The following is a 72,089-nucleotide window of genomic DNA, read 5'->3' as shown; positions in this document are numbered from 1 at the left end:
GGCAACAAGAGCCTTGTTATTCCAATGGAGCTTGTTATTCCAATGGAGAGTGCATTTGTTCACTGATTAAGTCCCAAGTTTCAGGCATCAAATGGTGGAGATTACAGATAACCTTCACCTTAACAGGTGATGGCAATCATACATTACCAGGGAAGTCCAGGAACAGAGCATTGTGTCCCTGAAGAAGAGGGACAGGTAGGCAACCATGCTTCTGTCTGATGAAACATGTTGCATTCCAGTCTCTGCCTGTGTTGAATTCATGTAACAATATAGCTAGAGGAAGAACAAAAGAAGAATATTGTTTCACAAGGAAATGGGTTTTGTTGTTGGATGGGTTCTACTAGCTGAGCAGTTTTCAACTCATTTCCACAAGTACCCCCAACATGCACTGGTCAGTGATATACCCTTTTCACCAAAATTCCAGGTTTGATTCAGGTTTTTGTTCAACCCAAGTCTGAGCCAGGTCAGGCCTTGTTCACATCTCAGGCTGGACCTGGCTTATTGTGTGCAGTTTGTTCCTACTGCCAACACTTGGAGATTACATAATCTCCAAGCGGCGGTGATCTGTCTCTCTTTATACTTTTAGCATGACTGGGTTGGATGACCTGGGCTGTGCAGTTTACAGGCTTTCCGGGTCTGACCCTGGTAGCTGCATAACAATCGGGGGTTTTCAAGAATCTTTATCCGCCAAGATGCAACCACGGTAGAACCGTCAATAACCTGGGTTATTGCCTACCTTCCAACATGACACATCCCAGAAGGGTCAAAATGCTGTTACTGGACTTGCTTCTTAGTTTATGATTGCCATTATCTACAGTGAAATACCTTTCCTATCAGTTAACTAGTTCAACACAGGTGAGGGCAATTATAAATTAAGAGGGAAGTCCAGAAACAGAGCATTTTCTCCCTTATGGAATGGAGGTATGTTGGGTCAATGGAAAGAGGTATTTAGCTGACTCTGTTTGTATGGGTCATTAAGTAAAATATGTGTTTCCACAGACAGAAATACTAAAACCGTGTTGGAGGACTGGAGCACAGGTTCTCAAAGTCGGTCTTCAGGACCCCACACAGTGCATGTTTTGCAGGTCTCCTCACAGAATCAAGTTAAATAATTAGCTCCACCTGTGGATCTTTCAAAATGTATCAGTCAGTAATGAGTGCACCTGTCGGGTGACCTGGAAAACACATACCCTCCAACATGACCCATTGCATTCGGTACACAATGCTCTTTTACTGGGCTTCCCTCTTAATGTATGAGTGCTGTCATCTGAGTTGAAACAACCTTCTCGTCAATTACCTAGTTCCACACAAGTGATGGCACTCGTGCATTAGAGGGAAGCCCAGGAACAGAGCATTGTCTACTGAATGCAATGGGTCATGTTGGAGGGTATGAAAACATGAACTGTGTGGGGTCCTGAGGACAGAGTTTCAGAATCACTGGACTATAGGATTGCATACCTCCCAACATGACCCTCTGTAGGAGGGACACAATGCTCTGTTTCTGGACTTCCCTGGTAATGTATGATTGCAATCAACTGTGTTATCAATTAACATGTTCAACACAGGTGATGGTAATCATACATTAGAGAAAAGTCCAGAAGCAGAGCATTGTGTCCCTCCTGGAAAGGGTCATGTTGAGAGGTATGGGATTGGAGTGGAGAACCACTGGACTACTAGAGGATTGGAGAGGCGAACCACTGTTCTAGCTAATCACCACTGTACTGTAATGGTGACATGTGCCTGACCTTTGTCACATATTCAAAATACATGTCAGCTCTTGCATCATACTGACAATGACACACAAACAGTTAATATCCTCCACACCCAGAACAAGTAAGCCCCAGCTGACTGAATTGTTAAAGTGGATTATTTTTCATGGTGCAGTTTGACACTGAAGCCTTTGCAGGTGTGTATAGCTCACTAAAATCTCCTCAATTGATTTTCTGCAGCTGTTTCTTCATCCCCACTGAGAGTAACATTTACACAGCAAAACCTAAAGATGCTCAGTGCTAAATTGCTTTGTCTGTCCATTATACAGAATAATTTCATCTGCCGTATTGTCTATGTACAAAGAGAAAGAGAGACACACAGAACTCACCCAAACAGAGCCTCTCAAAATGTCCCCGAAACTCATTTCCGACACTCCAACAAGGTATACAACTTTTTAATAACAATTTGCCTTAGAATTTCAAATAACACATTGATTCTGTTGTTATACCTGAAGTACATCCAGTTTTCAAATGCTGAAGATTAACCTGAGTGATCTGTAGCTGTGCTGTTGCTTAACCAGAGGAAAATCAGAGTTCTATGAAGAATGACATATAGTTTTCTCAGCACTAGACTAATAGGGCCCACACACGGCGCGATGGTCGGATGCGTTTTAAATTTGTTATTGGCATGTGTTTCTGTATGCTTTTTTCTACTTAGCGATATGCAATGCACGGGAATGCTTACAAAAGTACAAAAAGTATGTGTATGCTGTACTTTTTGTACTAGATCGCATCTAGTTAAGAACGTACGCTGTTTTAGTGTATTGCACATGATTGGATCTAGATACGATGCATTCTAGTACAAACCGCACATTTCACACCGTGTGTGGGCACCTTTAGAAGAACAAGTGGATTTTGGGAGATACATACTCGTACATGAATATTGAAAAAAGGAAATACCTTTGGATCAGGAACCGAAAGGGGCACACACACGGGGTGATTTCAGCCCCTTTTTGTAAGCGATCTGACTAGATCACTTAGAAAAGGAGCACGGAATGCTCCGTGTGCATGCCCTGCAGCGATGCCGATGCACGGTCTCGCGCATCAGTATCGTCAGCTGGGTAAGCCAGTGCTTGCACTAGCTTTCCGTAGACCACGGGGCTTTGCCTATCATTAAAATAGGTCAAAGCCCCACTCAGCACTAACGCTCAGCACAAAGCATCGCAGTGTACTGAGCGTTTGTGCTGTAGCACGTCGCTCAGCTAAAAGCTGGCGTTTGTATGGGACTTTACTCAGAGCTGCGCCTAATTCCATCTGTTTATATAGCATGCCCTGCTTATACGATTTAGCCATTATCAGCAAGTTGTATGGATCCCACTTGTATCGCCGTTTCTGACTGATTTGGTTTAATTTGACATTAATGGGGGCATTCGCTTGTAGGTTGTAGGTTGTGTCTTGCATGGAGCAGACACAACCTACAAGGGCAGATCCAAATATGTGCTGATGATGATAGCCACTTTCACTTTCAACCCCAAAATTCCTAGTGGCAGCCCTCCTACTTGCAGTTTGTAGAGGGTGCAGAGCCACAATGACAATGGGAGAATGATGTCACTCCAATGATATCCTACCCATTTCTCTAGGAAGTATAGATGCAGAATGTGACCTTCTCTTTTGGGAGTCCTTTTCAGTGATCTCCTGAGCATTCTGGGAGAGGAGGCAAGTATGGTTGTGGTTTTTTGCAAACATATGCATAAAATGCAAGGGCCCTCCTCTATCTCATTAAAGTAGCTGTTCCCAAAGCACTGTCACTACATTAAAAATAACATGCGGCAGTGGCGTGTGGTGGGGTGAGGCACAGCCTTTCCTGTCATACTCACATATATGCCAGAGTTTTTAACTTAAAAATATGTCAAACATACAAATAATATATAAAAAAATATAATAATAACTTTTATAGTCAAAACTCTGGAGTAAAAAGTCTATGGCAGGTGAGGCAGTGCCTCACCTGGCTATCTTTTCTGTACATCTCTCATCAAAACTCAGCGAAACTCCAGCAGTGTATACTGCTGCACATGTGTATAATGCCGGCATGTACCCCAGGGCTCATATATTGTGTGCAAATCTGGCCCTGGTACTTCCCAGGGACTCCTCAGCTATTTACCTCACCGCACGTCCCTGACATGCGGAGACAGTGGGGCTGGACCTGTGAGGGGCCCTGATTACTGACTTTGAGAACCTGTGCTTTGAAAGATTATTTTTACTTTTGGACATCCATTTTTCATAAAGGCAGTGGCGGATTGGCCACTGAGATTACCGGGAAGAATCCCGGGAGGCCGGCCACCCAGGAGGCCACTGGATCTCCAGCCTGTCCTCATATTTAACTTTTTTTTTTTTAACTCCCAGAAGACGTTGCGGCCGGGAGCGGTGCCTCAGAGTCTCTGTCCGCACCGCATACAGACAGAGACCCTGCGCCCCTCCAAAGATGGCCACCGCCTCATTGGGGACAGATGCTAGAGGGCTCCTGCACCTCTAGCCGCTCCTCGGCTCCTAGTATACAGTATAGAGTGACAGCCGATAGGCTGTCGCTGGGGCCGGGCTGGCTGACAGTAGGGGGAGATACTGTAGCTGCACAGGCAGCGTGTGTACTTCCTCGAAGGCTGAACTCCACCCACGTGACTGCTGTGTGTGGAGGAGAGCTGGCCGGGGGGAAGCAGAGACTGTGCTCATCAGCTGGGCAAGTACAATGTGCAGATTTTTTTTAGATCTAATAGGGGGACGGGGTGAATGCTGAGTGTGTGTTTGTTTGTACAGTATATGCTGTGTGTGTGTGTTTTTACATGCTTTGTGTCTATGTATACAGTATGATGCATGTACTGTATGTGGGTACATGGTATGTGTCTGTATGTATGTATGTATATGTTGCATGTATGTGTGCAAATGCTGTGAATATCTATGCTATGTGTGTCTGTGTATCTATGCTATCTGTGTAAAACTATGTGTACATGCATGCTGTGTGTGTGTGTATATCTATGCTATGTTTATCTTTGTGTACATGCTGTATGTACCTATGCTATTTGTGTGTATCTATGCTGTTTCTGTATGTATGTTATATGTGTGCATGCAGTATGTACATGTATGCATACCTCACAACTCTTCAAATCAGTGGGGTTGGGACTTCTGCCTGTGCATGACCTGGGTGACAAATCACAAAAGGGCAGGGCCGGTGCAAGGCACCGGAGCGCCCCAGGCGAGTCGGGGTGGGGGCGCCCCGGTGCCGGGGGGGTACCTGTCCTGCGGCGCTGTGTATTTAAATCTGGCGGCGGAGGCAGCCGGGGTCCCTGCAGTCCATTAGAAATCACGAGCGCTATCCGCCGGGCTATGCGGAAGCGCTTCTAGTGTGAAAACACTGGCAGCACGCTGATTGGCTGAGATCAGCGTGCGCCGTGCTGCCAGAGTTTTCACACTAGAAGCGCTTCCGCATAGCCCGGCGGATAGCGCTCGTGATTTCTAATGGACTGCAGGGACCCCCGCTGCCTCCGCCGCCAGATTTAAATACACAGGACAGGTAGGACAGGTACCCGGGCGGCACAAAATACCGCCCTCCAGTGGCCGGCGCCCTAGGCAAATGCCTAGATTTGCCTAGTGGTGGCGCCGACCCTGCAAAAGGGGTGTGGCTTCCCCATCTTTCGTTGGTGTGGGGGCCATGGCCAGCGCTCTATGATCTGCTGCCCATGCCCTCTGTCTCTCTAAATAGACGCTGCTTCACTGCGGTTGAGGACTCACAACTGCTCACCCCAACCCACCCCCTCTCAGGACACTCAATGGAGGGTATTCTGGTTCTGGTAGTGGCAGTAGTATAGTGTGTGCGTGGAGTGGGATGCAGTGTAGCGTCAGTAATATTGTGTGTGCGGGGACAAGGGTATAGGCTAGGGTAGCAATGGTAGTGTAGCATGTGCAGGGACGGGGTGTAGGGTAGTGGCGGTAGTATAGTGTGTTCTAAGAGTGGGGTGCACGTTTGCAGCAGTAGTGTGTGCAGGGTAATGGCAGTTGTATAGTGTGGGCTGGGTAGCGGTGGTAGTGTAGCGTGCGAGGAGGGGGTGCAGGGTATCAGCGATAGTGAAGTACGTGCGTGCAGTGGGATTGAGTAGCAGCAGTAGTGTGTGCAGGGTAGTGGTGGTAATATAGTGTGTTCAGGCAATGAGGTGCAGGGTAGCGGCAGTAGTGCACAGTATCAGTGATAGTGTAATATGTGCGGGGAATGGGGTACAGGGTAGAGGCAGGAGTGTAGTGTGTGTATGGAGGGGTTGCAAAGTACCTGCTTGTTTTACAAAAAATTTCCTTTTTTGCAAGGGGGAGCAAAATTTATAGTTATGCCACTGCCTCCTGGGCAACGTACATGTAACTTCCCCTGGGCAATGAGCATGTAACTTCCCCTGGTTAACGAGCATGTATATCCCCCTGGACAATGAGCTGTAACTCCCCCTGGCTAACGTGCAAATAATTATCCTGGGCAACGAGCATGTAACTCCCCCTGGACAATGAGAAAGTTACTCCACCTGGGCAACAAGCATGTAACTCCCCTTGGGCAGCAAGCATAAAACTCACCCTGAGCAACGATCCTGTATCTCCCCCCGGGCAATTAGCATGTAACCCCCTGGCAATGAGCAATTAAACCCCCCTCCCCCCCATACTGTTGCAAGGAGCATATAACCCCTGGCATCAATCAAGAAATCCCTAGCAGCAAACATGTAACGCCTGGCAGCGAGCATGTAGGTAAGCAGCAGCTATGTTGCATAATATATAATAGGTATTACGGTTTGTGGTATAATATGCAATAGGCATTGTGGTGTATTGTATAATATATAATAGGCATTACGGTGTGGTATATGTAATAGGCATTACGGTGTGTGTTGTGTAAGATGTAATATGCATTACGGTGTGTTGCATAATACTGTGTGTGACATAACATGCAATAGGCATTACTGTGTGTGGTAGAATATGCAGTGGGCATTAAAGTGTATTGAACAATATGTAATAGGCATTACTGTGAGTGGCATAATATGTAATGGCCATTACAGTGTGTGGCATATGTCATGGCATTGCCATGTGTGACAATGTGTAATGGGCATTAAGGTGTGTAATTCTGGTGTAGTGTGTCTAAGGGGCTCTCCCTCGTATAGTGTGTCTAAGGGGCCCTACCTGGTGCAGTGTGTGGTGTAATGAGAATTGGTACTAATATGTGACAATGCCCCTTCCCGACGCACTTCATTTTTAAATACATTTAGTCAAAATCGGAAGCCAAGATCGCTCAGTGTTAACGGGGCTTGCGTTACCGATGGACTGCCCCACACGTTCAGTATTGCAAGTAGAAATATACTGTGCAGCACAATTTATTTATACTATATTGCAGGAGGGCTATGCTGCAGCATAACCACCGATGCACCCCCCATTCCCCACCGGCCGATGCTTAAGCCTGTCACCGATGTCTCTAGGTATAGTGATTTAGGGATCCTGCCTACTATTATGCTGGCTCTGCCATTTTTGATTTTGTGCCTCCATGAGGCCACTTCCAGAAATTTTCCAGGGCCACTTTTATTTCCCAATCCGCCCCTGCATAAAGGAAATTCCAGTCTACTAAATATTGTTTTCAGAAGCCTATTTATCAAATCCTCCGATTCTTTAAATTCTGCAAAATTATCTGTTTTAGCATCACTACAGCAATATGAAATTTAGACATGTGTCATTTTGATATTGAAACCACTGGTCTCAACTGCGTTCATTGTACATGTGTTCATTAGTGTTCAGCTGCTGATAAATTTAAATAAAAATAAATAAAAAAAGATAGTCAAGGGTTGTGTATTTCAGGTTTTATTATAGAAGAATGCGTTCTTTCCTTAGCTCTCCTAGAAGGAAAGAAGGGGAGGGGGTTGTGTAGGTTGGGCACACAATAAACTAACCAGTCAAAGAGAATTTTTGAGAATAATTGATTAAAAGTTAAGTTTTATAAATAATCAATAGATTGTGCCCATCCTAAGCAACCCCCTCCTCTTCATTCCTTCTACTTGCATATTCTGGCCATTAAAACTTTATTTAAAGAAAAAAAAAATATATATATATATATATATATATATATATATATATATATATATATATATATATATATATATATATATATATATATATATATATATATATATATACTGTGTATACAGTACATATATATGTATAAACAATGGTTGTACTAGTGCTACACTCAAATCTACACTCCCTCAAATTCAAGGTTTCAGCCATTTTTTCCAGTAGTTCTTTTCACCCAGAAAAACTTGATTCAATCCCCCAAAATTATGAGAAACAGCGCTACTAGTGCAGAATATTTTGGGAGTTTTTAGTCCACCACCAATAAAATAAACAACCTAGAATATAAGGTGTACCATAGTGTGTGTTTTGACCACCACTGGTATTCAACCCATCAGATCCTTAAAAGCAGTGGTGTAACAATAGCCCCGCAGACCCCGCGGTCGCGGGAAGGGGCTAGCCGTTTTGTGAGGGTTATTTTCATTAGCAGGAGCCAGTAAACAATTAGATCTGCAGGCTATTGTTACATCACTGCATTTAAGGATCTGATGTGTTGTATACCAGCACGGCCACAGACCTTACTAATCAAGGAATCCATTTCATCTCCCATTTAAGTAAGTGTTACAACTAAAGATAACATCTGTAAGGACAACAGTTTATCATCCTGGAATAGACAAATAGTGCGCATGTGCTGATGTAACATTTTCAGAGAGAGTTAGATTTGTGTGAGTTATTTTGTTTCTGTGCAGAGTCAATACTGGCTGCTTTATTTTTACACTGCAATCTAGATATCCATTTAATAACCCCACCCAAATCTAACTCTCTCTGCACATGTTACATCAGCCCCACCTGCAGTGCACATGGTTTTGTCCATTAGAGAGAGAATTTGCCAGTGACCCAGAATCAGGCCCATACTTCAGCATTACTTATTGGGAGTTTCTCTTGTAGTGATCTTGGATCATGCTCCTCTGAATTGGTTACATTCCATGAAAGATTAGAGCCAAAGACCCAGTACCTGGCCCTCCATCCATTTATTTATTTATTGTTTTTAAGGCGGTGACCAATTGTAATGACTTCATTCTAATTAGAGGTGAAAGGATTCTCAGTGGCTCACAGCAGCACCGGAACACTGTTAAATCAGACACCCGATAATAAAAATAATGGATAAGCCCCTAAATGAGTTTCAGTTGGTCATAGATGTATCATGATGATCAAGTTAAGATAGTTGGAGGGAGATCAGTAAGGTTCTAGGTATTGTTTTTGTTGGACGAACATTATTCCTGCATTACAAACTCTTGCAGCATATAACCACTATCATATACGTGGATGCTGCAGTGGAGTGGAGTATAACTAATGTCTCCATTTCAAAACCACATTGAATTTTGACAATGAGTTTATTCATATTTGGAGTGATGCAATTCTCCATTGGAGACATCAGTCAAATTGCATGCATGAGGCACTACAACTGCTAGCATTCACATGTCTCCATAATCAATTAAACATGGTCCCAATTATCATAAAAATGTAATTTCATTTATATTCATATGATATTGTCCCTTTAATGTGTAATGCATTCTGTCTGCAAAATTAAAAAGTTATTTTTGTATTATTAATTAGCACTGAATAATACATTAATTAAAAATAGTGCTCCATAAATATTTGTTTTTTCCATAAATGTTTTTAAAAAATTTCAGTGCGAAATTAGGATACTGGTGGCAGTAATAAATACAAGTACAAACCATAACAGAGTAAACCATTGTTGGCTATTAAGGCCCTGGTTGAGATTAATAGGTGCTCCATTATAAATCTGTCATTTATGGAAATTGGGTACCAGTAGTGCTAGTTCTGCAGGGGGTGTTATTATTGTATTAGTTACTGTTAGCTAGAGCAAAGACTTCAATCCATACATCTTGGATAACCAAACAACTCCAAATAACAAAAACAAAGTCCAGTTCTTTGTTACAATTGTACAAACAACAGTTAGATGGGGCAGGCTGCCTTGGGAGAGTTCTTGGTGGGGATAGGTACATTCTTTTGAATAACTTGATTATCACCTCCATGTGATCTAAACATTAAAAGTACATTGGCCATTTATAAATATATGTTCCTGTTCTATTAAGAAGTTTTGTGTATACAGTATCTTCTACCCAGTGCCAAAATGTGATGCCATCTCCTTTTGGGAGTTTTCTTAGTAATAATCCAAATGTAAACACACAGTGTGTATTTTGTTTAGTTAATTGAATTATCCAGTGTCTAATTTGCTAGTAATTGTAAAAGTCTATAGAAGGGAGGTGGTATTGATCTTTTAAATGTGCATATGATAGATGACTATCTGTATTGAATAGATTGGTTAGTGTTGTAATACCTTTAAGAGTGCCATAGGGATAGATTAAGATCTGGCATCAATTTGGCTAATCTTTTTATCGATAAGAATATGTATTTCATTGTTTCCTCTAATGGATATTACTATAGCTATTAATATTTCTAGGGTTATTGATGGTATATTCTTACTTACAGGTCTTAATGACTTTATTAACTATATTAAAGGAGCCTACACATGAGCCACACTGCTGAGCGATCTGAGCAATGAAGATCGTTTAACAAGATTGTCAGGCAATTGGAAAGTTGGATTTAGATCCCTTTCTACAGTAGATTATATTGGTGTTTTTACAGTGGTGGAAGATACTAATCTCTTAATTAGGAATTTAGACATGGTAAAAGTTTGAGTGACCAAGTTTTTAATGAGACATTTAACTAGGCATTTTGTTTTATTTTTCCATCTACAGTATATGTGATCATCAGTGAGTGGAGTTGTTGCTTGAAGAATGTACTAATCAGCTCCGAACAGGTAATAACAAAGCCAACAAGCTAATGACCATTTAATCATTATTCATAACTAATAATATTACTAAACCACTTGTAAAGGTAATTTCAAAGTTGACCCAAGGGACATGGTTCAGTTTCTGCTCCAAATACATTTGTATGTGTCAGACGAGGGGCCCAGGTGTAATGCCGTGCGAGTCTGCTGGCTGAGTAATATGCATGCAGATTTTTTTTTTTTGTAAAGGGGCAGTCATTTACAAGGCATATTTTTGCTTTGTCATTTGCTGCCTCTTTAAAGAAGCCTCCGAGTTTGGCCGGCACCCCAAACGGGGGCCAGAATTGCACTGCATTACATCAGGTTTATAATATGTTGGAAATCACAAATAAATTGTAATTTACAAGTACAACTCACTGCTAGACACCAATCTTACTATTAATATTTTATTTATATTTCCTGAATGCAAGTAATCAGATTTGACAACATGGCAGCAAATCCCCTGCAAGAAAAAATTGCTAAAAAAATAAATGATCTGGCTGGTGAGATTGTTGAAGCAGCATGCAATGGAGCATGTAAAACACATGTATTATGTTTTCACTAATTAATACTTAACCAAAGTTGCAATTATTTAATTAATAATGTAACATTCTAATTAAATAATTAATAATGGAGACATAAGTTACACTGCATACATGAGCCACTACAACTGCCCTCAAATGCCTTCAATTATCATGAATAATTTATTTCATTTATAAATAATATTGTACCCATAATATGTACTTTATATTATATTGTCTGCTTAATTAAAATGTAATTTTTTAAATTATTAATTAGCATTCAATAATAAATCCATTAAGAATAGTGCTCCATAAATATTTGTTTTTCCAAAATGTTTTTTAAAATAATCAGTGAAAAATTAGCACATCAGGGACAGTAATAAATACAAGTACATATATTAGTACATACCAGAGTAGAAAATAAAAAAAGGTACATGAACAGCAAACCATGTACAGGTTGAGTATCCCTTATCCAAATATCCATTATCCAAATTATTCTGAAAACCATAGTTTCCAGCACTATTGGGGACATGATATGTAACTGGCACTACTGGAGACATGATATGTAACTGGCACTACTGGAGACATGATATGTAACTGGCACTACTGGAGACATGATATGTAACTGGCACTACTGGAGACATAATATGTAACTGGCACTACTGGAGACATGATATGTAACTGGCACTACTGGAGACATGATATGTAACTGGCACTAAATATGTGCAAAAAATTATTGCTTGGCATTCAAATTCAGTACCTGAGATAGGGCACAAACTTTGTTTCAAGTTTTAAAACCTTGTTTCATGCACAAATTATATATATTTGTTTGTATTTCATATGTTTGGTGTGTTTATAAAACATAAATGCAAGATACTTCTTTGAAATATAAAAATATTCAGAAATCAGGAATAATCCGTTGTCCAAAATTCTTCTGATCCCGAGGATTTTGGATAACGGTTACTCAACATGTACTATTTAGTTTTACTCAGAAAGCAATAAGACAGTGAAATGACAAAAGTTTGATGGCATCCTAAGTCCAAACAGACACCAAAGCTAAAGATGAATTAATGAGGTTCATACATATTTGTATTTATTGTTTGGGCCCCTTAATTAAGTATCAATTATACCCCATTCTTGTCTGAAAATTCCGGCTTTTACCCAGTATTTTGCCAGTTGCAGTCTGACCTCCCCATTCACACCTTTCTTCGACCAGGGAATAAAGCAGGGTTGAAGAACTGGGAATGCGGAATGTTGACTTGGGTTGAGCCTTGCACACAAAAAAGGTCCAGTGTTGAAAGGCAAATTACCCAGTAATTTGCTTTGCAGTGTGGACATCTTAATACATAATGTACACTTCATGTATCTTTGTATTATGCTAATTCCAGACAGATAGCTTAAGGTCTCGCTCTCGCTGCCAAGATTACTCAAATATATGCAGTTTGCGCAGTCTGTCTGGACAGAACTTCATAAAGGGCACATGACACGTATGTATTTAGATGTCACAAATTAATAATGAATTAAGTTGCCCAAAGATTTTATAGTTATATTTATGGGGAACTATTCTTTTTTTCATTTTTTTTTTATTGAGAGCTAATTAATTACTGGAGCTGTCGGCCTTCATGTCTGGCACAGATTGCCAGTAAATAGCGTTTTAAGCCTTCAAACTGCTGTTTAACCCTTTGAGTGCCAACATCTATGTGAGAGATGTGCAAAATATCTGCTAAATATGCCAACGTCACTCACATTTTTTATATAATTTTTTTTTTAAATGTTGTGTAAAAAAAGATTATATTTCCTATAAAAGGGAACATTACAGGTCATTATGATGACTGAAAATGTTAGCTTTCCAAATTTCACAGCTATTTTGACAAATTCACTTGGCAATCAAAGGGTTAATAAATATGGTGGTCAAAATCAGCTGCGAACTTGCTGGTTAAATCTTGAGTTTGTTAAGTATATCTCCGAATGATATTGGCATCACGGTGCTTGGGATGCCGATGGTCAGAAGTCTGACAGTGGTATCCTAATGAGCAGAATCCAGACTCAGGTGGTAAGTTTTCTAACCCTTGAACCCTAACCCTCCCTACCTGCAGCCTACCCCTAAACACTCCCCTCCCTACCCAGCAGCCTAACCTTAACCATCCCCTCTTAGTACCTAACCCGAACTGCACCCGCCAGCACCATGGGTGTGCACAATAAGTACGGTCAGTGCGCTAGACTCTGCCCCTTCCAATGCACTCCGATGACATATCAGAAGACATGGCCACTGTGTCGATGGTGACCTGCTCTACGCAGCTGCATGTCTGCTGTATATACAGTCAAAAAAGCAAGATAAAAAATTGCATAACAGCACAAATAAGAACATATAATCACACACAGTATATAAAAAAGAAAGCCATTTTATCAATCCTAAATTTGAACAATTATAGCACTTCAGCACAAAAATATGTAATTTATCATTCAGATCTATATCAAACTGAAAGATGATAACACACACACGACGACGATTTGCTCGGGGAGCGATATCATTAACAATATCATCGGAGCTCCCAGGCAAACAATATAGCACATAAACCCTTAACCATATCATTAATGATATTGTTCAGTGGCATCCCCTGCCCCACATCCCTAGCATGCATAGTTGAAGTTATAGTCAACATGAAGCACAGTCCCCCGCTTCGTTTATTATATTGAGAGACCACCACTGCTGTCCATGTCTCTTCATTCTGCCACATCATGAATTACAGTAGTGCACACAGGGTTTTTTTTTTCTGGAACAATATTACCAAGCCCCACCCTCTCACAGTAAATTGCTGCAGTTGGTGAGGAATTATTAACCAAGCAAGGATGGCGGGATGGTATAAGAAGAAATAAGGCAAGGCTGGAGATGTAGGCAGGAACAGTAACCGAGAGCAATGGAGCAATGATATGTTGTCACCAGAGGGATACGGTCATTGGATCACCAGCAAGAGCATTGGAGTGGAGGAGACATTTGTTGGGGAAGGATGAGTTCAGGACAGAGGACACGAGATTCATGGGGAAAAGATAAACATTAGTAACATAGAGTTTGTAGCAAAGTCCAACGGAATTCATACGTTTACCAAGGGAATATGTGTTCAGGGCAAGTAGAAGACAGCTAAGGAAATGTTCTTTGCGGCTTACAGATGGTACATTAGTGGAAAAGATAAGTGTAAATTGTATAAGGAGGTATACATTTTAAGATAATAACATCTGAACATGAGGGAAGTGAGAAGGGACTAAGAGGCAGATCCGTAGACGCAGGTTTAGCAGATTATAAAGCTACAGTACATGCCAGGGGAAGGTATTAGGGGTATGTAGGGAGGACTGATGAGCATGTCAAGAGGTGTGAAGGGTATAACAGCATGAGATGTAGTCTGTGTAGAGTATGTGAAGTGGTGTTTGGGTATGTGGGGAGGTCTGAGTATATAAGGAGCAGAATACAATTGGGAAATAAGATATGTACACACACACACACACATGCACACACACGCGCCCCCTTACTGTAATCATATAGCAATTATCTGCATTAATTCTTCATCACCAGGTGGAAGGGGCTAATCTAAGCTATAGTTATATACGGCTGGATTCTGATGTACATGTGAAGTGCAGGGAAGTGTATTTTATGTGGCATATGGATTCTAAGAGAATGATGCAGAGTTTAGAGCAAAGATTAGTTGCTTTGTTACTGGATAATCTATGGTGGCATACATTAGTTTTTCATGCAGGAACAGTAGTTTGCAGGAATCTATGACCTGCAAACTTTCTTTGTTCTAGGGAATAGGATTGCCACCTAGCAACAGCTGGTGGGTTGTAGTGCAAGCCTCCCGACGATCGCTGGAGAAGGAGAAGTGAAAAGAAATTTCACTTACCTTCTCCACAGCCGGGGGAGCGGGCTGATGCCGCCGGAGCCTGTAGGCGCGCGCGCGCGCGTACGTAGTAAACGGCTCTGGGGCTACTGCGCATGCGCGCATATCAATAGGGCGCATGCAAATGAACTCTGTGACGCGCTCACGCTGGGCACGTGAGCGCACAGAGTATAGCAGCTACCAGCCCGCCCCCTGCTCAGATTTTACAGAAGCTTACGGATGGCAATCCTTAGAACATGAATTAGAATATAACACCACATAGTACTTGTACCGAATCAGAGACAAGAGACTGAATGATGCTGAATGAACGTGTTTAATAACTGCTGCTCGACAACAAGAGCGCAATGAATTATCTAGCCCATAGGGTAACTGGACAACCAACGGGAATGCTATAAGGTACGACGATCAGAATTGGAAACTTCAAGCGGTGCTTCGACGAAGCAAAACAGATTTCTTGGGTTCATTTCTGTTGCTTAGCTGGCTGCGCCTGCTGTTTGCTCTGATTCTTTGGAGCGCCTGTAACCAAAGGAGAAAGGAAACAGTTAGCATCGCAGCAAGAGAAACCACCAGACCTAGCAAGGCAACGGGCGGGTAGGGTGGGTCGCTGTTGCTAGGTGGCAATCCTATTCCCTAGAACAAAGAAAGTTTGCAGGTCATAGATTCCTGCAAACTACTGTTTGTTCGTCGGGAGGCTTGCCACCTAGCAACAGCTGGTGGGTAGACTACCACATACCTGGTGGTTGCTCTAAGGAACTCCACCTTTTGGTGATCAGATGGTCTCCAATAGTGCCTTACAAAGGTACGCGTGGAGGACCATCTAGCCGCCTGCATGATACACTGTTATGGCAAACCCTTGGCTGCCGCAGAGGTAACTGCTGCTCCGCGGAGGGAGTGCCCCTTGAATTGTGAAGTGTCTATACCCGCATCCCGCATGACCGACACAATCCAACCCCGGATTGTTCCCGGTCTGGCTGGGCGAAAGGGTTTACGACACGTAATGAACAGTTGGGAAAGTTCACCTCTTATCGGTGCTGTCAGGGCTAAATATGCTGACAAACAATCTACCAGACATAGAGCGGGGTCAGACTGATCTCTAACTAGGTCAAACTCTACTAAGGGCCTGAGGATAGAACTTGTCTTCGTGTGCCCTTTGAGGATGATGTGAAAACCCGCTGGGGTTGCGGTCATCCATGGGTCGGAAATGTCTATTAACGATAATTCGGCACCTCTTGCCGCAAAAGCTAAAGCCATCAGGGAAGCCAGTTTCCTCGATAGGCTAAGGGCTTCGGATGCAGAAGGGATGGTGGCTAAGTGATTGAGAAAAGGTTCAATGTCCCAGGTGGTTGAGTAACGTGGTCGTGATGGTCTAGATAGGAAGATACCCTTGAGTAAGCGTAAGTATAATCTATTTTCTGAAAACCCTGGGATTAGAAGGGTGAGCGCGGAACCATACGAACGTATGGTGGCCGAGGCTGAGCCTGTATCATATTTATGTGATAGGAAATCAATTGCTGAATTCACTGGTGCTGAGGGACGAGCATTGGGTCTGGTGTTTTGCCAGGAAATAAACTCTTTAATTATGGCGCTGTATCTAGCTTTGGTTCTGGGTCTCAGTGAAGCATTGATTAGTGCGGTTGATGATGCTGAGAGATCTGAGTGTGCTAACAACCTAGCAATGTCGCCATCCACATGCATTGTGGCAGTTTCTGTAGTAAGTCCTGGGTACCCTGAAAACATTCTCCCGAGATCTCTAAGGGGATCTTGGGGCCCTTCCGTAGTTGGCTGATTAGGGGGAACCAAATTCTGGATGGCCAGATCGGGTATACCAGTATTATCTGGGGTACCCTGTCCGACTTGATCTTGTGTAGTACCCTCAACAGCAAGGCTGGTGGAGGGAAGGCGTATGGGAGGACTAGGTCCGTCCAGGGGAATGACATGGCATCTGTCTGGAATGCCGCCTGGGACCATATCCTGGACACAAAAGTCGGAACCTGATTGTTGTATGGTGTCGCAAATAGGTCTATTCCTGGCTGCCCAAAGGCTGTCACGATCTTGCGAAAGATCTCTGGCCTTAGAGTTGCTCTGTCTAATGTTAGACGAGTTCTGGAGAGAGAGTCTGCCAACTCGTTTAACTCTCCGGGAACATATATTGCGGATAAATGGATGGATCTTTGGACCGCCCACTCCCAGATGTCTATCGCCTCCTGGCAGAGAGGCAAGGACCGTGTGCCGCCCATCTTGTTTATATAAGATACTGCGGTCTTGTTGTCCAGACGGACTTGAATGGGAATATGATGGGCCTGCGGGGGAACTAGGGCCGCTAAGGCTAGTCTGGCTGCTCTTAGCTCCAGGAGGTTGATATGGGCTTGTGAGTCCTGCCTGGACCACCTGCCCCTCACGGCCTTGTCGCGAGTAAAGGCTCCCCACCCCGTGAGTGACGCGTCTGAGGTTATGATGATAACCGGTGTAGGGTCCTGCAGGGGTTTGGGGGGAGGAATGGGTAGCGCTGTCCACCTCTGTATCTCCTCGCGAACTATCGGTGTGAGCCTGATCCTGTGTGACCAGGTAAGGCCTATCCTGATAAGGAATCCTAGACGGTTCTGAGAGTGTCTGCAAATAAGGGGTGCATGAAGGAACCCGGGACCTAGAGCTCTCATTTTGCCTATGATCTTTGCGAGGTCTCTCAGGCTGAGCCGACGCTTTATAATGTGGGAGACAAAGGCTTGGATGTCTGTCCATTTCTCTGCCGGTACTGCGATAGAGAAAGAACGGGAATCTATTACGAATCCCAGGAATGTAATTGATTGGCAAGGTGTTAAAACTGACTTGGGGTAATTTATTGAGAAGCCTAGGCCGAGCAGGAGTGATATTATAGTGTCTCTCTGGGAGAGTAGTGTCTCCTGCTCTGGGTGTACGACTAGGAGGTCGTCCAAATAAATTATGCATCGGACTTGTTTCTGGCGAAGGTGTGTTACCACCGCCTTCATGAGTCGCGTGAAGGTGTAAGGGGCATTGGACAAACCAAAAACCATGACGGTCCATTGGTAAAGGGAGCCGTTCCAGAGGAACCTCAGGAACCTTCTGTGATTGGGATGTACGTGTACAGTGTGAAAGGCCTCCTTGAGGTCTATTTTTATGAAATAATCGTTCTGTGTCAAAAGGAAGGGTACTTCTGTTAGACCCTCCATTCTGAACGTACGATGTCTTATGTACTGGTTCAGAGATTTGACGTTCAGAACCGGTCTGTAGGAGCCGTCCTGTTTCCTTACGGGAAAGAGGTGACTTGTCCAGCCTGTTTTGGACGTGTCCGCCAATTCTATCCTTCCCTGAGACAAGGCTGTGACTAAAACCTTGTCTAAGAGAGGACTGGCGTTTGTTGTGCATGGGATTCTCTGGCGAGGAAATCTCAGCAGCGGAAGGGACAAACCCTGTTTTATAATTTTTAACAACCACCTGTCTGTTGTAATTTCTCTCCACAGGTGTATGGCCTGTGAGAGGCCAAGGAGCGGCTGTGCTTCTGGTACACTCACCGTTTCCTCTGTCTCTCCTGGGGAAGGAGGATGAAGGAGCCGCATTTCTGGAATTCCGGGACCTGGAGTAGCCTCCTCTGTGGCCTCGGGTGGAGCCTCTATATTCTCGGTAGTCTCGGGTCGCACTGCTGGCCGTGGCAGAACGACCCTCCTGACGAAAGGGCCGTTTGGAGGACTGGTGGCTTTTTAGATCCGCAAATGACTTGCGTGCCTTATACCGGATCTTGACTTCATCTATGAAATCAGGGCCGAATAAATCGGAGTCAGTCAGGTTAGGGACCTCCGCTGGTTTGGGAGCTAGGTCGGCTAGCCCTGCTCTGGACAGCCAACGGGACCTGCGGGTGTTGGATATGAACTCAAAGGTCTGCCCAACCATAAGGGTGGCTCTGCTTATTGCCTTCAGGAGTGCTGCCTTCGATGCCACTAGCGAATCTAAGGAGCTGCTCGCGGTGCCCTCTTTCTCCGCCTTGTTCAGTACGAACAGCAGGGGGCCCGCAGCGTCGGAAACCTTCAATTGGATTTTCCTGAGCAGCTTATCAATTGAGTCGCTCTGGGTCTTATCACCAATAAGTGAAGATAATGCTGGGTCAATATCAGGGGCGAACAGGGCGGGGATATCTGGGATCCCTGTATGGTTACGCAGAACCATCTCATCCTCTTTAACGAGGGATGTCCTGAAGGCTAACTGTGCAAAGTTATGGACTTCGGACTTTTCCTGTAAGGCCCAGTGGGAGGAATACATTTTATTTGGGGGTGAGACTCCTGCTAGTGCCACCCTGGCCATCTGCAGGTCACTGTATTCGCCTCTCTTAGAGGACGCAGAGGTTCTAGTCACCTCCTCAGACTCCCAGTCTACTGAGGCCTGGCTGCGTACATCTTGTAAGTCAGTTGGACTTAAGGGGCGATGCTTACTTGCCCCCTTACGTAAGCCCTGAGACCTCTTATACTTTTCTGAGGCTCGGGGAGTATGCCCGTGGGCAGGAGACTGCGGTTTATTGCGTACCGCTGAGGTATTCCTACTTCGGGCAATACCTGGGAATGAGACGATTAGTCCTGAACAGGCGTCTCTTTTAGAGCTTTTGCTCACATGTCTCCTCTTACTTGTGCTTTTCCTCCCCTGTAGCGATGCTGAGCTGGAGGGGGAGTCGCTGTCCTAAGGTGTACTGTCTGCCTCAGAGCTGTCCCTGGTGTCTGCAGACCTGACAGGGTTAAACAGCTTCCTTCTCTTGAAAATAATGTCCTCAGAAGAGGAAGTGTCACTAGGCAGCCTCTTTCTATGTTTGAGGCTCCTAGCGCTGGCTGAAGGGGACACAGGGAGAGTGTCTGTAGCAGAGACAGACACAGTGTCCTCCATCTTCAGCGCTGAGGTAAAATCTGAGCAGGGGGCGGGCTGGTAGCTGCTATACTCTGTGCGCTCACGTGCCCAGCGTGAGCGCGTCACAGAGTTCATTTGCATGCGCCCTATTGATATGCGCGCATGCGCAGTAGCCCCAGAGCCGTTTACTACGTGCGCGCGCGCGCGTCTACAGGCTCCGGCGGCATCAGCCCGCTCCCCCGGCTGTGGAGAAGGTAAGTGAAATTTCTTTTCACTTCTCCTTCTCCAGCGATCGTCGGGAGGCTTGCACTACAACCCACCAGCTGTTGCTAGGTGGCAAGCCTCCCGACGAACAAATATTACTGACTGCTTTTATATGTAACAAATACTACACAGCTTTATTTTTACAAAAATGTATACAGCAGCTGATTTAGGACATGCCCCTTCCAAAGCCATTTGTTTATCAATTCTGCTTCACTCCAAACTCATACATGATGCCATCTGGGTGCATATAACACACAGTTCTCTGTCTATGGTTATCACATTTTCATGTTCATATACCCATACAGGAGGTATGGGGCTGGCATCTAATTTTTCAGGTGATGTCAGCTGCCCACCCCATGGCTCCCGATTTCCATGGGAACGCCCAGTGTTTTCATGGGAATGCACATGAAACGCTGGGCATTCTCATGGGTACGACTATCCGCCACTGCCTCCCGTCCGCAGCATTGACAGAACCAGAATAATATTGAATTATACTTCTGCCAAAGACTGCATATTGAAGTATACTGCTTCAAGAAGATGCATACTGAGTTATACAGCCACAAGAAGCTGCATACTGAGTTATACAGCCACAAGAAGCTGCATACTGAGTTATACAGCCACAAGAAGCTGCATACTGAGTTATACAGCCAAAAGAAGCTGCATACTGAGTTATACAGCCACAAGAAGCTGCATACTGAGTTATACAGCCACAAGAAGCTGCATACTGAGTTATACAGCCACAAGAAGCTGCATACTGAGTTATACAGCCACAAGAAGCTGCATACTGAGTTATACAGCCAAAAGAATCTGCATACTGAGTTATACAGCCACAAGAAGCTGCATACTGAGTTATACAGCCACAAGAAGCTGCATACTGAGTTATACAGCCACAAGAAGCTGCATACTGAGTTATACAGCCACAAGAAGCTGCATACTGAGTTATACAGCCACAAGAAGCTGCATACTAAGTTATACAGCCACAAGAAGCTGCATACTGAGTTATACAGCCACAAGAAGCTGCATACTGAGTTATACAGAGACACGAAGAAGCTGCATACTGAGTTATACAGCCACAAGAAGCTGCATACTGAGTTATACAGCCACAAGAAGCTGCATACTGAGTTATACAGCCACAAGAAGCTGCATACTGAGTTATACAGCCACAAGAAGCTGCATACTGAGTTATACAGAGACACGAAGAAGCTGCATACTGAGTTATACAGCCACAAGAAGCTGCATACTGAGTTATACAGCCACAAGAAGCTGCATACTGAGTTATACAGCCACAAGAAGCTGCATACTGAGTTATACAGCCACAAGAAGCTGCATACTGAGTTATACAGCCACAAGAAGCTGCATACTGAGTTATACAGCCACAAGAAGCTGCATACTGAGTTATACAGAGACACGAAGAAGCTGCATACTGAGTTATACAGCCACAAGAAGCTGCATACTGAGTTATACAGAGACACGAAGAAGCTGCATACTGAGTTATACAGCCACAAGAAGCTGCATACTGAGTTATACAGCCACAAGAAGCTGCATACTGAGTTATACAGCCACAAGAAGCTGCATACTGAGTTATACAGCCACAAGAAGCTGCATACTGAGTTATACAGCCACAAGAAGCTGCATACTGAGTTATACAGCCACAAGAAGCTGCATACTGAGTTATACAGCCACAAGAAGCTGCATACTGAGTTATACAGCCACAAGAAGCTGCATACTGAGTTATACAGCCACAAGAAGCTGCATACTGAGTTATACAGCCACAAGAAGCTGCATACTGAGTTATACAGCCAAAAGAATCTGCATACTGAGTTATACAGCCACAAGAAGCTGCATACTGAGTTATACAGCCACAAGAAGCTGCATACTGAGTTATACAGCCACAAGAAGCTGCATACTGAGTTATACAGCCACAAGAAGCTGCATACTGAGTTATACAGAGACACGAAGAAGCTGCATACTGAGTTATACAGCCACAAGAAGCTGCATACTGAGTTATACAGCCACAAGAAGCTGCATACTGAGTTATACAGCCACAAGAAGCTGCATACTGAGTTATACAGCCACAAGAAGCTGCATACTGAGTTATACAGCCACAAGAAGCTGCATACTGAGTTATACAGCCACAAGAAGCTGCATACTGAGTTATACAGCCACAAGAAGCTGCATACTGAGTTATACAGCCACAAGAAGCTGCATACTGAGTTATACAGCCACAAGAAGCTGCATACTGAGTTATACAGCCACAAGAAGCTGCATACTGAGTTATACAGCCACAAGAAGCTGCATACTGAGTTATACAGCCACAAGAAGCTGCATACTGAGTTATACAGCCACAAGAAGCTGCATACTGAGTTATACAGCCACAAGAAGCTGCATACTGAGTTATACAGCCACAAGAAGCTGCATACTGAGTTATACAGCCACAAGAAGCTGCATACTGAGTTATACAGCCAAAAGAATCTGCATACTGAGTTATACAGCCACAAGAAGCTGCATACTGAGTTATACAGCCACAAGAAGCTGCATACTGAGTTATACAGCCACAAGAAGCTGCATACTGAGTTATACAGCCACAAGAAGCTGCATACTGAGTTATACAGAGACACGAAGAAGCTGCATACTGAGTTATACAGCCACAAGAAGCTGCATACTGAGTTATACAGCCACAAGAAGCTGCATACTGAGTTATACAGCCACAAGAAGCTGCATACTGAGTTATACAGCCACAAGAAGCTGCATACTGAGTTATACAGCCACAAGAAGCTGCATACTGAGTTATACAGCCACAAGAAGCTGCATACTGAGTTATACAGAGACACGAAGAAGCTGCATACTGAGTTATACAGCCACAAGAAGCTGCATACTGAGTTATACAGCCACAAGAAGCTGCATACTGAGTTATACAGCCACAAGAAGCTGCATACTGAGTTATACAGCCACAAGAAGCTGCATACTGAGTTATACAGCCACAAGAAGCTGCATACTGAGTTATACAGAGACACGAAGAAGCTGCATACTGAGTTATACAGCCACAAGAAGCTGCATACTGAGTTATACAGCCACAAGAAGCTGCATACTGAGTTATACAGCCACAAGAAGCTGCATACTGAGTTATACAGCCACAAGAAGCTGCATACTGAGTTATACAGCCACAAGAAGCTGCATACTGAGTTATACAGCCACAAGAAGCTGCATACTGAGTTATACAGCCACAAGAAGCTGCATACTGAGTTATACAGCCACAAGAAGCTGCATACTGAGTTATACAGCCACAAGAAGCTGCATACTGAGTTATACAGCCACAAGAAGCTGCATACTGAGTTATACAGCCACAAGAAGCTGCATACTGAGTTATACAGCCACAAGAAGCTGCATACTGAGTTATACAGCCACAAGAAGCTGCATACTGAGTTATAAAGCCACAAGAAGCTGCATACTGAGTTATACAGCCACAAGAAGCTGCATACTGAGTTATACAGCCACAAGAAGCTGCATACTGAGTTATACAGCCACAAGAAGCTGCATACTGAGTTATACAGCCACAAGAAGCTGCATACTGAGTTATACAGAGACACGAAGAAGCTGCATACTGAGTTATACAGCCACAAGAAGCTGCATACTGAGTTATACAGCCACAAGAAGCTGCATACTGAGTTATACAGCCACAAGAAGCTGCATACTGAGTTATACAGCCACAAGAAGCTGCATACTGAGTTATACAGCCACAAGAAGCTGCATACTGAGTTATACAGCCACAAGAAGCTGCATACTGAGTTATACAGAGACACGAAGAAGCTGCATACTGAGTTATACAGCCACAAGAAGCTGCATACTGAGTTATACAGAGACACGAAGAAGCTGCATACTGAGTTATACAGCCACAAGAAGCTGCATACTGAGTTATACAGCCACAAGAAGCTGCATACTGAGTTATACAGCCACAAGAAGCTGCATACTGAGTTATACAGCCACAAGAAGCTGCATACTGAGTTATACAGCCACAAGAAGCTGCATACTGAGTTATACAGCCACAAGAAGCTGCATACTGAGTTATACAGCCACAAGAAGCTGCATACTGAGTTATACAGCCACAAGAAGCTGCATACTGAGTTATACAGCCAAAAGAATCTGCATACTGAGTTATACAGCCACAAGAAGCTGCATACTGAGTTATACAGCCAAAAGAAGCTGCATACTGAGTTATACAGCCACAAGAAGCTGCATACTGAGTTATACAGCCACAAGAAGCTGCATACTGAGTTATACAGCCACAAGAAGCTGCATACTAAGTTATACAGCCCAAGAAGCTGCATACTGAGTTATACAGCCACAAGAAGCTGCATACTGAGTTATACAGAGACACGAAGAAGCTGCATACTGAGTTATACAGCCACAAGAAGCTGCATACTGAGTTATACAGCCACAAGAAGCTGCATACTGAGTTATACAGCCACAAGAAGCTGCATACTGAGTTATACAGCCACAAGAAGCTGCATACTGAGTTATACAGCCACAAGAAGCTGCATACTGAGTTATACAGAGACACGAAGAAGCTGCATACTGAGTTATACAGCCACAAGAAGCTGCATACTGAGTTATACAGCCACAAGAAGCTGCATACTGAGTTATACAGCCACAAGAAGCTGCATACTGAGTTATACAGCCACAAGAAGCTGCATACTGAGTTATACAGCCACAAGAAGCTGCATACTGAGTTATACAGCCACAAGAAGCTGCATACTGAGTTATACAGCCAAAAGAATCTGCATACTAAGTTATACAGCCACAAGAAGCTGCATACTGAGTTATACAGCCACAAGAAGCTGCATACTGAGTTATACAGCCACAAGAAGCTGCATACTGAGTTATACAGCCACAAGAAGCTGCATACTGAGTTATACAGCCACAAGAAGCTGCATACTAAGTTATACAGCCACAAGAAGCTGCATACTGAGTTATACAGCCACAAGAAGCTGCATACTGAGTTATACAGAGACACGAAGAAGCTGCATACTGAGTTATACAGCCACAAGAAGCTGCATACTGAGTTATACAGCCACAAGAAGCTGCATACTGAGTTATACAGCCACAAGAAGCTGCATACTGAGTTATACAGCCACAAGAAGCTGCATACTGAGTTATACAGCCACAAGAAGCTGCATACTGAGTTATACAGAGACACGAAGAAGCTGCATACTGAGTTATACAGCCACAAGAAGCTGCATACTGAGTTATACAGCCACAAGAAGCTGCATACTGAGTTATACAGCCACAAGAAGCTGCATACTGAGTTATACAGCCACAAGAAGCTGCATACTGAGTAAAACAGCCACAAGAAGCTGCATACTGAGTTATACAGCCACAAGAAGCTGCATACTGAGTTATACAGCCACAAGAAGCTGCATACTGAGTTATACAGCCACAAGAAGCTGCATACTGAGTTATACAGCCACAAGAAGCTGCATACTGAGTTATACAGCCACAAGAAGCTGCATACTGAGTTATACAGCCACAAGAAGCTGCATACTGAGTTATACAGCCAAAAGAATCTGCATACTGAGTTATACAGCCACAAGAAGCTGCATACTGAGTTATACAGCCACAAGAAGCTGCATACTGAGTTATACAGCCACAAGAAGCTGCATACTGAGTTATACAGCCACAAGAAGCTGCATACTGAGTTATACAGCCACAAGAAGCTGCATACTGAGTTATACAGCCACAAGAAGCTGCATACTGAGTTATACAGCCACAAGAAGCTGCATACTGAGTTATACAGCCACAAGAAGCTGCATACTGAGTTATACAGAGACACGAAGAAGCTGCATACTGAGTTATACAGCCACAAGAAGCTGCATACTGAGTTATACAGCCACAAGAAGCTGCATACTGAGTTATACAGCCACAAGAAGCTGCATACTGAGTTATACAGCCACAAGAAGCTGCATACTGAGTTATACAGCCACAAGAAGCTGCATACTGAGTTATACAGCCACAAGAAGCTGCATACTGAGTTATACAGAGACACGAAGAAGCTGCATACTGAGTTATACAGCCACAAGAAGCTGCATACTGAGTTATACAGCCACAAGAAGCTGCATACTGAGTTATACAGCCACAAGAAGCTGCATACTGAGTTATACAGCCACAAGAAGCTGCATACTGAGTTATACAGCCACAAGAAGCTGCATACTGAGTTATACAGAGACACGAAGAAGCTGCATACTGAGTTATACAGCCACAAGAAGCTGCATACTGAGTTATACAGCCACAAGAAGCTGCATACTGAGTTATACAGCCACAAGAAGCTGCATACTGAGTTATACAGCCACAAGAAGCTGCATACTGAGTTATACAGCCACAAGAAGCTGCATACTGAGTTATACAGAGACACGAAGAAGCTGCATACTGAGTTATACAGCCACAAGAAGCTGCATACTGAGTTATACAGCCACAAGAAGCTGCATACTGAGTTATACAGCCACAAGAAGCTGCATACTGAGTTATACAGCCACAAGAAGCTGCATACTGAGTTATACAGCCACAAGAAGCTGCATACTGAGTTATACAGCCACAAGAAGCTGCATACTGAGTTATACAGCCACAAGAAGCTGCATACTGAGTTATACAGCCACAAGAAGCTGCATACTGAGTTATACAGCCACAAGAAGCTGCATACTGAGTTATACAGCCACAAGAAGCTGCATACTGAGTTATACAGCCACAAGAAGCTGCATACTGAGTAAGATCACTGCACAGAGACTGAGTAACTTTTGCTAACCTGGAAAGGCAGTGTGTGCAGACAGTGGTTGGCTACTCTAGAACACAACACCGTGCTGGAATACATGTTTGTCCTGTCACTTTGTTTGGACGCTATGAGCTTTAGTCCTTTTTCTGACCAGAGACATGCCGCCAATTAGCGCTACCAATGGACATTTTAGTGGGATAACTTCATCCTCCAATAATTCCCCAAGCCAAGATATCAAGTCTGTTACAGGGTGTTATCTGGAACTATAAAGCCACCTGCAGGGCTGGTTGCCAAGTGGTCAGTACCACCAACAGCTAAAATAAGAAGTCACATTTAGTAATAAGACGTTACCCCCCTGTGCACAGGTAAATAAGGGGGATTTGGTAACTAGACTACCAGTAGTGTTTGAGTACCCGAATGTAGGATTAGAATAAAATGCTTAGCTGAAAAGTTTATCAAAGTTATTAGCTTGTTTTCCTATGGTGTTTGTGCAAAGGGACATTTTGCCACAGGAAGTGTTATGAAGCCATAGTACTCCTGGCCAATTCAAGTGGTACCATTGTATGCTGTTTTTGTGTGGATGTCATGCATTGTAGGGGTTACAGGCTGCCCTCCATAGCATTCCACCCTGTGGAGTAAGTTGTGTTGTTGCACAGCAATAGCATAGAACATCAAGTAAAGACATCCGAGTTTGCTGCGAACTGTAATTTCTGAACTATCTAGTGAATGGTCAGCGTAAATGTGCATAGGTAAATGTAGGACATTGTTTATACTGTGATGTTGAGTAACTTACTTGAAATGTGCTTATGAGAACCTACAAACCATAACTGCACTATATTCTTTGTGTATTTTGTGTGATATCTTTAGTATATGTCTGATGTTAACGTCAATGGTTCTCATTGTATTAATAAATCTGGTAGAGCTACAGTCCTTGTCGTTCACTCTTTGAAGAAAAGTGGCACTCCTATCCGTCTTGTAAGAAGGAGAAGACAGAACCCCACCGTCACAGCTCAATCAGACTAGAGGTAACCAAAGTACAGTTTCAAATTGCCACCCTTGTGTGCGACATATATGCTACAAAGTCCCCTCATGCTTCTATATACCTCAGAGCCCTTAATATCTCTAATGCCTGAACATACCCCATTTTATGTCAAACATGCATGTACCCATTACTTGTCATTGCTTGCACAGGTCCCATTTGCCATCAGTGCCTGGGTGTGAATAGAATAGAATAATCATTTATTGTCACTACAACATAAAAAATGTAAAGTGAAATTCACAAGGAAGAAAAGAAGAGAAGAAGGGAATACTCATATACAACATTCATATATCACAATTCAAACACAAAATAACAGATGGGAAAAAACTGTTCCGCAACCTACTAGTGCGGCAACTTAAGCACCTGTAACGCTTCCCAGAGGGCAACAGGGAGAAAAGAGAATAGCAGGGATGACTAGGGTCTAAAATGATTTTTTTAGCCTTCACTTTCCCCCTTCTTAAAAAAATGTTTGCCATCCTAGGCAAAGGTTGGCCAATGACCTTTTCAGCAGCCTTAACTATCCTATCTAGGGATCTACGATCAGAGCACTTTGAATTCCCATACCATACCGCAATGGCATAAGTCAACAGACTCTCGATTACGCAGCAGTAAAAGTTCTTAAGCATAGGCCTAGATAGGCCGGCTGCCCGTAATCTTCGCAAAAAAAAAAAGGCGTTGCTGAGCCTTACCAACTGCCATTGCGGTATGTGTGGACCAGGACAGATCTTCCGAGAACGTAATGCCCAAGAATATTGTATTTGTAACCCTCTCCACCTCTTCACCATTTAAAATCAACAGATTAACAATCGACCTTCTTGATCTTCTAAAGTCAATAACCACCTCCTTGGTCTTTTTACCATTTAGGAGAGGGTTATTAACCTCACCCCATTCAATTAATTTCTGCACCTCTAACCTATAGCTGTCTTCCTTTCCTCCACTGATCAAACCCACCACTGTAGTGTCGTCGGCAAATTTGACAATGAGGTTGGACTCTGAATTTGAGAAACAATCTGAGGTATACAAAGAGTACAAAAAGGGACTCAGAACACACCCTTGAGGGACACCTATGTTTAGGACAAGTTCTGACGAAGAAGTGGAACCCACCCTAACTGACTGAGGACGATTCGTCAGAAAGTCCAAAAGCCAGTCACATATGGGAGGATTGTAACCTATCTCCCGAAGCTTCGTGATCAATACCGCAGGAACGACGGTATTAAAAGCGGAGCTATAGTCCACAAATAATAATCTAACATAGGAGTCCTTAGTTTCCAAATGACAGAGAATCTTATGAAGGACAGTAAGAGCAGCATCCTCGGTGGATCGATTTGACCTATACGCAAACTGATAAACGGTCAAATTCCACCGGGATTACATCCTTTAGGTGATGCAAATCACCTGATGTGTCTTTTGACAACAGTGCCCATGCTTTCTTTGCCATCAGTACCTCACATCCCTCTTTTGCTATAAGTACAGACACATCTATTTTTTTGCCATCAGACTCTCTTAGCATAACTTCCAACATGGTGAGGCGGGGTTCTATCTGTTGTTGGCTTTGGCAGCCAGACAGGATCATATTTCTGCCTTCACCTACAGAGGAGGCTGCAGCGGAATGCAGGAGAAAATGACACTGGATCCTCTGCAGACAAGGAGATCAGAGGCAGGAAGTAGGAGGAGAGTGGTTCCATCTGACCATTTAAGGACGAGTTTGTAGTTGAGAAAAAAAATTATTTGTCAATGATTTATTGACACCCCCTGTCCAAGATTACCAGCACTGTGGACAATGGACATGATTTCTGTCTTGTCTGGAGCAATCCCAGATGTGTGGAAACCCTAGTCTATGGCCAACTTACAACAAAGAGCTGATGTGCAAATTCACAAAGTGGCGCTGTTAGGTAAGAACAGATAATATATGGAGTTAATATAATTAAAGATAATATTTTCATTACTCTTATGCTTGTTGTATAATATTATACAACCTTGAACTTTTTATTCCCATTCTCCAGCAGACATATGCCTGAGGCCCTAATGGACTTTTAACAGCTTTTGTTATGAGGACTGTTAATATTTTGTTCCAATGGAATTACCAGAAAGTGCAGAAGAAGGTGAGAGAAGAAGCAGATGTTCAGTGTGGACACTAGTTTCACCTTTGAAAACTTGTTCCATAAATAGAGAGATTATCTATATAGTGAATCAATGTCAGATTTTCAAATCTGAACAGGAGCCAAGGTCGTAACAGTGATTTAAGAAACAAAACACTCACAACTCAATGCTCCTTTCACTAAATCGACTTTTATTTAATGATCTTGTGTTGTAGCAGTGAATTACTTTACAAGGGGACAACCAATTGGCTACTGTAAATATCACTGCTTGCCATTAACCCCAGCATCACCAGAAGCTGTGTGGTGCTCAGTGCTCTGCTTCAACTCTGATTCAGAGTTGCATGTTAAGTGGCTGCCTCTGCATTCCATGCTTAGAAGTCAATGCAATTATCCGCCTGTATTCAGAGTCAGTGGCATTTATGTGACCATACTATCCCCATGTATCCATTGTGAAAGTAGTAAATGCAACAGCTATGTCTTTGGTGCAAGATATCCCTCTGACATGTATTAACATTTACATAGGAGCATCATTTTATGTTGTGCTTTACAACTGAGAACTTAAAAGTGAAAAAAATTAAACTGGGTAATAGGAAGACAAAGGGAGTATTCAATTGCGGCCATTATTTCCACCAGCGGCCCTCACCTATTCAATTCTGCCATTACTGACAGCATTGAACGCATATTCCAACAAAACCGTTCCGACTTTAAAACAAGTCGGATCTGTTTTGTCCAAAACGACAGCAGATTGTCAAATTCACAGATGTTTTTTGGACAATCCGGAGTTTTCGACACTCAGAACATTGAATTCTAGCTGTCAAGTTACCGAAATTCAATTTGTGATTCCAACTGTCCGAACGCACTAATGGAAGTAACTGGGCAACCAGGTTCTGACACATAGGATACATGTGCTCTGACTATGTTTTGGGCATGAGAGAACTGTTGGCTATTCAGAGATTGGGTAAGCAGAGTTAAATCTTACAAACTTGTGAACAGGGCCCTCTTGCCCAGTGCCTTAACTAGATATGTGTAGGCCCCCATAGCAAAGGTTTGTAAGGGCCCTTTGTACTACCCTATGGTGAAAAAACATAAATAACATGTGTAGCGGTGGCAGTAAAGGTGGACCTCTCTCAGCTCTGGGCCCTATAGCATCTGCACTTTTTAAACCTATGTTAGTTACGCCCTTGCTCTTACCTCTTAGGTATCCAGTCTGGGATTCCAACTCTTGAAACGTCCCGAAGGCTTAATCCCGAGCCGTTTTTTTTTACATTTATTTAATAACTGCATATGCTCCTCATACTGCATATGTAACCGGTTGTAAAAAAAAAAAAAATTAAATAAAATAAAAATCACAGGATTCATGCATAGACCAGAGTTCAGGGCATCTCTGAATCAAGTCCAAAGTCTTCCCTTCCAACATGGCTGTATTACCAGTTCTTTAAAGAGCTTTTATCTGCTTTGCAGTTTAAATAACCGGAAGGAATTCATGACTCTTGATATGCTTTCTTATCCCCAAAGTATTCTTACATGGAGTAAATCACTTTTAGTAAGTAAATATGTGACTTAAAATTGAAGAATCAGTGGGTTCCTTGATATGGATATTCAATGTGTGCCAATCTTAGACAATATGCACAGAGGAGTTAACCTCTGTGCATATTGTCTTCTGTGTTCTATTGGGCAACCTCCAGTTTGCTAATTGTGAGCAGCAACTAGTTTCACTTACCCATTATAATTGGTACATTCACAAGGTGATTTTATAATATCTGCGCCCAATCGGTTTTCTTTGTACAGGTAAAATCTAGTCTTATAACAATTCAGTGTCTGTCAGGGCTCGGGTAACTGGTGTCTCCAGCTGTGGCAGCAGAGAGCCATAGGAGGATTCTGGGTACTGGAATACTGGGGCTTTGAGGTATCTGTAGCTCATATGGCACTGGACACTGTGCACACAGCTAGGTGGGGAGTTGACGTGACTGATCAGAGGTGCAGGGTGTAACCCCACTGATGGTTTTCCCCAGGGACCCCCACAAGGGAATATGGACTTCACCGCAATCGAACTGAGGGATGAGTAATGATGGGTCAATAATGGTCCATAGGGCCGGCCTGCGAACCGATGGTTTGTAGTATCGGGCAGTTAACTGATGGTCTATAGTATCAGGCTGATGACCAATAGTCTGTAGTATCAGGCTGGGAGCCAATGATCATGGTCAGCCCAGGAGCAGAGGGTCTGAGTAGGCGTGGAAGCTGATGATCAAGGTCAGCCTGGAAGCCAAGGGTCCGGGTTGGCCTGAAAGCGGACGGTCAGGAATGGCATGAATGCAGACGGTCGGGAGCGGCCTTGGAGCAGACGGTCGGGATCAGCCTAGGAGTGGATGCCAGGAACAGCCTGGGAGTTAACAGTTGGGAACGGACTGGGAGGTGATGGTCGGTCAGCCTCGGAGCCAGTGGTCAGGGTTGGCCTGGGAGCCAATGGTCAGGGTCCTGTGCTGCTCTCTAGTAACTGATGATACGCAAGATGCTGGAGATGGTATAAGCAATCTATATAGCAGATGGTAATAGACCAGGCAAGGCAGCTGCAGGATAAGGTACTCTGAAGACCGGTAACTTGCAGCCTAGGAATCAGCCTCTGGGATCTCTCTCAGAAGGAAGACAATTGTTTGAGGCACTGACTCCTTTTATCTCCTGCAGTGGTTCCTGATTGGTAGACTGTCATGTGACTTCAGCAGAGACAGGTGCATTGGTCCTGGACAGGTAATACTGGGCCTGAGTCACATAGTACACTCTGGGCTCTAGGGAATGGTGCGCATTAGTCAAATGTCCCCGGGTGTCATGGCGGCGCCCATGCAGCTGCACGCAGGTGTGGGACTCCAGACCGCACACCGGACCACAGCAATGAGGTGACAGCGAATAATGTGACAGTTGAACATCACACCAGCCTGCGGCACCACCGGCGATACCAGCAACAGATCTGCGAGAGAGTGCAGACCAACGCGTGGGTAAGACGCATGTGCCAGTGCCACGTTTCCTGACAATGTCTGACAACAGGTTTATCTACAAAAAGTCAAAGGCAATATGAGGTCTTGAAGCAATCTGAGATCTAGCAACAGTTTAAGTCACAAAAGTTAGTTCAGGGAAAGCACGGCATATAGGAATTAACATGTGCGAATGTAGACATATGACATAATGCCATTAAATCTATTAAAAGGGGAGAGCTTTTTGTGCCGGTCTCAGCAGTTCCTACTTCCCCTTACTATTAGCATCTGGTATGTTAGAGCTATCAATGCTTCTGCACAGATGCTGCATCCATTGAGTGGCAGTAAGATTCTGTTGTAGGAGTTGTATACAGCAGCATGACAACCACATAAAACTAGAGTAAAGCCCTGTACACATGGGACTCAAGCAAATTCCAGCTGAGCCCCGTGTGTATCAAGATGTAGTTAAGCCATCATAGAGATGGCTAACCACATCCTGCCAGCCCCGGGAATCGCGGCTAAATACATAGTGTAGCAAGAATATTCTTGCAAGCATTGACTATATGCTCCGGGGCCACGCATCGCTATAGCCCGCTGTGTACACACTGGGGTGATTCAGGCAAACCTACTAAGCGATTTTGATGATCAAAATCTCTTAGAAGAATTGCCCCATGTGTACACCCCTTTAGTGTACAAATGTAAAAATTGGGGATATGTATGAAAATGTATACAGAGAACTGCAAAAAAAAAAGAAGAGGACCATCCCAACACCAACCTCCATATATATCATATACTGTAAGTGTGTATGTGTCCCTCTCATGCCATGTAAACACTGTTGACCCATCTAGACACAAGGGGCAGAACGCAAAAATGCAGTAAAAACCCCATTATCTAGGTGTTTACCGCATTTTGATATGCATGAAAACCCGATCACTTTGTTGCCGCGACGGAGGTTATCACCAGCTAAGCTTATGGGCTTCTTATCGCGAACCACGCTGCACCGCACCGACCCCAACCACAACGCAAAGATGCATGCCACCTTCCCCTCCCCTGAGACCGGGCAGCACAGTGCTGTGCTGCCCAGACCAGTGACCTCCTCCTCCCTAGCCCTGCACTGTACTTCTCCTTCTGGGTGCAGGAAGGAGGAGGCGGAGTCCCTGGTTCCTGCTGCAGCAGCCGGCCGTGTCAGGATGGAGGGGGAGCTGTTGAGAAGCTGCCGGAGACCCGCTGCCTCATAGCCGGGTGAATCCCAAGGGGCAGCTCTTAATGCAAGAGCTGTCCTTTGTGATAATTTTCACATATGTTAGTGCATATGCGATAATTATTTATGTGGTAGTCGGCAATGTGTGGCGGAGAGGGGCTGTGGATGATAGTGCATCCCACCCAAGAACCTCTAAGATTTCCTGTGGAATACCTCTCAACATAACTGATGTTGCAGTTGGGACTTCAGCATGTCAAAGGGCCAAAAAAGAGGATTGGCTTCATTGGAATGATGCTCCATTTTTGTCACTATGAGGGCATGGTGGGCACTCTGTGAGCTGCTGGCATGCCCCCAGCCCCCCTGTCTCCAGTAAATAGATGCTTTGCACATGAGCACAATGTCTATTCACTGCTGCTCTGTTGAACAGTGCAGCGAGTTACAGGAATTCTCCTAACTGCCTTCTCCCCCCCCCCCCCCCCCCTTCCCCCCCTTCTGTCCAGACACTGCTGCCCATGGCTGAGGCCATCCTAAAAAAAAATTAATTGTTCTGAGAAACAACAATTGGGAGGAATGCTGTGTATATGGCACAAAAATGTGTGAGGTGGGGACTCCATGGATCAGACTTGTTTTTCAAGCAAATGCCACAGTGGTCATCACCTTGTACTCTGTCATGTTCTTCAAAATGTTCCTAAACAATGTTTGCAGTGTAGTGCATGATCCTGCTGAAAGAGGCCACTGCCATCAGGCATACTTGCCTACTTTTGAAAACTAGTTTCAAGGAAATTATAGTTGGTAGAATTTTGCACAGCACCCCATTGAGGGGGCGTGTCATGCTCCTCCCAAAGGCGTGTCTAGTTCCATATATGGAGAGATTGTGAAAAGAGATTGTGAACGTGGCACCTAGAAGCGTGGGTGTGTACTGCTAGTCTGACAGGAATCCAGTAAAATGACTTATATACAAATGTAGATGAGCCCCAAAGCAGTTAGTCAGAGCTACTATACCTGCTAAAGTGCTGGGAAATGGCGCTGATGATTCAATGTAAATGTATCTATCTCTCATTCCTTTTTTCCCCAAAAAAATAAAACAGTGTAATGTGGGCTAGGTGACATGAGGGAGATTGCTAGACTAATGACTGAGAGAGGGAGGATTGCTGCTATTTAAGGGAGTCTCCTGCAGAATGCAGGAGGGTAGGCAACTATGAGGGGTGGTACTTAGCCTCCAACAATGTAGGATTGTGGTATGTGTCAAGATAACATCCACATGAATGCCTGGATCCTTGATTTCTTAGCAAACTGTAGCTTGCCTTTTTCCCCATAGTGCATCCAGGTGCCGTTTCTTCCCCAGGTAAATGAAGTGCATGTACCCGGCTGTCCACGAGTTGTAAATCGAAAATGTGATCTATAAGATCGGGCCACCTTCTTCCATTGCTTCATGCACCATCAGACACCCAACATGCCCTTACTTATGTAATATCTGGGCTCCCATTTTTCTTATGAGACCGCGTCCCCTCGCCACGCTTCGGGCACGGTGGCTCGTTGCGCTCGCCACACTATATACAATCAACTCCATGCGTAGATGGATAGTAGGGGTATAGAAAAATGGGGTGCATTTAACATGGGAGCCCAGATAATACATAAGTACCACATTCCCATTTTAGATGCTTTTGGCAATGGAAAGCAAAAGGGTCAAACCGAGAAGACCAGATGACAAAAGTATAAACTTGCTCAGTTCGGGCTTTTGCACACGTTGATTTTCATAAAATGGTCCTGATGGGAAAAATAACTTTCTTTACCGCTTAGTATAGGAAACCTATTTGTGTACTGCAGTCACTTAGTGCCTGACCCCTGTGTAATAAGGTTGCCTTCTATTCATCTTGTTTGAAATGAAATAAAAGTCTGTTGCAGAAATACAACTACCGGCTTGCAGAGTCTATTGTTCTTCAGTGCTCGCAAATGACACAGATAAAAAATGTTATCTCTCCACTATTAATCGTTGTATAAAGAAATGGAAAGTCACTTTTTTCATTATTCAGACTATTTATAATATTTGCATTAATAGGTTATTCGAGTTGATGGTAAGCTTAAAGATAGACTAAACCTTTTTTTATTTGTTTGATCAAAAGGTAAATGATCTCATCCCAGTGATCGCTCACTTACCGTAGCTTTGTTCTCTTTGAAATGATCTACACTGGTGATTTAAAAAAAAATCATGTTGTATGAAGTTCAGACAATAAATCATCAATTGATTATAAATGAATGAGAGATTACCTGCTCATTATAGCAGCTTTTTTTATTTAGGAGATTCAAGGCAGGATATATTACATATACCCCTATCACGACTCCATCCCGGGAGTGGCATTTGCGAGGTGAAGCTCCCCACAGAAACCTGGGTTGCTCAGAGCATCTGGGGTGGGGCAAAGCGTCATCAGGGGGCGGAGGAGGAGGCAGTGCTTGGAGCTGACACATCCTCCTCCCTATAGATTTAACGGATCCTGGGATGCTCGATCCAGGTTACCCGTTAACACAGCCCAGCAACCCAGGCCCGACCCGGATAAAACCCTTATTTTAACGCGGGTCTGTTTGATGGGTTGCTGGTTGGTCGAAACGCGTTGGTGGTCTGGAGGTACTGGTAATCCCTATCTGAAGTGGACATTAAGATAATTTTTGAAGATTGTATGAGGAGGTCTACATGGGTTTTATATCTGACCGTACATATGCTTCAGAACTAGCCTTTTGTTAAAAAGCCAGCTATGGTACTAGGCTTTTATTTATTAATTGTTTTGTGTATTTAAGTGATTGGTAAATTGTACTCTTGCTATAAGCCTTTTCCTTTTATGTTTTATATACCTGAGGGAGAGTGGAAGGTGAAAATGGGGAAATTAACTTGCTTAACGGTGTGACCTATGTTGTATCCTTTGGCCTAAGTGAGGCCCCCATATGGTACAGGTACCTATTAATCTATCTACCTTGATACTCCGCTGCCTTTATTGAAGTCTGCACCATGAGCGTTTTCTCTGCTCTTTTTTTCTCCGATTGAACATCATAAATGAGAATTCAGAGCAGGGACAATTCAAATTATTTGTGAATACCATCCCCAATAGGAAGTGCGTGTTCCTACCTTTTTTTTTATTGCTGTATTAGTATATTTCTGACCCCCACCCGGCTCCGACGGCTGCCATTTCACCCCGCGGCATCACATAAACTCGTGGTTAATCTCATTCGAACCCAAATCACTACGCCTTCAATTTGATAACAGGCAGATTCATATGGGTCAATTGGTTCCGGAGATATTGTGGGTAAACATAGTTTTTTTTCTGAAATGTAATTTCATGGCTGTTCATGTTTTTGAGGGCAGATTACTCTGGAACCAAGCACCCCAGTTTCCCAGGACCAAAATCATTTGAAGCCCACTTAAAAGTTCTTCAATTATACTGGTCCCATGTAAATGGGTCAGTTGGTTCCAAAGATATAGCCGGTTAAACGAGATAGCCGGTTAAAGGGAGGAGGTGGTTTTCTCTCCCCCTCACACCAGAAAATGCAGGGACTAGGCTGGTGTAAAAGGAGCCAACCCGAGAATGTCCCTGCATGATCCTGGGACAATATTCCCTGGTAAATCCCTGCATTTTCTGGTGTGAAAGGGGTATAATTTCAAATAGCCAGGACCTGCAGTGCCCTGAATACAGCCGGGCAGCCCCCCGCTCTCTGCCTAGCTGTCAATGGCTGTCACTTCTGCCTGGCAGTGGCTGTCCCCGAGTTACCGCAGGCATGTATTCCCCCTTGGCAATGAGCATGTAATCCCACATGGCAATGAGCATGGAACCCCTGCCAATGAGCATGGAACCCTTGGCAATGAGTATGTAACCCCTGGCAATGAGCATTGAACCCTTGGCAATGAACATGTAGGTAAGCAGCACTTATGTAGCATAATTTTTTATAGGCATTATGGTGTTTGGCATAATACATAATGGACATTATGATGAGTGGCTTAGCATGTAATGGGCATTATGGTGTAAATTTTTAATGCGCACCTTTGGCGCGCCATGTCCCTGTTTATAAAGAATATTGTGAATTTTGATTTAATCTCTGTGGCATTATGTGAAATTTGGCTCTATTCGTGTGGCATTATGTGAATTTTGGTACAATCCATGGAACATTGTGTGAATTTTGGTTCAATCCATGTGGCATTATGTGAATTTTGGCACAATCCATGTGGCATTATGTGAATTTTGGCTCAATCCGTGAGGCATTATGTGAATTTTGGCCCAATCCATGTGGCATTATGTGAGCTTTGGCTCATTCCATTTGGCATCATGTGTAAGGGGCAAGTATAATGGGGTCTAGTATTTTGTTGCATAATGTGTAGAAGTTGCATATGGTGTGGTACACTACACCCAGGCAGACGCCCCCTTTTGAGTGGCCACACCCCCTTTTCCGGAGTGCGCCTTCGGCCATCCAGCCATCCAATCAGCTCCTACCTGTTATTTTTCAAACCCAGCCTGTGACAGTGCAGGTAGGAGCTGATTGGCTGGTTGTTTATCACTCTTCATTTTATCACTTTTGAAGCTTGATACATCTGGCCCATAGTCTGCACAGACACTTTTTCCTGCCCATAATCCTCTGCAGCACTAGAGCACCATCTTTCCCCACAATGGTCACCAATTCTGGGCCCCTAGGGGATGGCCATACACATATGGTCATCTATACCCATGATAGTGATTAACAGTGCTGCCTCATGGTTAGATTTAATTTCAACCAGAGCATAATGTGTGTGGAGTTTGTATGTCCTCCATCTGCGTGTGGGATTCCTCTCAGGTCCCAGAAAATATTGTAAGAGCTTTAGACACAATTGGAATATGTGCTTGTAGCAGGAAATTACATTGCAGGGTTCACTAGGGCGAGAACTAAACATTTGCTGATTGTAAAGTGCTGCATAATACGTTGGCACTAAATAAATAAAGGCTAAAAAAAAAAGACTCTCTAATGCCCAAGCCTTGCTCTGATTTGGCTGACTACCTCCCAAGTAAAAAAGCAAACTGAAGCACAATATAGGTATGTCAGGGTCTATATTCTGTTCATTAATAATTTCTATCAGACAAACCCAAATCACCGTTACTGCCCTTCCCCAGTGCACAGAAACATCAGAGGTCTGCACAGCCTATTTATATAATGAGATTTCTTTGCCCTGCAAAGCATAATCAAGGGGGAATAGAAAGAAGACGAGTCTGGGATGAAAGATCTGCTGTGCGGGAGGTGGAGAAAATACTTTCAGGGAATGCAGAATATTCAGTGCAGTGGCAGAGACAAAAATCAGGTCAGTAGAGGATGAGCTGGCAATTCTGTAACGTATTTGAACATAACTCTCTATTAGTGAGAGCAACTTTGTTGTAGACAATGTGCCATCAGAAAGGCGTCAGAGCACTTACAATGCAAAAACCAACACTCATTTTTTCTTGCAACTAAAGGAATATAAGCGATGTTGCTCTACCCCAATTCTTGCTGTAGTGCACCTCACGAACATACATTGCAAGATACTGAATCACCACCATAGTTGTATTGCTAAATTTGTACCTGCGCAGCTTCAGTAGCCTGTAGGCCAGGAATGTTCAACTGGTGGCCCATCAGCCGCTGCAAATTGGCCGGCCAGTTGATACACTGAGCATTGTGATGTGCAGCAGCCAATAAGATCCAGGAGGTATTAGACTGCTTGCTGCACTGCTCCTGTTGGCTATCATGTGTGACAGCAATACTGTAGCTGGGAAGAATCAGGCTGATTCTTGACAAAGACACCACTGTGTCAAAACGCGTTGGTTGAGCATCCTGTGAGTGACTGCTGGCTACTTACTGGTCCTTTGGTTTGCTTGGAGTTTTTTAATAATACCGGAGTTCAGATGTGTCAGAATCAGTAACTGGCAGTTGACTAAACCCAAGGCAGAGGCACAGAGTCTAACACTGGGGTAGCCAACTCCAGTCCTCGAGAGCTACCAACGGTTAATGTTTTCCAGATCTCCTCACAGAATCACAAGTGAAGTAATTAGCTCCACCTGTGGATCTTTTAAAACGTGTCAGTCAGTAATGAGGGCACCTGTGCAGCAGCTAGTTGTCTGGAAAATGTGAACTGTTGGTAGCTCTCGAGGACTGGAGTTGGCTACCACTGGTCAAAAGCCCTGTACACATGCATTGATTTTTCCAGATTTTCGATTCGATTTTGCTTATAGAAGCAAAATCCAATCGAATCCTAAATGAAATTGAATGGTTTTTGTGTCACTTTGATCTACATTCGATTCGATGCGCGCTCCCGTTTTCACAAAATCAAACAGAAAAATCTATTGTGCAGCCAAGGAAATATCAAATTCGATCTAGTAAATCGAATGTGTACAATGTACCATGAATGTATATCGAATTCAATATCGAATTTGATATCTAATATCGACATTACAAGGGAAGTCCAGGAGCAGAGCATTTTCTCCCGCATGGAGAGGGTCAGGTAGGCAAGTATGCTGTATGTCTACATTGCTTCTAGGGAAATGTAAACTTTGTTTATGACAAATTATACTTGATAGACTCCAGTCCTGGGCCCCTTGCTGTCTGCGCCCGAGACTGGAGTCCTGGCAGTCCCCCTTGATGGCAGCCCTGGGAGCGCACATCAGCGCTCACCTCTCATCACTGCCCCATACACACTGGGCAGCTTTCAAGCTGAAAGCCACTTAAACCAGTAAACCGAGCAGCTTTCAGCTCAAAGTTGCCCAGTGTGTATGGGTCTTTACTGTCTTTAGATCTCTCCAAGCTGCACTGAGGTAATGTTGACAGACTATGGGGAAAAATTACTAAGATCAAAGTTCTATTTCACATGGGATGTTGCTATGGGTAACCAATCAGATGCTATCTATTAACTTCTAGAAGGTGCTAAATAAATAAGAAGTAGATTCTGATTGGTTGCCCATAGCAACATCCCATGTCAAATAGAACTCCCATCTTAGTAAATTTCCCCCAATGAGTTGTTCAGTGCACAAATAGTATCTGCAGCCTCTGTGTATTAATATATCAACAACAACTGCTCGTAGGTCATATCTGAAAGCTTTTAGCTACAAAAAAACACAAAGTGTCGATTGTAAGCTCCTCTGGGATCAATTTTCCTTATTCATTATAATTTTCGCTCGCAGTGTTTAAGGTTTGCTTTACACTGGCACTTGGCAACCAGTTAAAGCGACACAGCACTAAGACAGGACGTTTTGCCAATCAGCTCATCAAGAAAAAAATTCTGCATAAAATAACTCTTTTCTTGCAGCTCACACTGCAGTATTGAATGAAATCCATGTACTGTACGGCATGTATCACACTTTTTGCCAATATCAATAAAGCCGACTTAGTATTCAAAGGAATATAAACTCTGTTTAAAATTAAAATAATTAGAGATGTGCGGACTCGGATTTCGGAGATCCGAGCCCCCACGAACGTCATCAATCCGAGGCCGGTTCCGAGCAGCACTCGGCGATTCCCGCCTGACTCGGATCCGGCCGCGTGGGCAAAACGTCATCGCCCGGCGCCGGATTCTCGCGGTGCTTTAAATAGCGGCTCCCGTGCCCGCCATCTTCACTCCAGTCTAGGAGCAGGTTGGGAGAGGGTGTGTTGGTGCTGCTGCTGGGGCTTGAACTCAGTTTGTCACTGGGGCTGTCTGCTGGGGCCTGTCTCCCTCAGTGCTGCTGTGTACTCTGTCCTCTCTGCTTAGGGTGGGATCACCCTAGCAAGGAGGACAGTCAGCTGTGTAGCAGTGATTCTGCTGTGTGTCTAACTGTGTACTTGTAGTACTACTGTCTCCTCTGTGCTGGGGCCTACCCATACCTCCCAACTGTCACGATTCCGTCGGGACAGTCCCGATTTTCGGGTCCTGTCCCGCTGTCCCACCCGTGGCAGGCATTGTCCCGCTGCGGGGGGTGGCAGTTGGGAGACCCCCCAATCTAGTAGAATAGACGCTGTGCGCATGCGCACAGCGTCTATTCTCGTATGAAAATGAGGCCGCGGCTAATTAGCATAAGCCGCGCCCTCATTTACATACGCCCTGCCCCCTTTTCGGGCGCGCGAGTGTCCCTATTTCCTCCGGACGGAAGTTGGGAGGTATGCCTACCTCTGGTGCTGTTCGGTACCTAATTATATATTATATTATTAATTATTTATATAATCCACTGGTGCTGCCTGCTAGTGCCTACACTGAACAGAGGCTGCCAGTACCTACTCAGTCCACTGGTGCCACTGCCAGTGCTACTGCCTACCTAGTAGTACCTACCTACTAGGCTATTATATTTAATAAAAAAATAATACCTGTCCTGCAGTGCTGGAACTGTACTAATATATAATTCCATGCTGCTGGTGCACTGCCAACCATTACCTAGTGCAATATAATTATTATAAATTCTGCTGGTGCATAGTATTGCTGTATCTACCTGTCTTGTGCCTAGTACTGCTGAATCTACCTGTCTGGTGCCTGGTACTGTCGCATCTACTGTCTGGTGCCCACTGCCAGTGCTACTGCCTACCTAGTAGTTTCTACCTAAGCTGATATATTCAATTAAAAAATAATACCTGTCCTGCAGTGATGTAACTGTAATTAATTCCAGGCTGCTGGTGCCCTGCCAACCAGTACCTACTGCAATATAATTATTATTTTAATATCATTCTGCTGGTGCCTAGTACTGCCGTATCTACCTGTCTGGTGCCTAGTACTGCCGTCTCTACCTGTCTGGTTCCTAGTACTGCCGTATCTACCTGTCTGGTGCCTAGTACTGCCGTATCTCATTCTCTATATACAGGGGTGCCGAGAGAGGGGGGGGGAGTAGGTACAATTTACCCGGGCCCAGGCCTGTCAGGGGGGCCCTGGTCTGGACACACAGGTTTTTTTTTTATTTGGTGGCAAGTACCCCCAACATGACCCATTCCATTAGGTACAAAATGCTCTGTTCCTGGACTTCCCTGCCAGTGGTAGTTACAGAGGTTGGACTCCAGCACAGTCCAAAATTCAAAGAGGGGGGTCACATCAACTGCCAGTGTGTCCAGGACAGTGATGCTTGGGGTGGCAGTATATGTGACCCCCCCCTTTTTGAATATTGGACTGTGCTGCAGGCTCACATCTGTAATTGCCACTGGCAGGGAAGTCCAGGAACAGAGCATTTTGTACCTAATGAAATGGGCCATGTTGGAGGGTATGTGTAAATCCTTTGCAAAGAGCATGTAACGCCTGGCAGAGCATGTTAACCCCTGGCAGAGCATGTAAATCAGGGCAGACAGGTTAACCCCTGGCACAGAATGTTAACCCCTGGCAGAGCATGTTAACCCCTGGTAGAGCATGTTAACTTCTTAATATGCAATGAGCATTACGGTGTGGCATAACGTGTAATGTGCATTATGGCATGTGGTATAATATGTAATGGGTGTGTGACATGTCTTACAGTGTAAATTTTTGCACGTGTATCCACCTTGGAAGCAGTGGTGTAACACCGGGTCCGCAGAGTGTGCGGGGATCTCCGTCCATGGGGGCCCCAGGAAGTTGTTGTACCGGGGCCCAGGATTTCTCTTGGCGGCCCTGTCTATATATACTACCTTTCTGCTGGTGTCTAGTAGTGCCTTATCAGTCCAGGGGTGCCCCCATATGTGCTGTATAATTATATGGAGGCCCAATGTGTCCCATATCAGTCCAGGGGTGCCCCCCATGTGTCCTGTATCAGACCAAGGGAGCTGCCCTTGTTTTTAAGAAAATAAAAAAAAGGTGTTTTATTTTTTATTTTTAATGCAAGGGCTATTAAATGTGCTGTATCAGTCCAGGGGTGAGCCAAAAGTGCCGTATAATTCAAGGGGTGTTGCTAAGTCTGACTGCAGGAATGTTGCCATGTCTGCCCTATAATTCCATGTCTGCTGCCATGTGTGCCGTATCAGTCCGGGGGTGCCTGCATGTGTGCAGTGTAATTCCATGGGTGCCCCCATGTGTCCCGTATCAGTCCAAAGGTGCCCGCATGTGTGCCGTATAATTCCAGGGGTGAGCCAAGTCTGCCGTATAATTCCTGGGGCGCTGCTAAGTGTGCTGTATTAGTCCAGGGGTGATGCTAAGAGTTCTGTATCAGTCCAGGGGTAATCCTAAGTGTTCAGTATCAGTCCAGGGGTGATGCTAAGTGTGCCATATCAGTCTAGTGTTTTTGCCGCCCACTTGTTTGGCTTAGAATAGTTATCCAGCTACCTCGGTGCAACCTTTTGGCCCAAAAATAATATTGACAGGTGTGAGGTTAATAATAGCGTAGGAGCATTAAAAAAAAAAAAAAATGATGAGATTTTAGCAGTTTTTATGCTTTTTTTTTTTTTTTATCAAAACCCAAAACATCCCTAAAAATAATACTTTTAGTGGAGTCCTGTCAGCTCTCTCCTAATGCTCTTATCAGGGGCAGAAAGATGGCCATACCAGAAGGGGCCATGGCTATGGGCAAAGGTGGAACTAACATTGATGCAGCAGGTGCATTGCAAACCTAGGACTAAGGGGCCCACTACTGCCACCTACTGCTGAGTGGCAGATTGTGAACTTGGGTGGAGGAAAAGGGCCCAAATTTATATTTTTATACCTGAACCAACCACTCACAAGTTCTGCCACAGGCTATGGGGCTTGGCACAGAGGGGAGGGGGGGGGGGGGGGGGTGGTTATTATTACTGCTGTGCCTAACAGTGTACTTATTAGGAGGTAGGAGGCAAGGCTGCGGATTCTAGAGAATTCGGAGGTATGCTTATACAGTGCCACGTCTGTCAGCCTTATACCGCTGGTGCTGCTACTGCAGGTGCAGCTACAATTCCAGATTTTCTAGAACAAGCAGCTCCGCCTCCCTCCCAGTAAGTACACTACCAGGTTCTGAACCCAACACGGCAGCAATAATTAACAAAAACTTTAAGGTGCTCCATCAGTCCATTTGTCCATCTATTCCCCATTCCTTCCATCCATCTATATCCTCATATGGTACTCTGTCTGTCTGAATGTTTGTCTGCCAAGACCCATAACAAATGCATCCCCTGCAGCATGTATAGTTAGCGGGTCTGGCTGTGCTTTTACATCTATGATCCTTCCCATCTGTCCATCTATACCTCCCCTATTATCTGTCTGCCCATGCTCCGGTCCATTTTACCTCTGCATGGTGCACTATCCGTACTTATGTCTGTTTATGCCCCCCATCTGTCCATCTATGCCCTTGCTATCCATCCATCAGTCTGCCTGTCCATCTATGTGTAAACTTCAGGTACTAACAGGTTTAATTTCTTACTGGATGTCGACGCAGATGTCTCCAGAGGTAAGTATTTCTTTTTATTTGCAGGTGATGGTTTCTCCACAGAGGATCACGAGAAGGTTTAAAATAGTTTATTACAACATCTCAAAACAAGAAATACAGGCTTTTACAGCAGATAACGGATACAACACACAAGAGATTGTTTATTTTATTAGACCGGAACATGCATTCGTTCTCTGGGAATCTCCTTCGATCCAGGTTTCCTCAATTAAACTAACACAACACCTTACCGTATATACTGAAACCAATAAATGTAATTATCACAAACGTTAAGTGGCAATAAACGGTATTCCTATGAGCAGATAATGCAATTAATTCGGATCATGCATTTCATTTACCGTGAACATTAGATATGTATGTTACCTCTATTGCCACCTTATTATTGCGCAATAATACTTTAACTTACTTCTTATTCCCCAATTTTCTAACTGAAGCGCTTTTCTTCCCTTACAGAGTTCTACCCCGTGGTCACAGTCCCGCAAAGCTTCCGATAACCCTCTCAGTGGATCTACAGTACAGTCAAAGGTGTGTAGGATACAATTAATCAGCACTGAGTTTGAAACAAAGTCATTTCATGTAACAACTTTTAATAATACTTCTTCCTAGTCTTTAGCAACACTGTATCCGTTAATGGACCTCTCTCTCACTTGACTTTGGCTATAGAAATGTGTCTTTCTCTGTTGCAACCAATTAGCTTCTTAATTCACATTCACTTTCCCTGGGTAGAGTGGATGACTTATAAATCTCCCTGGTAGCAGGGTGTTGCGTTGTTAGTGATAAAGTACACTGTCAGGGTATCTAGCTGCGCTTCACTGTATGCTGGCTGAGAGTGATTCCTACTTTATAAGTATCTGGGCTCACTGCCGTATTAATAATTGGTCTTCCTGCTGCACCACTCTTCCGGTATCTCTCACTGTATCTAGTTATATCTTTTTCTTCTGGGCGTCCCCTGGCTCCACACTAAGCCGGGTTTAGCCCGTTCCCTAAGCTGCAGTTAGTATCTGATCCAGACTATCTCTCTCTTCTAGGCGTCCCCTGGCTACCCACTAAGCCGGGTTTAGCCTTGTTTTAGATCGGGTGTATATTCAGATGATGTAATACTTCCTTTACTCCTTACTTGTAATACTGCCTTTATTGCCTCAAATTGCAGGTTATCATCTATTAACCTGGTGCTGAGCAGATCGGGATGTGGTGCAAAGAATAGTAGGCTATAACTGTCCCTTTAGCTGTTAATCAGGGTTACTATGGAGATCTACAGCCTGCAGAAGCAGTGACCGTGTTGTATAGTTAGCAAGGGGCTAGTCTGTGGGCAGTACTAGAGCGTTTGATAGGGCTGAGTTTCTACTCACCACTACCCCATGCGCTGGGTAGGCCTCACAGATGCCCGTTCTCCGCCTCCAGGTACTGCCTCTAATCACGCCCAGCAATGGCGCCGTCTGCCTTCTCCATGACGCGACTCTGGCCAGACTGGATCCCAGCCTCTGCTGCCACGGCTGCTCTGATCGCCGGTGCTGCCGCCGTCTGTCAGTGCGGATCACCGCCGAGGAAAGGGACCCCTGCCGTCGTCACCGGAGCTGCTGGTAAGTATATCTCGTCCCCAGCACCACTCTCAGTCAAGCTGCGTAGCTCTGCTTTCCGTGCTACACTCTCCAGGGAACTGCGCCACACGACAAACGGCTGTGTTATATATATATTGCGGCACGCGCTCTCTTCTTTCCCCGCTCACTGCACGAGCGGAATAACTTTATTCCTCTCACTGATATGTCCAACAAACCGTTAACCCCTCTGAACGGGGAATTTGAGTCCTCCCTACGGTGAATATGGCTTTGGGTAGCTTAGTCCATTCGCCAGGGAGGGGGCTCAGTGCATCAAACAATAAACATCTTTCCCTCCATGGAAGCCTTTGGTGCCTTCTGTGAAAGCACTCTTATATATGTATATGTGTCCACCAGTTCTATAATATCCCCTATAGGGACAACATTCTAAAAAACATAACATGACATGTTCTGACATGGACATGTCAGTATCCTCTATGAGGACAAACCAGCGTGGCTTTATATGCTTATTTATACTAGATGGGGATTACATATGCAGCCTCCCTTTTGTCCATTTATACCCCAAAAATGATGCTCCATATGTTTGACTATGTGTCTATGCCCTTGACCTTCCCATCTATCTATGATTCAACCCCTGTCCTATGCTGTAACCAAACAGTATATCTGTATCATCTGCTCACTTCTTCTCCCTCTCTATCTCAATCTGTATCAGTGCCCGGAAAGGTGGGGGACTGATACAGATTGAGAGTAGTAGTAGTAGTAGAGAGTAGTAGTACTAGACTAGTAACATACTATAAACAATACTGGCATAGATGAGGCAGAAGATATCCAGCACTGGGTAGTAACTTCAACAGAAGTGACACTGTACTGGTGAATTGGTCCTGGAAGGAGGTCCCCCTTATAGCATAGAGTGGGAGCTAATTGGGAGCTGTGGTCAGCTGGTCTTGAACCAGCTTCTGGATAGGTTGTAGAGAGTAAACTGACTACTGTACATCCAAGATGGAAATGCGCTTGTATGAGTTTTGGCAGAAACCCTAGTGTACCTCAGTACCATCAGAGAAAGACACTTCAAAGGTAAGAACATAGGCTTGAGAATCAATAGGAGGGGTTATCAATAGATTTTCTCTAACAAATACTTAACAGTAAAAGGGAATGTTAATAGTACCGGCTGACATTCTGAAACTTCTCCTGTAATCTGGCTTCTCTGCAAATCGAGCCTTTCCTCCCATCCAATAAATCCTCACACCATACATCAAGCTTCTCAGTAAACCATATGTGACAGGCCATTACCAAGACACAAATTTTCGAGAGGACATTCTGCCTTAGTTTATATGAGACATTTTAAACCGCAGCTCAGCTTAATCTCTGCTGTTCTCTCAATCTGCGCTCAGACATTTATAGAAGCCCAGTATGATCCAGAAACCTGGCAGACTGCACAATTGCAAGCTGGTATCAGTGTGAAGAGGCTAAAAATAGTGTAGTTTTGTCCGCCCTCTTCAAACAATGAACAGATTTGTAAAACAGTAGGGGACATTAGGCTGACGCCTTCCCACCATCCTAAATAATACATCTTGCTTTTGTATAATAGAGGAATATTATTGTTATAAAACAGTGGAATGCAGAATTGGATCAAGACATTTAGCATAAACCCCCCCTTAAGGGATCCAAAATAGAAATTTTGGATGTATGAACCTTACATATCACTGCTTTTCCCATCACTCTGTACTACCCTGTTATGGTTGCTTCCTCACTCTTCTACCTTCCCTTCCCTTCCCTGTACTCTTTTCCAACCCCTCTTACCCAATATTCCTTCCCTCTTCAAAGTAACTTTTTCTTTTAGTTTGGCCTCCTCACCATCAAAACAGGTAACCCAGGTCCCATCCCCACCTCAGTAGCCTCAAGCTAGTGGCTTCCATGTCTTCTGATTTGTTTTTATTTCCCCGCTGTATACTAATTGCTCATCCTGCCCAATATAGCTATGATGGTAGCCTAGTGGGGTACTCTCATTAGTATGATGAACAATGCATGGTTCTGATAGTTTTACAAGGAAAGTATCTTGTATCACACATTCTGCTGCATCTACCTTAAATCCATTTGCATACTTTTGGGGGTCAGTGTAAAATTGAATAGACAAGATCCGGACCTTTTGGGCTGATCTACACCACTATCAACATCATTTGGGAGTTTCAATGTTGTCTGTATCAATCATTTGCCAGTCGCGTTTACAATGAACTATCATCTGGGATAATCACGAGTTTGTGAGATTTTCACCTCAGCAATAAGTAATTCTTCAATTATGTCAGTTAATGTTTTATCTTAGCATAGAATAGATGGTTGGAAGATATTCTGGGGGGTAATGTCTTCATCTATGTCACCTCAATAGTTCTGGGACCTGAGGTCTGCGATTATCTTCGAATAAATTTTTCTTTAAGAATCCAAAGATATAGCTAATGCCAGAGCCAGCCCTCCCTCCCCACAGCCTAACCCTAACCTTCCCCCTCCTGCAGCCTAACCCTAAGACCCCCTCCCAGCAGCCTAACCTTAATGGTCTGCACACACGGTGAGATTCCCTTTCTATCCGACTTAAGATTCGAGTGCTATGCAATCTTTGCTATCTCTGTACTTTTTAAATACAGTATACCCACCATGCCCAGAAGTGTGCCCCGAAGGAAAATGGTGGATACCGTCTTTAAAATGAAGAAAATGGAAGCCAATAGCATCATGTGACTGGAGGGAGGCGAAGCCAGTATATGCTTCCTAGATGAGAGCCGTGAAGATCCGCTGCTATTGGGCAAAAACCGGAAACGGAAGTGACATCCGGAAACCGAAACCAGAAGTGACATCCTGGGGCGGCAGGAAATCCAGCCTAAGATGGGTATAAATAAGAGCAACAGAGCTAGCATCTGCATGCATTCGGAAACGGGAAAAAGTCGGGAAATCCAGCCTAATAAAATGGGTATAAATAAGAGCAACAGAGCTAATGCAGCCTGAGGAAGGAGATTGATTCTCCGAAACGCGTAGCTGAAACTTATTTTGCACATTTTCATCAAGCACTTTGGATGCACTTGGACACTTTATTTATTCGGAACAGATGCATTTATTCAGGACAGATGCACTTTGTCTGGGACTTCGCCTTAAGCTATCTGCGGTGGTGCCGCAGACGTTGCCTAAAGTATAGCCCACCGCAAAATCCCTATGGGGTAAGGTATTTTTGCTATTAATTGTACTTCTCATGCAACAAAAAGTGTTTCTTCATCTGTTTTTTCTTGTTTCTTTTTTGTGATATATATGTCATAGTTTTTTCAATAAATGATGTATACCTCTTCAATCTAATTGATTGTAGGCATTTGAGTTGAATATCTTTTTATAAACACCTTCGCCAAACTATCCATTTTTTCTTGTAAATTGTTTGTTTAGGAGGCGTTCCTCCTCTATGGTTAGTAGGCAGCAGTGTTTTAAATTCATTGCGCAAGTTTTTCACAGAAACTATCATTTGATCTTCAAGTGTGACATAATGCCATCTGAAGGTGACATTAGTTAATGGAGACTACGGATCTACAAATGGCTAAGCATTTCAAAAGCTTGTTAAATAGCCCCATATCGCTGTTCCCATAAAATAAAACTATGGGGACATCAGTTCTGTAGTAAACACAGCAGTACTTTAGTAAACACAGGATACATATGTGGTCTCTCACATGTTATATTAAGCTAAAATTGACTTTGCAGGTTTTTATGCTTATTAAATAGGCCCCATACTGAGAAATATATGCGCCCGACTAAAGAGAAGCGGTACTGTGCAATTAGCTATACATTTAACGTAGAATAAGACATACAGGCCGACTTTTTAAAACTCCTCTCTGGGAGAACAGTAATGAGCAAACAGAACTTGCTGGGCATATGTTGTGAACAATAAAAAATATAGGGTGAAACGTAATAGGATGAGAGAATCAGGAAGTGAGAGATTTGGTAAGAAATCTCCAGTTTTTTTAAAGCATCATCATTTACAGTTTACACTGCAAAACCAAAAGTCTGATTTTGCAGTGTAAATGAATGAAAAAACTGGAGATTTCTTACAAAATCTCTCACTTTTGGATTTTCTCACCCTATTATATTTCAACCATAGGAACTGATTCAGCTACTCAGCAGCTTATACTGTAATATGCGATCCTTAAACAATGCAAATGAAGGAGGAGGTTATTACCAGTCCCTGTCTGCATTTGCGATTGCTAAAATCTGCGATCGCATAGTTGCATTTTCCCTCTGCGACTACAGCAGAAAGCCATACCTCCCAACAGTCCCGATTTTATCGGGACAGTCCCGATTGTCAGGGCCTGTCCCGCTGTCCCACCCGCGGGCGGCAGTGTCCCGCGGTGTGGGGGGGCTGTTGGGAGTCCCCCCTGTCAGCTGCTAAGCAGCGGGGAATAAACGCTGTGCGCATGCGCACAGCGTATATTCCCGCAGCCAGGGGGCTGGGGACATGGCTAGAGGCTCACAGAGCCTCTGGGTCATGCCCCCATAGCGGCAAAATGGGGGCGTGGCCTCGCGAGAGAGCCGCGAGTATAGGCCATGCCCCCAAATTAGGCCACACCCCCCGAAGATTTCGACGCGCCTTCGGCGCGCAGCAGCAGCGTCCCGGCTGCTTTGCTGCAAAAGTTCGGAGGTATGAGAAAGCTACCATCCAGACAGAAAAAAAAAACACCCCTGACAAATTTGCAAATGATTTGTGAATGGATCACAAAGGCTCCAGTCCGCTAGTGCGATATGGCCTGTTTTCATGTGATTGCAACGCTTTGCTGCGATGGATTGCATGAAAACTGGCACATCACAGGTGCTTTTCCTGCAATTGCGATGCACAGCGTGCTCCCGTGTGCCTCTCATCTCAATCACAGATCTCAATAGCTGCTACGGATATCTATCGCAACTGCATACCCTCCAACATTTCCAATGAAAAAATCGGTACAGGCCAGGGGGTGTGGCCATTTGTAAAGGGGCATGGCCATGACCCTTTTATTTAACATTACATATCACACTTAAAAATACATCCTGGGCTGGCTGTCCCTACCTAGAACAGTCCCGTCAGCTGTGTCCGGCCGGAAGAACACAGGTTCCATTACTCCCCGCTGTCAGTATCTCCATGCTGCGGCAGATCAGGTCGCACGTTGGTGACGTCACGCCGGTCATTCTCTGATCCCGGCAGCAGCGGCTTGTGCTTTGGTGGAGGGGGGGATCGGCGTGGGGAGGGGAGAGGACTACACATTCAGTCACTGGCTCCCCACAGCCGTGACGTCCCACAACAGGAGTCTCTGAGCAGGGGGAGGCGGGCCTGCCATGTCCCACCGCCATTCATCCTGGGAGATGTAGTCCTGGCCGGCTGCTCTCCCACTCTCCCTGGAAAGCAGCCGGCAATGTTATGAACTACATCTCCCAGAGTTCCCAGAATTAGCCAGAAAATCGGTACAATCGGTACAGTTCGTTTTAGCCAGTACAGACTATTAAAAAACGGTACTGTACCGGCTAAAACGGTACAGTTGGAGGGTATGCAATTGTACCTGAATAAATACACATCACAGTGCATTTGGACACCTGCAATGCGATCGCATGTGATTACTCGGGGGAAAGTTACTAGCCCTTCCCACCTGCTAAATTGCATGTGTACATCACAGGTTAAAAAAAAGGCCTTTGAGATTTATCACATGAGATGGATCACAGTAGAATAGATTGCATGTGATAAATCTCAAGTAAAAAAAGGAGCACTCAAGTACCAAATCGCAATTGCAAGCCTCCCGAGAAGGTCCCGGACAGATTGTAGAGACATTGCATGCAACCAATTGCTGAGAGAAATCTCACTAGGGGATGGGGGCCTAACTCGGGAATTGCAAATTCATTTGCAAATGGATTGTAAAGAGACCTTCTGTACACATGTGAGTAGGTCTGAGGCTTCCACTAGTCTGCAACAGAGACCAGCTGGAATTGGTCAGCGCTCACATCAGAGACCCTCCTCAAAAACATCTGAGCATATCTGTGTTTCTTCAAACACATCCAGCGCAGCGAGCCATGCGAGAGGATGCTGTGCACTTTAACCTGTGCCCATGTCGACCTTTTCACTGTTGACCTAACCCATGTCAACCTAATGACCATGTCGACCTAGACTCATGTCAACCTTCCTGCATGTCAACCTAGACACATGTCAACCTAAATGCATGTCGACCTAATGGTGTTGACCTAATGTCGACCAACTTGCTGGTGACCAACTGATCCACACCCGGTTGGATCACTTATGTGATCCAACCTGTATCAGCCCCACAGTAAGAACTGATTCAGCATGCAATGGAAGTGGTATACAGTTGGTCTTTTTTCACAGAATATTTTGGACAGTTTGCAGTTAATGAAGATTGTGTGATAGGTTGCCCCAATTCACCATTCTGCCAATGCTGGGGTAATGGATTTGAAGAAATCCAACATTTTAAAAATCCCATTTTCGCCGATTTTGGACAAAAGATTATCAAGATGGACAATTCAGGGATTGTAAACATACTGTCATCTTCCAATTCTCAGATGGAGTGGCAATAATCAAAGTCCTCTTTATAGGTGGATCAGCACTTCTTCCACTTCTTGTATATCTAAAGTAAATAAATATTTAAATTCCAATAACATCAACAAAGAAAGAAAAACATAAGACAATTACCTGGGCAATCTGCCTGATATCAGTGAATCATTCAGATAATTATACAATGGATGTGCATGAAAGATCCAAAAATAATGATTGCTTGAGCATGTCGAATTGTCCGGGTGTGGTATAGCTCACAGACAAAGGGGGAGATTCTCGGTACTTGTGGAGTATCACGGCTCCCATCGTATGGCATCGTATGCCATATGTAGTGGCATACGATGGCATACAATGCGATGCGATGTTTTACCGATTTTTGAGCATTTTTGCCCAAAAATCGTATGCCATCGCATGGCATCATATGCCATATGTAGTGCCACATGCGATGCGATGCGATTTTTAGCATACGATCTGCATACGATGCAGGTCGTGGGAGCCGTGATACTCCCCAAGTACCAGATTCTCTAAAGCTTACCGCAGCGCTGTCAGCCCCTTATCAGCGCCGCTCCACTGGTCGCATATTCTCTATTCTTCCTCTCCTGAAGGTTCATCGCCGCACTTCCGCATTTGTGACCTTTTCGTCATGGTGCCGGCTCCCCATTGGACTGCATTGCCGTCCCTCCTATTCCCTATGCTCTAACACCCGCACCATTGTAAAGTAGGCTGTTCAACTTTGCAAGCTTGAGGTGGCGAAATTGTACAGCCTGCTTTACTACAGAGCGGGCGTTAGAGCACAGGGAATAGCTATATTAAAATAATCATGAAAAGGGTTTTTTTTATGCCGGGAGGTGTCAATCATATATAGCATACCCCCGTGCACAGCGCGCCATAGCCTGCCGGACAGGTGATCCCCACTGGCTTCCGGACAAGCAAAGTGCGCATGACATGAAAAGTAAACAGCAGGCGCATGCGCACTGGACACAACCCGGGGATCGCGGAGGGGTGAGATACCGCAAACTCAATGTGGTAGCCTAATTGAGAGAGAATATGGAGAAGAGTGCCGTTAAAGTAGCGGTAAACAGATACATTCGTCATGACCAAAGTCTTAGTTGACCTAATGTTGACCTTTTCATGTGTCAACCATTGTCATGTTAGCTTATTGTGTTGTGTTGACCTTTTATATGCACTGACACCGCTGACCGATGGTGGAGGAACAGGGAAATGGATTTTCCCCATGGAAGAACTGCAGATAATGTGGCCTTGTGACAGTATACTGTATTTCCAAGATATCTACTGGATGCCAGGATGTCCGATAACGTGTCAATTTATCTTACAATGGGTCACACCTGATTGCTGATATGCAAATCTGCAGATGACTGCGAGTAGTTAGCCGCCTCTCAGACATAGTGAAAACTTGTCCTGTGTAAATCTGCACGTGAATTGCAAAAATTCCACAATCCAGTGCCCAGTCGCACATCCATACACAATTCACTCACCAATGAATGATTTTCTCAGCCCGTGCAAATGTGAGCAGGTCTGACCTTTCCACAACTCTGCGACAGATACAGGCTGATTGAGGCCAGCATTGATGTCACACACCCTCCCTTAAATGCCTGGGCATGTCTGTGTTTTGTCTGACACGCCCAGAAAACTCCCCCAAATGCAGACTTCCTGTCAGCCAAATTGAGAGGGGATTACAATTAGATATTTCGCTATTTCTGTCACTAGATTGGGTCGCGCATGTGCTTTATTATCCATATGCATGAGCAGCTATTCTAGAATCAAATGGATTGTGAATTTGCACATCAGTGATGAACTCTGAATCGGGCCCTATGAATGCCCAGCTATCAAGTGGGCGGTAATGGAGTGGCTTCTGGCCCTTAGGCAGTACTTAATTTTCCCGGGGGTTTGTTCTCCCAACTTTGGGCCTTATTCTAATCCACTCTTTCTGACAAAATCCTTCTTAGATGGGCAAAACCATGTGCACTGCAGGTGGGACAGATGTTACTTGTGCAGAGATAATTAGATTTGGGTGGGGTTTTACTTCAAAGTGAGATCTATATTGCAGTGTAAAAATAAAACAGTCAGTATTTACCCTGCACAGAAACAAAATAACTCACCCAAATCTAATTCTCTCTGCACATGTTACATCTGCCCCCCCTGCAGTGCACATGGTTTTGTCCGTCTAAGAAGGATTTTGTCAGAAAGAGTGGATTAGAATAACCCCCTTTATTCTGGTTTTCAGAGCTGGATGATGGGCATACAGACTGGAACAAAACAAGTATACAATCAGTGAGCGATCTTTCTTTACACAGGATGCAGGGCCAGCAGAACCCACTCAGCGAGGGATGCAAAGCAGAGTGGTGCCAGCCAGCAGAGGCACTCTCCCTGCTCCTGTCGGCTGCCGCTGCCTGTAAGACGCTGAAGAAGGGTGAGCTTCGGAGGAGGCAGATGAAAGCTCCGAAGTTACTGCTAACTGCAGTACTGGCAGGAGCCACTAGATGCCCCCATCTTAGTGTGGAGCTCTGCACGAGCGAGATGGCCCCGGAGCCTACAGAGGAGCTGGCTGAGTGAGTTTGTTTTTATTTGTATGTGTATGTCTATATCTCTCTATCTCTGTTTCTATCTATCTATTTTTTTATTTATTATCTCTCTGTCTGCCTATATCTCTCTATCTCTGTTTTTTATCTATAGATCTGTCTGTCTGTCTCTCTCTCTCTCTGTTTTTATCTATCTATCTGTCCGTCTCTCTGTCTTTCTCTCTCTCTTTTTTATCTATCTGTCTTTCTTTCTGTCTATCATCTGTCTCTATCTTTATCTTTATCTATCTATCTATCTATCTATCTATCTATCTATCTATCTATCTATCTGTCTAATATCTATCTCTGGATAACACAAAATGAGCACCTGCGCTGTATGACTTGAACAGGCTGCCAAGCTGGAGTAGTCCACTTTCCAGACCAGGGGCGGGATGTTCTAACATCCGCTGCCCTGTATCGCCGGGCATCGCATTACTAATAACCACATATGTGATAAGGGCTGTCCCTTGCGATGCGGCGCCGGTGCTGGACTTCCGGGTCTGTGACCCGGGAGTCCATCTGCGCATGTGCAGAGCACGGTGTGACGGATCCCTCACACAGCGCTGCGGTAAGAAGCCCATAGGCTTCTGCAGGGAATCGCCAGCTTTTGCTGGCGATTCCCTCCGCAGTGCTGACACTGCGGAGGGGGGACAGAACATACAGAAATGCTGTAAAAACCCAGATAACGGGGGTTTTACCGCATTTCTGTGTTAGAGAATCACCCCCCAGGGGTCAAATGTATACAAAGATATATGCTCCGCTTTCACCTTCTAGATGTGTATGGGTGATGCTAAATGATAAGAACTCTATTGGTGTATTTATCAATTATATAACAATGATCCAATATTTTGTAATGATAGCTACTTTATTTTTAAATAACACATTTAACAGTGAAAAGATGAATAAATCTATTTGCACAGCAGCACATGAATGGGGAGGGAGGTTTCGGTGATGTACTCGCCAGTAGCAAAACAGCAGGGAGAGATGTTCAGAAGTTTGGCTTGATGTTGTAGGCGGCTGGCATCCCTACCCTCCTACAGTGCACCACCGCCGTTAGGTACCTTGCTGTGTGGTGCACGCTATAGTGCTCCAGTCCGTCTGGTCCCCGTCGCTGTATCTTCTGCCGGGATCTGCGTGCACTGCAGACTTGCCAGCTGCAATACCACTGTGCTCAACACTTTTGGGTAGGTGTTGTAGCAAGACTTCACATCCTGGAGTGTACTGACCCTGGAGCTCCGTGTGCTCAACTCTCATTCAGAGAGGAGACTTGATGAATGTGTACTTTGTAAATGGGTGTTAATAATGTAGGTGTGCCACCAACGTGTTTCAGCCTTCCTGGCCTTACATTAACATTTGTCATCCATTAAAATCATGGGGAAAGGTACTCTAACATAACATTTTTTTGTAGCACAAATGGTCCCTTTATGGACTATGGAAAGGGAGGGCACAAAATTTTAGTTTGGGGGTGGGCGCAAAATTTTAGTTTGCAGGAGGGCGCCAGACACCCTAGCACCGGCCCTGACAGGATGGGAAGAGGATAAATCAAGGGTGACTGTGATCTTCACTGGTTGGATGAAATGATCATCATTGGCACTGAAGCCTCAGCCACCCAGTTTTCACCACATGCAGGAACTGGGTGACTGACTACTGCCTCCTCTCTCCGGCCCTGCTTCACGCAGCATTACTTAAACTTTTTCAAGACTTTTATTTAGAGGAGAAAAAACGCTTGTTGCTATGGAGCAGAAATCTCTTAGAAACAAAAATTGAATACAATGTCTTCCAATCCTTTATTTCTCAATCCATTCTGAAATATCAGATATTATTTCTCTTCATATATATATATGCCCTACAAACTGTTTCTACACCTTTGTTATGAAACCTGACTTACAGGGGCTATTCTCCATGAGGGAGAATAGAACCTGTGGAGAGTGCAGCGAGCCACCGAGCCCACAGTGCGGCAAGCGCAGTGAGCCTATAAGGTGCATTAGCGCTAGCCACCCTGTCGAAGTGTGGTACCCAGGACTGGGGGGTATCCCTTCTTGTTCCCCTTTGCCTTTTTGCCCTGTCAGGGCTACTTATATGTGTGACAGTGGCCTGCAGTACAGATCTCAGGGGTTGCTAGGCAACCGCCCCACAGCTAAGCCTGTGGACATAACTGGCTTAGGGACCCAGTGCCTACCTGGACTCCCTGAAGCCAAAGGGCCATATTCATTGGTGGATCAGTGGGCGCCAAAAGAGGGGGCATCCCTGCCTGTTGTTGGGCAGAATAGGTTGTGGTCTGGAGGAGCAGAGCGCGCAGTAAGGAGTAAGCAGAGGAGTGGGGTGCAGAGCGTAAAGGAAAAGGAGACATGCAGCCGCTTTGGTCCCGGGGAACACTGACCTGACAGGCGCACAAGACACTGGAAGACGGAGGCCGGTGAGAGGGAGCTAAGAGGTTGCGCAGCGTGACGCGGCACTCAGAGGACGGCCGGGAGAGGCCGCAGCTGGAGCCCCCGGACTGGAGCCGCTGACGGTCCGATACCCCAGGCAGCAGGAGAGGAAAAGACCAGACCGCCCAGCAACAGAGAAGCGGGTGCCGCGCTGCACATTGTGAGATGGCAGCGCATCGCTCAGCACCAGCAGCCGTCAGTGATTGACAGGATCCGCCCTGGAGTGAGTAACGCACCAGGCGCAGCCAGTGGGGGGGGGGGCATCCCCCCGGTGCCCTGTGACCCTGTAGCGCATATGATAGCACCCGGCCCCGCAAGCAAAAGACCCCAGCGGTGATTGACAGGGGAGAGAGCTTCCAGCCCAGCAGTGACAGCTTCCAGCCCAAAGCAGTGTGCTTCCAGTCCAGCAGTGACCAGCGGGAGCTGGCAATGGCACCAGCGTTTCAGGTATTTTGTGATTGCCTGCCCTGACCACCAATTACCTTCAGAGCCAGCAATACCACTGGCCCCAGCTTATTCAGTGGCCCGTCGCCCTTTTTGTATCTCCTATCCCAGAAACTGTGTCACCCGACACTACCTCAGTTGGTCGTCCTTACCGGCCTTTGTTAATAGGCCCCACAGCAGGAATACCCAGTTGCTCCACCAAAAAGCCCCATTAACACAGGCCACCAACCATGCCTTCTCGTGTAAGGCCCACCGAAAACTGTTAAAGCACCTCCCCACTAAGTGCTATTACGGCTACAAGTCTGAGGGGGAGATTCTCTAAGGTAAAAATGCGGTAAAACCCCTGTTATCAGGGTTTTTACCGCATTTCGGGATGCTCTAAGCATCCCCCGCCAGGTTACCGCGGCGGGGAGCATCGCGAATGGGCTTCTAACGCGAACCCACCGCCGCCCTGCACGGACCCCCGCCGCCCCGCATCGCCCCCTCACCTGTGTCCGGGCAGCACAGAGCTGTGCTGCCCGGACCTGTGACCTCCTGCCTGCACTGATCCTCTTCAGGGTGCAGGGAGGAGGAGAGCCCGGGGCAGCAGCAGCGCCGGGTGTGGGAGGGAGGGGGGAGCCGTCGTGACCTGCTGGTACCCGGCGACTCTCACCGCAAAGGACAGCTCTTAACGCAAGAGCTGTCCTTTGCTATAATTATCGCATATGTTACTGCATATGCGATAATTATGTATGCAAAGAGAGGCGAAGGGGGGCGGAGCTGAGCGGCCAATATTAGAGAATCTCGCCCTGAGACTGTACAGGCCAGAGCCTGATTCACCATTGTTTGGTTGCTACACTGCATCTGGCGGTATATACGGTGCACCTAGGCCAGAGGTACCTAACTTTAGGGTAAACTGTGCAGTTTAAGGGAAGTAGTATGTACTGTCATAGGTTCATTGGTACTCAGGGTACATTGTTGTATTTTAACTCCAGATTTGCCGTATTTGTATGCTCAGACTGTTTGTTCAGCATATTGTCCGAATTGTGGCCCATTATCGACTGTGGGCCCCATAGCGCACAGTATCCTTTAATTTCATGTATTACACTATATGATTCACTACACCTAGTAGTGCCCTGTGATTTTTAATTGATTGTATTGATTTGTAATTGCTTAATCATATATGCTGTATAATATACTGTGCAAATTGCAGCCCATGGTGACAGGGTCACACTGGGCACGGTATTCCTGTGACCGATCAATACCACTATTTGTTGTCATTCATTGCAATCGTTCTTACATACTTACTTACAGCAGTGACCGGTGATCCAGTGCTGTTTAATAAAACATCCGTTCACCGTCCACACGTGTGGTGAGCGTGTTATTGTGTGTGGGTTTGTTACTCTTTGGGGTTTCTTGTCCCTTTGCCCTCAGAGTTCAGGCGAGTGGAGCAGAAGAATTACTGACAGATAGCGACGAGAAGAGCAGGAGAGGAAAAGGAGTACAAGGTAATGGCCACACACCTGCACGCAGTCTGACACAATCACAGGAGTACCGGTGGTCGGGATACAGGTTGAGTATCCCCTATCCGTGCATCCCATATCCAAATTATTCCAAAAACCGTGTTTTTTTGGAACAATGCAATGAACAATTTGAATTTTTTGGTTGTTCCTCCCCCCCCTCCCCGTAACCCTTTTTATAGACTTACCAAGTCCCCCGGCGTCCATGGCAGGCCTTCAGCAGCCTGGTAACTCACACAAAGCACTCCTGGGACCGCTGGAGACGGTGCTGAAGGCCTGCTGTGGACTCCGGGGGACAACGTGGACGCCGAGGGACCACCGGGTACCACCAGGAGACAGGTAAATATGCCTTAAAAAAATTTAGTCCAAAAAACGGAAAATTCCCTTATCCGGAATGGTCGTGGTCCCGAGCATTTCGGTTAAGGGATACTCAACCTGTATAAGCTTTGACACATCTGACACACCCCCTTGCTGAGAAACATACATGCAGCAAAAACACAAAACCAGACTGAAGAACACAACATATTAAACACAGCTTTGTCCTCTGTTTCCTGTTACTTAAACTGTATCGCATCTCATGGCATTTTTTTTTTTTTTACTGAAGGCTTTTATTACACATATACATTCTACACGTATATAAATTTTCAGCACCTGAAACGTTTAAAAACAAAATATTTGAATAGGCTTTGGCATACAGTTTACAGGAATAAATGCAAACTATACAATGTACTTGCAGACTGAGGCTTGCTGCTGTGAATACTTTCATGCAGGGTGCACAATATGAAATAACACTAAGAAACGGCCTCCATTTTTTTCTAGACTCAGACTCACTGAGAGGTTGTTGTTTTTTTTTTTTTTTTTTTTTTGTTTCCTGAAAGAAAAAGAAATGTACAACTCGTACTTTTGTTTAGAGGTTTGGTTTGTCAGCTGGTATTAAAAATGAAGACAACAGTGTAGGCAGGAATCCTAGGGGTTTTTATGCACAAACATGTGCTGTTTGGAACCAAATGATTGCTCTCCAAAAACTACACTGCCTGAGACAGCCATATGAGGTGAACAGCACAGCTTCCAGGAGCTGAGAAATTGGGAATTAAACAAGTGCAGTCAATAGGGCTATTGTAATAAGATTCTTGGTCAAAATATGAACTGTTTTTATATATCTTATAATTTCCCACTTGAGAAATTTACCTCAAAACATTTTATGTGCAGTGCCCACTGCTGTAGCGCAAATCACAAAAAAAATGAAAAGAATAAACTGCATGAACTACATACATTTATTATTTATTTATTTACAGTTGCTTATATAGCGCAGCATATTCCGTTGCGCTTTACAATTGGAATACATTAATTATTTGTTCATATTTTATATTTGCCAATTAGAGAAATGTACTTCCTAATAAAAAAAACACATTGAGATATAACTGCAAACATAAAACCAATTCATAGGCTACATTGAAATGGCAAATGATTGACAATAGCAGCACAGTAATCAATTAGTGACACCTACTGTATTTGGCAAAATAATGAAATGGCTATATATATTTCCTTGTCAGAAGTTAATACGTAAGGTGTCCAGATGGAACAGCACCTGTAGTTTAACATAAATTTAAAGAATGTAATTTTGTTGTGTCAACCATATCTTGCACAAATACAGTAGCCATATTACTGGATCCCATATTGTACATTGTAATGGGATTTCTGGGACCTTAAATTGTGCAGATTTAATAGAACTAAAGTGCCTTAGAAGAATATACCACCATTGGGCAGCACCTAAATATAATTGTTAGCAGTGGTCGAAGTGAGCCGGTATGCGACGGTATGGCATAACGGCACTTTACCGCTTATCCGGAAGTGACTTTTTTTTTTTATTCTTGGAGGCAGCCCCATGCAGTAGGTGTGTGTGTGTGGGGGGGGGGGGGGTGTCTAGTCTGCTGCACAATGTTGAATGCTGTTGAATGCTGCTGGTCCCCTCCCCTGCCCTCCCTGCTTTCCAAAGGCGTAACTACCATAGGTGCAAGGGGTGCAACTGCTATGGGGCCCAGAGCTGAAGGGGGCCCATCTTTACAGACTAAGGTATATGTGCTATATTCATTTATTACCAACAGTTGCTAAATAGGGGGCCCATACAAACTTTTGCTATGGGGCCTATGAATGTCTAGTTACGCCTCTGCTGCTTTCCTCTCTTTACCCGCCGCCACCACTGCAGGGCTCCCATGTGTGGTAGTTCGGTTCTCTCCTCCCGACCGCATCTGCAGCCGGATCTCCGTAGGTGCTGGGTGGACAGCCCTCACTGTTGCCGATGTAGTTCCCACTGGGCTCCCACACAGGATGTCCCGGCTCTCTCCTCCAGCATGCAGCTGGATCCCCGCCAGCACTGGGTGGACAGCCCTCCTCACTGTCCCCACTGGACGCCTATGTGGGATGGCCTGGCTCTCCATTCTACAGCCCACAGCGGGATCCCTGCCAGGTAGGCCGGACCCTCCTCTTGCTGCTGCTGTGGTCTACGCCGGGTGCCCATGTGGACTGGCTTTCCTCCCTTCCCCTGCTGTCCCTCTGTGACCCGCTGTTACTCCCCTGTTGTCCTTATCCCTGGCCCCACTCCCTGCCCCTTCCATTCCTCTTCCTGCCATCCCTGTCCCAGCTGTCACTCTCCCCATCTCTGCCATCCCTACCCCTGGCGTCCCTATGACCCTGCTGTCGCTCTCCCCAAACCTGCCATCCCTACCCCTGCCATCCGTGTCCCGATGTCCCTGCTGTCACTCTCCCTGCTGTATCTCTCCATGCTGTCCCTAGCCCTGCCATTCTTGTCTGTTCTGTCACTCTCCCTGTCCATGCTGTTCCTTTCCATGCCATCCTTGTACTTATGTCCCTGCTGTCACTCATCCTTACCTGCTGTCCTTCTCAATGTCCCTGCCATCCCTTTCTCTCTTTGCCATCCCTCTGTCTGGGCGGGATGTATCAACATACATCCCCGCCCTTCGCACGGCAGCCGCCGCGATGCTACCGCATATGTACTAACATATGCGGCCAGCATCGGGCTGCAGTAACGGAGACCCCCGCGATACCTGTGATGTGGGCTGCGGGGGTCTCCGTTACCTCCCGGCGGCTGCCAGCGTCCCCCTGCATCTCCTCCTCCCCCCTGAAGCCGGATGTCCTCCCGGCTGTCACACCAGGGGGAGGAGGAGGTTAAAGGAGGATGGGAGGGGGGGGGCGGCGCGCGGACGGCGTACGTCGGGCGGCGAAAAAAGCCCATAGGCTACTATAGGGTATCGCCACCCTCTGGGTGGCGATACCCTGGCCTGCGAAAACGGGGCGAACCGGTGATAGTACATAGGAAAATGCGGTAAAACGGGGGTTTTACCGCATTTTCCCTTTAGTACATCCCGCCCTCTGTCTTTGTTGTCCTTCTCTCTCTCTCTCTGTCTTTGCCATCTGTCCATGTCATCCCTCTCTCTGTCCCTATGTCCCGGTTTCCCTTCTGTGGCCCCCGCTGTCCCTCTTCTGGCCCCTGCTGTACCTCTGCAGCCCTACTGTCCCTCTCAGGCCCTGCTGTCCCTCTCACTGTGTCTCTGCCATCCCTCTTCCTGCCATCCCACTCCTAGCCTCGTGCGTACCACCGCTGCCGACGGCCAAAGCCTCCTCCACACTGCTGCCACTGACAACAGCCTCCTCTGGACCACCATTGCCACTGACCACAGTTTCCTCCTCCACCTATCACAGCCTAAAGTAAAATTGCACTGCTGCCTTACTCTTTCCCACTTGTATGTGTGTGTTGTCACTGTCTTCCTGTCCCTGCCGTCCCTCTCTCTCCCTGTCATCCCTCACTCTCACTGTCTTCCTGTCCCTGCCATCCCTCTCTCTCCCTGTCCCTTTCATCCCTCACTCTCACTGTCTGAATTTTAGCTAATTCTGTTGGAATTATGCATCATTCCGTGTTTATGGTGTAGTACATTACACTTAAGGACACACCCCATTTGCATGACCATGCCACTTTATGCGACCATACCCCCTTGCAGAAAAGCCTTTTTTTCTCTCCATACCATCACTTAAAAATGTCCACTTCGCCCACTGATTGTTAGCATTACTGCATTGACAGCACTGAGGACATGGGTTCAATTCCCACCACGGTACTCTATGTGTATAGTCTGTATATTCTCCCTATGCTTGTGTGGGTTTCCTCCGGGTATTCACGTTTCCTCCAACAATATGTGTGTGTGTGTATATATGGTAGGGAATATAGACTGAAAGTTCCACTGAACTGGGGATTAAAGTGAATGGCCAATAATTCTCTGATAATAACTGATTATAAAATAGTTATTTACAAAAATCAGTGATGCATGAAAAAAAGCAGAATTCAGGCGAGTTTTGCAAGCAAATAGTGGTCATTATGCTATTTTAAAATTGTGTACCACTAGAGAGCGCTTCAGAATCAGCTTTATTGGCCAGGTATACTTGCGTATACTAGGAATTTGTTTTCGGTTTGCTGTGCAGCAGCCAGGTGGGTAACAAGTAAACAGTATACAGTATAAACAATATAAACAGGTGGGGGAACATGTACAGTCATACAGAAAGTTATTCCGAGGGGACACCGTGTTAGATTATGTGCAAAGGGTTTTGGTGCGACTAAACAGTTCATGAGTTCACATGTCAACAGGTGAACCGATTGAGGGAAGAAACTTTTTAGGCGTCTTGTGGACCTGGTGGGAATTGCCCTGTAGCGTCTGCCTGATGGCAGCAGGTTAATCAAGCCATGGCCAGGATGTAGATGGTCCTTGACTATCTTTGTTGTCTGCTTTTTTGCTCTGGACAGGTACAGGTCCTGGACAGAGGGAAGGTCTGTCCCGATTATCTTCTCCACAGTTATGACTACCTTTTGGAGTCTGCATTTGTCTCTCTCGCTGGCGGAGCCGTACCAGCCGAGTATTCAGGCCATTACTTATTAGCAGGGGCGCTAAAACCTGCCTCTTATCACAATAATTACCATTAATTACCATTTCTCTATAAATAGCCATCAGTGGGTTAACCATTGATGGTCACCATCGAGTGTACCCCGGATGGTATAAAATTGTCTGCAAAAGAACCATGGATGAATTTACCAACCAATGGTCATCCCTGCTGTTCTATTTAAGGTGCTTCAGGCGAATCAGTCTGGGAGTCAGGGATTTGTGTGTGGCGGGGGCTGAGTTATGCTCCATCTGCCTGAATTATACCCCTTTTACACCACCGCAAAAACCCGGGTCAGCGGCAGGTCAGACCTGGGTCAGCGGCGGTGTAAATGGGTCAACCTGTGTCCCTTTACATGGGACTTCTACCCAGGTCCTGTTCTGAGTTGAACACGGCTAGGACCTGGGTAGAGGGCAGTGTAAACGGGGTCATGTGACCCAGCTCCCATTTACATCAATTGGGGAGGCGGAGGCATGTAGGAGGTGCCTGTGTGTGGCATCCATTCACCTTGCGGACGGGTGCTTGAGGTTGCATGGGGTTGGGGGCAGCCAAGCTGCTTACCTTTGTGCTGGGCTTGCCCCCAGCACGGCTATCGGCGGTCCCGGCGCAGGTGATCTCGGTCCCGGCACTTGGAGATGATGTAATCTCCAAGCACCGCCTCCGTCTACACTGCGGGTAGGCACCGCAGTGTAAATGGTGCAAATCCCGGATCTGACCTGGCTTGGATCCGTGTTCCAAATGTAAGGTCGGATCCGGGATTTTGGGTGTAAAACGAATATTAGTAATGGCTCTAAACCAGGGGTTCTCAAACTATTTGCTCTGGGACCCCGTCAGACAGTAAATAATATTACAGGACCCCAGCAAGTTACCACAGAATGGACGCCACATGTGTGGTCAGTGAAGTGAAGTGAACACTATTGTGACAGGGAGGCAGTGGATAATGAGGGGATGGAAAAAGGTGACAGGGGGATGGAAGAGGGAAGCAGAGGGTGTCTACTTAATGAGTTATCCCCTGTCCCCCCTCAGCAAACACATTAGTCTAATGGTCAGCAACATGGAGTCGTGACCCCATGCGGAGATGGTCGGGACCCACTTTGGGGCCAGGACCCACAGTTTGAGAACCGCTGCTCTAACCCATAGATGGCAAAAAATCCATCCTTAATTTTCTCTGCAAATTACAAAAAAATTACAATGCAAAATACCTGTGTATAAGTCACTGTCTCTGTCTTTCTATGCTCACAGACAGTTTTCAAGCGCTTTGTTGATTATATAAGAAATGCTCCTCCTCCATGTTTAATAGATTAACTAAACAACAAAAAAGTCTGAAAGCTCAGGTTTGTTGCGTCTCTGAACAGTGCATTATTACTCCCACATGAAAATCTGAAAGCATGAGCCACACAATAGGAACACGTTTTACTTAGATGTGATTTTCAGCCCCCCTAAATACAATGTTAAACAAAGACTTATTGTAAATTATTAAATAAAAATATATTTTAGATAACTGCACTTTCCAAAGCAAAATCATGTAAATATATATAAAAGTGTAAACAAAAATTAGGCTACAGAGTGCATAATTTGCAGACACATAAGGATACATTTACGAAGATGGGATTTCTATTGAAAATGGGATGTTGCCCATAGCAACCAATCAGATTCTACTATTTAATTATTTAGCACCTTCTAGAAGATAATGGGGGAAATTTACTAAGATGGGAGTTCTATTTCACATGGGATGTTGAAACCAATCAGATACTATCTCAAGATATTTCAAGATATTTTACCATGCATATTACACACCAGTTAAGATACACAAAATCTTTAGGGAGTAAGTAGATATGTGTTGGAGATGCTCTATGGAAAGGGGAGATCTCATACCTAATAGATTGTAAGCTTGCAGCAGGGCCCTCTAACCTCCAAGTCTGTCTGTTACCCAGTTTGTTTTATCACCGTCTACTATTGTAAAGCGCAACGGAATCTGCTGCGCTATATAAGAAACTGCAAATAAATAAATAAATAATACATATCTTTTGGTCCTGTAAGAAATTAGAAGGATTCTGGAGAGACATGGAAAATTTCTTATCTGAGCTTATGGGAACGAGATTGTGCTTAACTGCTCCAATGATTCTTTTACATATCGGGGTTTCTAGTTTTGGTCAGGCAAAGAAGTACCTGTTGAATCAAATTCTTAGCACTACTATGGGCGGTATTCAATGAGGCTGATTCGCCAGGTTTTTATGGCGATTTTGTGCTGTAAGGCGAATTTCTGACTAAAATGGTGAATCACCCTATTCAATGACCAGATGGCGAATACATTTCAAGGTTTTTTTCGCCATGATTCACCGAGTAGCAATCGCTATCTTTTTATGGTGAAGTGGAAGGTGAACTTTTAAAATAAAGTGTTTTGTTTTTTACAATTGGTGTAAAAAAATCTGGAATTTTATTCTAAGGAGGTGCATGCTATTTTTATTCATGTGCTGTAAGCACATGAATATATATTTAATAAAAAAAATATATATATATTTTTTTTTTACACAGACCAGCCAGCAGGGGGCCGGAGCCGAGACGCTCATTACATATTCATATATTCACTTCACCCGATCATTACATATGCATGATCGGGTGTAGTGAATATACCCGGTCCCCTGCTGGCACCCCCGGGGGGCAGCCTGTGCTGCCTGGCACCCGGGGAGCCCACCTCCCCCCCACAAACGTTCTGGGGCTTCCATCTCCCTGCCTGCCACCGTCCTCAGGCTCTCTGCGGCGTCAGCCGCAGGAGCTCAAATTCGCCGGTCAGGGGCAGCGACCCCCTGACTCGTTGAATACCGGAGCCGGCGAGGCTCCGGAACTTGGCGAGCAGTGGCGAATGTGCAGCGAATCCTAAACAGGATTCGCTGCACGTCGCCAGTATTCACATTGAATACTGCCCTATAACAACTATAGCCCAGTTATGGAAACAAGAACAGCCCCATCCCTCCAGATGGTAATAAAATAAAGTTTAATTTCAAGATGGAAACGCTGAACACTTCCGGAAATTCCAAGATATGTAAATAATGGAGGGAGTGGGAGAATTTCCAGGCAATAGCATAATTAATGGCAGAGAATATAGATAGATATTAAGAGAAATCCAGAGAAGAGACCCGATATATAACGGAACATTACCCAGTGTTGACCTATGCCTAACTTTTCCCCTCCTCTCTTGCGTCTTTCCCCCTGCTGTATTATATTTATCGATGACGGTATTAAGTAAATTTGACTGTCGAGAATTGTAAGTTCTGATATGTATGTTTTGTCTTGTCTAAAGATGTCAATAAGGAAATGTGTATTCCTATGGTCTGTATTGATGTTTTTTAAAAATTGAATAATTTTTTGAGAAAGATATGGGGCCAAATGTAATAGGGTGAGAGTTTCAGAAAGTGAGAGATTTTGGGAGAGTTTTCACATGTTTTTTAAAGCAGCAATCAATTACATGGCAAAATCAACCTGGTTTTGCAGTGTAATTGATTGCTGCTTTAAAAAAAGGGGGAAACTCTCCCAAAATCTCTCACTTTCTGAAACTCTCACCCTATTACATTTGGCCCACCATCTATTATCTTCTAAAACAGTGGTGGGGAACCTCAGGCGTAGCGGTCTGAGTGGCCCTCCTACCCACCCGGTGGCTTTGCCGGGAGTCAAGTACAAGGGACTTCTTGCGAGAGGTCGGTAGTTCTTGCAAGATTCCTCTTAATCAACAGCAACCGGAGACTGTCAGTCCTATTCAGCAGCAGCCACCGGAGCGTGGGACGGCGGCAGCAGGACAATTTTTAAGAGAAATTTTTACATATGGCCCCCGAAGGCTTTTTCCACCATACAATTGGCCCTTGGCCCAAAAAAGGTTCCTCACACCTGTTCTAGAAGGTGCTAAATAAATAAAAAGCAGATTTTGATTGGTTGCCCGTAACAACATCCCGGGCTTAATGTAATAGGGTGAGAGTTTCAGAAAGTGAGAGATTTTGGGAGAGTTTTCCCATGTTTTTTAAAGCAGCAATCAATTACACTGCAAAACCAGGTTGATTTTACCATGTAATTGATTGCTGCTTTAAAAAACATGGGAAAACTCTCCCAAAATCTCTCACTTTCTGAAACTCTCACCCTATTACATTTAGCCCCCCCATGTGAAATAGAAATCCCATCTTAGTAAATTCCCCCCAATAGATAGAATCTTATAGGTTGCTATGAGCAACATCCTATCTTCAGTAATACTCCCATGTTAGTAAATTTACCCAATAGAGATCAATGAGCTGAAAAGAAATTAGCAGCAACAGTAAAGCCAGCACACATTTAGCAAGATCTCCAGGGTGTTCTAAATGTCTCAAATGTACAACGTGCAAAAATATGCTCACAGGCACGTTTTACACACATCCAGTCGACAAAAGAACATTTTTTGGTACTTGTTTCCTAGCTCGGCGCCAGCGATAAAAATTGTATCCATCAGGACCCCCAAAAATCGCGTCGATCGCATGGCATGCAACCAAATCGCATGCGATGCGATCGACGCAATTTTTACATTGGAATCAATGTAAAATGGTCCCTGACACCCGATTTTACATTGGCCCCAATGTTAAATGGCCCCCAGACCCCAATTTTTATTGTTTCCCAACCCTGATGGGTCAAATGGCCCCCCATTGTTAACGCCACCCCACGATGAACGCCAACCCGAAGCGTGGCGAGCGCAGCGAGCCCGCGTGGGGCGGAGGTATGCGTCCTCCGACCTTTTCATACCCCCACTATCCACGTCGGCATGGAGTTGATTTTATATAGTATGGGGAGCCACCAAGCCTCAAGCGTGGCGAGCGGACGCACATTACTTCACAGGTATTATGTGTCCCCTCACGGGACTCGCTGCGCTCGCCACGCTTCGGGCTCGGTCGCGTCCATCGCATACCTTAAGTTAAGGTATGCGATCACCTACGATGGGCACCGTGCTAGGAAACAAGTACCCATTTTTTAATCAAGCACATACTCACATGCAAATCCACACATATTGGGTGAAATTTAATAGGATGAGAGAATCAGAAAGTGAGAGATTTGGTAAGAAATCGCCAGTTTTTTTTAAAGCGGCAATCATTTACACTGCAAAACCAGTTTGAGTTTGCAGTGTAAATGATTGCCGCTTTATAAAAACTGGAGATCTCTTACCAAATATCTCACTTTCTGATTCTCTCAGCCTATTAAATTTCACCCATTGTGAACGTGATACAGTGCCCCTGCAACAAAATTTACGTGGGGAAAACAGTAAGGACCATGAGATAACGGATGGCTATGCATAGGTCCTCGATCAAAGCTGCGTTGGAGGGCAAAAACAACGAACAGCCCGTCGTAAAACATTTTGCGTTTCTAAAGCACAAGCTAAGTGACCTTAAACACATAGCCCTGGACCACAAACCAGCATCGATACAAGGAGGAGACAGAGGAGGCAAGCTATTGACTCTAGAAACAAGACGGATTCACCATTTTAATGCCACCAAACCATTACTCTGAAAGCATTGAATAACATAACATATGTAGTGGAAGACTTTCGCTGCAGCCATGACCCACATACAGTAGCCGGAACATTAAGTCTTTATCAATGTCCTGTGTAGTCAATCTAGTTATGTTATAACCCCTTTCCAGGCTAAAGACATAGGTCCAAAAAGTCAGGAACCATAAGGGCGCAGCAGATCAGTTTGAGAGAACCATGATCATTGCACCGGCTCCTCACAGCCAGGATTGTAACCATGCAATTGTTGAAAGTAGATCTGATCGAACCACTGAACCTAGGAAGGTCAGCCTAGTAATTATTTCCTACAGATGATCCACCTGACTACTACAGTAGTAGCAGTCACCTGTTTTATGAAAACACATATTTTAGACACAATTTTGATAATGCAACACACAGCATTCCCCACCTCACAGTTTATTAATGTTGCACGGTTACTATATTTATTCGAAGTTTTATATATTTACTTAAACACATCCTATGTTCTTAAGGAACGCTCTAAATATATTGTACTGTTTATGATAATGTCTTCTGTAATATGATGCACTTTATTGCAGTGCCTGTTGCTCCTTCACTCATCCTACATGCATCCCCGGGCAAGCCAAGACGCGGCATCATACAACTAAAGGAGGCCATACACCTACAGATTTCTCTTCAGATCTGGCTGGTTGGAACAAAAACATGGTTATGGATGAGAAACAGTTGACCATTTGCTTGGAAATGCTGGAAAACTGACAAACTGTCATTCAGAAATTACCAGGTTTTTTTTCCAACCAGCCAGATCTAAAGATAACTCTGCAGGTGTACGGCCACCTTTAGGGAACGGCTGCCGTGACAACAGACAGCTTGCATTTCGAACCAGCAGAGAGCTCCCGCTATGTCACTTCCGGCCAGAAGGGACTTCCGGTTTCCAGATAACGGCGTCCATGCGTCGGGGATTGTGGGATGGACCAGAGTAAGTGGCACTTTATTTAGGTAAGCTATTGTCATTATTGTTATTGTCTCACACTTACCTTGAAAATGGAGCCTGTGTGCTCCGAA

At 44.8% G+C, this 72,089-nt stretch overlaps 1 protein-coding gene across 1 annotated transcript; it reads left to right on the top strand.

Annotated features, from left to right (window-relative positions):
• Window positions 1-39,397: 39,397 nt before the first annotated feature.
• On the top strand, window positions 39,398-50,317 carry LOC146007026 (uncharacterized). The gene is made up of 4 exons (XM_083145424.1): window positions 39,398-39,537; window positions 45,989-46,060; window positions 46,937-47,115; window positions 49,728-50,317. The coding sequence occupies exons 1-4, from the start codon at window positions 39,454-39,456 to the stop codon at window positions 49,816-49,818; spliced, it is 426 nt and encodes a 141-aa protein (XP_083001550.1). The 5' UTR covers window positions 39,398-39,453; the 3' UTR covers window positions 49,819-50,317.
• The last annotated feature ends 21,772 nt before the right edge of the window (window positions 50,318-72,089 follow it).

Source organism: Crinia signifera, chromosome 6, assembly GCF_055691185.1.
Source record: "Crinia signifera chromosome 6, ASM5569118v1, whole genome shotgun sequence".
NCBI classification, from domain to species: domain Eukaryota; kingdom Metazoa; phylum Chordata; class Amphibia; order Anura; family Myobatrachidae; genus Crinia; species Crinia signifera.
Note: the sequence above shows the minus strand (reverse complement) of the source record. Positions and strands in the feature narration are given on the sequence as shown.

What these genes read in the sequence shown, in the direction of transcription:
- LOC146007026 (XM_083145424.1), top strand. Translation starts at nt 39,454, where the DNA reads ATGAAAGATCTGCTGTGCGGGAGGTGGAGAAAATACTTTCAGGGAATG. An exon ending in GATCTACAGTACAGTCAAAG is followed by an intron (nt 46,061 to 46,936) that starts GTGTGTAGGATA and finishes CTCCGCCTCCAG; the next exon opens with GTACTGCCTCTAATCACGCC. An exon ending in CGTCGTCACCGGAGCTGCTG is followed by an intron (nt 47,116 to 49,727) that starts GTAAGTATATCT and finishes TTTTAAATACAG; the next exon opens with TATACCCACCATGCCCAGAA.